Genomic DNA, 71476 nt, shown 5'->3' on the forward strand with positions numbered 1-71476 from the left:
GAGTGTGTTTACTGAAAGGCTCCTTCAGATAGATGTATCTTAATTTTTATCTTCACAAATATTTTAAAACAAAGACACCTCCATTATAATATCCTCAATATGTTAGGTGCTGGAAAAATAAGCCTTAGGCTCACTTTTTTAAAATGTTATTAGTACAGTAGTGCTTTGTCTTGGCACACAGTAACACAGTAATTGGATCTTTTTTTTTTTTATTATTGGATAAAGATGTTTCTTTAAACCTTTTAAATAGACAAATACTTTTTAAGGAAAACACCTATTGGGATAACATTAAGGACTGAAAACCTCATGTCTAAGATGTGCATAATTGTTATTCTATAAGTTTTTTTCCGTGAAAAATAGAAATGTTGTTGAAATGGCACTGTTGTTCCCTCCTAGGAGTTCAAACCTCCTAAAACATCAAGATCAACAGGCTTTCACAGTCAAATCTTTTGTCAGTTCTATACAAATATTCTCAGGATGCTTTCCGCTTTATTTTGACTGTGTCTACTATAATTGCCCAAAATGCTACCTGCAGTGTGTACCTTTGACCACTGAACAGATGACTGCTCTTGATGAAAAGCTGCACATAGCCAGACTGTCCTAACACGCGACACTGTTAAATAACTCAGCCTTTAGGCCCACCTTTGACCTGCCAAAGTCCAAGAGGAGAGATGGAGAGGAGGGAGGGGGCAGCTATAAGATGCGATAACAGCTAATCAGTGACAGGTGAGCTCCGCTTTAGAAGTGGACGGCGGGCAGAGACGAGCAGGTAAGCAAATGGGCAAATATTTTTTGCATGTCTTTCTTTAATCGTAAAAATAACAAAAAATGATATAAAATGTATGTAAGGACAATTTAGATTGACAAAAACATGTAAATGTTAAAATGCCAGTTAGATTTAAAAGCGTGCAAAGCAAAAATCTGTGATGATGTAAATGTAGAATGAACAATACAGCAAAAAGAAGAAGAAAAAATCCCACAACTGCTCGCTCCAAACTTACTGATTACAGAGACTAACATTTTTAATGAACAAGTGGATTATAAACCTCTTTAGGCCAATTAAAAAGAGAACAAATTTCCCACTTTCGGGTGACCACACCAAAACAGTTACTACAGGATGTTTCTGATGTTAGGTGTCACAACAATAAAAGTTAAACAGAGATTTATTTATCAACCATAGTGAATGCGTCTATCCATAGTGAAAGCGGAAGCAATGTTACATAACAATAATAACTGAGCTTTATTAATGTCACATTGGAGAAATTCAGCTCTGCATTTAACCCATCCCCTTGGGGAGCAGTGGGCTGCCATTGTGCGTCGCCCGGGGAGCAGTGTGGGGTTAAGGGTCTTGCTCAGGGACCAAGAGTGGCAGTGCGTGGGAGTGGGGCTTAAATTCAGAACCTTTGGATTCAAAGCACAATGTGCTAACCACTAGGCCACACTCCCCTAACCTTCAGAGAGTAGTTCAAATATATCCGCATCCCACCAGGATCCTCTAAATTCATTCTATATCTTTTATAAACCCAAAGTATCCAGTCAGGATGCAGGGAACGCCAAGCTAAAATTAAGCATTATAGCTTTGCTGACAAAGCTTTAAAAGTGTGAGATGTTGTTTTAATGATGATCATTCGCAATGTTTCGTGTTTTTTCTATAAAATCTGTGCGCTATGTCCAAAAGATGAGACATCAGTACACGTGTATATCTATTTTATGACCAAGTTTTAATAACATGCAAACAGACAAATTAAAAGGGACAGTCCTTATCGTGTACTCAAAATCTGCAATTTTCTTTATGGTCTAAAGTCAGCTGTGTGTTCCACTAATCATTACCAAGCTCTGCAGGATGATAATAGAAGATTAACTTCTCATTTGAAATCATCCGCACATCTGTGGCTTCTTTATGTGGATTACAGGGTTTATACATAACGTTTAACAGTAGTCACAAGAAGAACGAGGACAATAAAAATACCTTTTAAAGGTATTTATTTAACTCAGCATGTGCAGAAAGACTAATTTGATATAATGCTATTACAAACGTCTTGATTTTTGCTTTTCCCCCATATCTACAGTCCTAATCTTAATGTTGCTCCTATTTCATTTGGACAAACTATTACTTTTTCCAGACAATGTCATCATTTGCAATACTTTTCCATAGAACTAGGAAATTCTCTCTTTCTAGGAAACTAGGAAATTTCTCTTTTCTGGCAGAAAAAAACAAACACAAATATAAACCTAACATAAATCCCAGCATAGTTTGATAGATGCTTTTAACAAGCATAATAGATTTTTCCTGTAGTGACACAATTGATATAAATCTAAATATACGAAAAAAATATCCAAACTCATAATTCTGAATGTGCATTATACATCTGATTTTTCATTTTTATTTGTTTAAGTTTGAAAAACCAACTGAGAAAAACATTTCAGATTTTTGATATTCTTTAATTGCATGAGGTTCAGCAGTTTAGAGAAAGTTTCAAAGCAAAATAATGCATATGCACTAATGATTCTAACCTCTACTCTCCTCTTAATAAGTGCCTTAATGCTTAAACGTAGCATCTCAAGACCTCCTGCGTTACATTAACTCACTATATATAGTATATTGTATGTTTTATTTTGTATATAGCTATAGATTCTATATTCTGTATATATATCTGTCTGCACCAAGTCAAATTCCTTGTAAGTGCAAACCTACTTGCCAATAAACATGATTCTGGTTCTGAACAATGATTAGATAAACTATGTGATTCTTTTTCTCCACCCAAAGACATGTCCACCTTCAAGCCCAGGGTGATTTCTCTGGCCAAGAAACCAGGTCAAACATTCGGCTTCTTTCTGAGAGTGGAACAAAATGAGGAGGGTCACCTGATCCGCTGCCTGGAAATGGGAGGTCCAGCTGAATTGGCTGGCATGAGAGACGGAGACCGCATTCTCCGGGTCAATGGAACATTTGTTGATGGGCTGCCCCACTCAGAGGTGAGCAAGCCCTCAGAGACACTTCAGTACATAAATCTAATCGATAATGTCTTTTTAACTGATTTTTTTTTCTTCTGCATTTCTCTTGGACAGGTTGTGGAGCTGGTGAGGCGTGGCGGAACATCTGTCACATTTCACATCCTGGATGAGTCAGCTTACAAGCGCGCAAAATCTTTGGGGGTAAATCTTTCTGACCCCAAAGCGGCTGCAAATAGAGTAACCAAAGAGACTCCAAAACCCAAACTCTGCTACTTGGTCAAGTCTAGCTCAGGATATGGGTTTTCTCTTCGCTCAGTAAAAGGTAAGATGTGGAACCTCTTTACTGAGTGACAACTGAGGAAAAAGAGAAAATTTACAGTACCCTTAAGAGATGGCACTCTTGGCAATAATGTGTAAAAAGCCTGACAGTTTACCTGTTTCCTGTAGCTGTTTTGTTTCAGGGCAGGTTTAGAAAAAAAATCATTGATTTGGGGGACAGGTTTCCGGTTTAAAACATTTTTTTTTCACACAAAATCACCTATTTCACATACTTACACCCATAGCAATTCAAATAAGACAGATATCACACTTGCATGTTATTGTTTTGTTATCATTTTATTTTTTTTTTAAAGTATATCTGAGTTTCTGGGAACTTACCTTTCCTGGATTTTGTGTTACTCTGGGATATGAAAATAATGTGATAGATAATTTCAAAGGGGCACCGAGGCTGAAGGAGGGTTCAAGTTAATGTTGACACCCTGCTCTATGGATAGGGAGGCAAAATACTCTCCTATGTTTAAAAAGTAGAGAGCTGAAGCAAAGAAGGACATCTTTGGCTCACCAGGTTTCCACAAAAGGTCTTGAGAACATTAAAAGTATGCAAAGTATCATTCGTTCTCCAAAATGCCAACACTGTCAATAAAACTATATTCGCTTTCAATTTGTGTTTAATCTAAGGACATTTTCCCAAATCAAAGTTTTATTTTTAAAAATGTTACCAGGGATGCTAGTAACTATGGAAAAGCTGAAAAGTCTATCAAAAACCTGTGATTGGAACCAAATTCTGTTCTGTAATTATATCGACAAATTTTGTTTTTCATATTTTTTGTCTTTAATGTCAGAGAAACCAGATTAACTACAATGGGTAGAACTTGTCATCAGCTTTGTGAATAGAAAGCAAAGGTTCTGATTATGGTAGAATTGTGTAATTTCACCATCATTCGTAACAGAACTTTCCTTGCTATAGTATTCAGGGGTATCTAAAATTTTGCAGACTGACCACTGATCACAACATTTATGAAGACTGTGTGGTTACCTAGCAACAGAGCTGGAAGAACTCAGATAGGATCAGAACTACCTGACTCAAAAAAGCTGGAAATGCCTTTCAAATTTTCATGTGTTTTAAAATTATTTCTTTAAAAAATTATTAAATAATAATTTAACACATTTGTTGTTTAATATTAGGTTCATATAAAAAGATTCAATCTTGATTTATTCACCTTTGATAGTGTAGAGGACACAAGAAACTCAAGGCCCACACGGCAAATCTTATCATCAATCTTTTCTTTCAAGATGTATAAAGCTGCTAAAATTATTAATTTGAATAAAAATAAAAAATACCAGAGCAGTGGGGTTTTTTTACATAAAAAAATAAAAGTTTTAATAAACCTGCTGAAGGTAGCCTTTGTAGAGACTTAATGATTGAGGAGCATCAACATGACTTTGAATCCTATTGACCCTCATTAGGTCTTCATCAGGTCATTTTATTTACTGTATGAATATAAGTTAAAATTCATATGCTTTTAATTTATCTATATATTTGCATATTTTTAGCATTATTTATAAGTTTTGTATTATATACAGAATAAGTTGCTTAAACAAAAGCTAGATAATAAACTGAATGTGACTGAAGGCCTTTTAAATCCTCATGAATCTTTAGCTGTCTTTCTGTATTGAGAAAACATAAAAATTTTACTATTCACCTAAAACAGTCCATAGTGGAAACTCTGCAACCTTTCAAACAAATAATTTTTTCTGTGGATTTCATCTATGCATCATTTTTGCTTTGTTGAACCAGGTGAGGAGGGGCTGTTCTTGACTGAGGTGCTCGCAGGGGGAGTAGCGGAACACGCTGGAGTCAGAAACGAAGATCGTCTGCTGGAGGTCAACGGGGATAACATAGAAAACCTCACACACGACGAGGTGGTGGAAAAGATCAAACTGGGTGGGAAAAGCACAATGTTCCTGCTTGTTGACAAGGAAACAGAGAGGTTCTATCGCAACAAAAAAGCAAAGATAGCATCATGGTCAGCAACGGTTAAGTTTCTCCCCCATCAGCCACGATTCATTAATATGATCAAAGGATCGGACGGATATGGATTCCTACTCAGAGAGGAAGCTAAACAAGCAGGCAAGGCTAAAAAGAATCACCTTTACCTTTCACTAAAGTGATGAGGTTGTGGTTAAACATCATATGCTGTGATTGTTTGCAGGGCACTTCATAAGAGAAATAGACAAAGGAAGCCCAGCAGAAAAAGCTGGTTTGAAGGAAATGGACAAAGTTGTCGCTGTGAATGGAAAGGAGGTGGAAAATTACAGCCATGACCAGGTGGTGGCCCTTATTAAGAAAAGTGACAGGAAATGCTGCTTCCTTGTGGTGGACAAAGCCACGGACAAAATGTACAAGCAGGTGACCTGCACACTTACCCTTAACATGCTTGCTTATTCCTGAGGACCCCAGGAAGATTAGTGGCCATTTGTTTGGCAGCTAATGGGGATCCTAATAAAACTAAACTAAATTGTGTACGGTTTTGATAGCATAATAATATTATGTCCCATGCCAAACAGGGTAAAGTGTCTCCTATGCTTTTCTGGGAGGAGATGAAGGATTCCAATTCCCCACCAAGTTACAATGAAGCTTTAAACTTACCTGCACCTGTAAAATCATCAATGTCTATGAAGGACAGAGAGGAGGAGCTGAGACCAAAACTCTGCAGGATGAGGAAGACCCCTGCTGGCTATGGCTTTCACCTAAATGGCATCGACGGGATGCATGGCCAGTACATCACAGAGGTAAGACCAAAGAACAACCACTGGGGGGAAAAAGACTCCACATAAAACTGATAACGTCCACCTCGTTTCAGGTGGTGAGGGGTGGAGCAGCAGACAAGGCTGGTCTGGAGAATGAAGACATTGTGATAGAGGTGAATGGGAAGAATGTGGAGCAGAGCACTCATGCTGAGGTTGTGAAAATAATTCGCAGAAGTGGCAACTCTCTGGAGATGCTGGTAGCCAGCAGGAACGTCTACAAACAGCTTAAAGCCAGAGGTGTGACCATTACACCCCTTCTCCTCGGGGAAACATCCAATGCTCACACTGCAGAAACTCCAGAACCCAACAGGATGGAGACATGGGAGTTGAATGAAGAAGAAATCAGACCTGGAACTCCAATACAGAGGGTGAGTGGTGCTTTCTACCACCAACAGTAATGTCTAACCAGCAGGTTTTAAGAATGACACTTCTGGCCAATAAGTGAGTTAATGAGTGCAATGGAATATTCTGCTTTATTCTGTGCAAATCTAAAAGGTACCAAGCCAATGAGTTCTTAAACTTAATTAGAATAAAACCGATCTGGACTTGGAAAAACAGTCTTTTTTTAAAGGCTCTAAAGTGATGCCATGATAAACTTTTACTTTTACTATTAAGGTGGACCAGGATTCCAGGTTGTACCCTCAGTTATCCTTATTCATTGCATAGCTTTTTGTTGCCATGGAAAGATACCAACACACCTTAAAGTTTTTATATTGATATTTTACAGTCACATACTTCAGTGAACTCGATCATCAGGGTTTTATGCAGTACAAATTACTTTCAAATGGAATAAATATGGGCTGGATTTATTACTGGAGTTTGATTGTTAAATGAGAAGTCGGAAAACTTTTTGACCAGAATGTACCCAAGTAGCTCTGGCTGTATGTTTACAGACGTCCTTCTGCACAAACATGAACCTCCACCCAAAAAGTCGGTGGCCCAAATTTTTTGATGATTATTCTCTATTTGGCTCAATTAACCTTCTCACCAACTGACCAACTTCTGTCTTTGATAAATCAAATTATGATTCTGCCAGCAACATGTTTCCCTGTGGGCATGGTGAGGTAAGGTAGATTTGCAGGGATCGTTCCGTCACACATAGCATTTGCATGTAGATCTATTTCAGTCTTCCTCCTGTTGGTCTGTTCCTTACAAAAGCTTGACATAAACTGGACCCTTCAGACATTTTTATTAACAATGACGTTCTTGCCACTCCTCAATAAAGAGATTTGCGGAATGTTGAATGTTTGCACAGTGAAATGATAGTTTGACCTAAGCAGCAAATCTCTCTTGGCACGATGGTCCTCTTGCCTAAAAAAAGCTTCCTGTCCAATCTGTCAGTTCAGGTGGATGATAATATTTTGGAAAGTTTGCTTTTGAGCAATACTCTTTCATTTCTTGAATGACGGATTGAATAGACGTTTTTACGACCTTAGCCTGCATGAAACTTTTCCTGAACATTAAACATGACAATACAGCAAGGCAAAAATATTGTTTTTGTCAAAACACTTTCAAGCTTTGTTATATCGACGTAGAGATGGCATTCTTCCTCCCTCAGCTTAGTTATAACAAACTTTTCCTTCTTCCTTTTAGACCTCCTCTGTATCATCATCTTCATCTGAAGGCAGCCTTGATGACAGACTCTGAAAAATCCTGAATGTGGCCAACTGATATTTTTTCACCTTGTGTTCCATGACCCTCACATACTCAGGTGAAAAAAAAAGAAGAAACGGAAGAATAAAATGGCACAGCAAGGTTATTTGAAAACTAAAAAAAAAAAATGTAATCACAGTAGAGCAGTTGTTCCATGACTGAAAGAAAAAACATTTTGCACCTTTAGCAGCATATTCACTAGGACCTCTAACAATAGGTAATAAAAAGAAGGAATTAACCTTTTCTCAAGGTAGTACAATGTCAAAATGTAATTTTCATACATGCAAAGCTTCAGGCGGGTACTGTGGGGTTTCTTATAAAACCGCCAATCAAGCAAATAAAGCTGTAGCATATTTATAAAGCTTTCACTGTTTTAGAGGATCAGAAAGGAACTTAAAATAGGTAATCTATAACTTCCACTTTTAACTAAATAAAACAGTAAAGTGGTGAATAAACCTGTTGACATTTAGACGTTATTGTATATGGGAGGGTTGGAGAACACAAGATTTAACCAAAATCTATTTTATTTTTATTTATACAACATCGAATGGCTACAAGACAAAAGCTACTGCTTGAAGTCCATATTTTAACAAATCTGGAGCTGGGACGAAAAAGGGAAGGACAGGAAACGCCATCTTTCCACTATGCACAGTAAGATAGACCATGATGGAGGACACCTAATAGTAAAATATCCCCTTATTTCAAGGCTTTTTACAGATTCTTACCAAAGGTGCCATTAAATGTGGATGATTCTGTATTTTCTTTAGATCAAAGCATGTGTATTGATGAATTGCCTCTTTTACATACCTGAGATTGTCGATGTTCAAGCAATTTAAAAATCATCTATGTATGCAATAAATACAGTTGCCTTTCATGTTTTTTTCTTTTATTATTTCCTTCACGCATTTCTTTGCCTTTATTTAATGTTTTAAAAAAAAGTTCACATTTCTCACATAAAGTAAAAAACTCAAGCTGACACCTTCCCTCCGAGTTAAGGCTTACTTTATGAGTCTGTCTCTCTCCAAAACAAAATCATATATCAGAACATTCAAAAAAAAAGGAAGTCACAGTGGGAAAACCTTTCCCCCCTTTTTCACTCCACAGTTAAAGAAGAAATGTGTTTTGCTCAACCAGTGTGGGACGAAATAAAAATATTTAACCAATGAACCAAAAGAATACAAAACAAAGAGAATGTTTTGTATAATTTCAACAATTTTCTGTAAATACACTGTGCTACAGAGTCCAGTTGCAAAGCTTCTTCAGTTCTTGCTCCAACAGCCCTGGAACACTTTTTCTTCCTGGTTCAGGAGTAAATGCCTTTAAAACGATGGCTATACATCTTAGAACTGCAGAAAAAGCTCAGCCCATTAATCACCATGGGTGTTTAGAGGGCCATGTGTTTTTCTGGTGCCTGCTTGTGGGCAAGATAAAGGAAGAGGATGCTGGACAGCGCACTGACCAGGAAGATGACATCAAACCAGCGGTGGTAGAAGTTGAACTGGAGTTCTCCCAGAACCTCTGTTACAATAGAGCGATACTCCAGTGGCATACTCATCCGCATCAGCAGCACGGATGAAACAAAATACATCCCCTAGTAGATTGGGAGACAAAAAAACAACAAAAAATATCCTTATATCAAACTGAACTCTGCAGATGTCACCAAATTGAAAAAGAAACACGTACTCACCATGATCTGCGCAAGGACGAGTACTATGACATTGGAAGACTTGCTGCTCGATATTGCATAGAAGAACTAAATAAATGGAGGACAAAACATTCAAGTTGTGGAAAGAGAGAAAACAATTTTAGGAAGCAATTTGTGCAAATATGTCAACTAAAATAGCTTTTAGCAAGATGCAGTTAAGCTGGTCTAATTGCATAATTGGTGCTGCAACAAGATCAAACCTGGATGTGAAAACTAAACTGACTGTTGATTAATGGTGTTAATCAGAACTGCAGTATTTTACATTTGTTTTTCCACAGATGGTCAGATCTTACCTTTGTTAGTGTGATGAGCAAACCTCGTATGGAAGTGACAATTATTATTCCAACCAAGATGAAGGAAATATGCTGAGACCAGAATTTCACCTGGAAAAGAGAGAAAACACTGAGCAAAAGCCAAAACTTGAATAAAAAATTCAAAAGCATGAAACTAGAGATTTTAGATTACACCTCTCTAGTGTGAACCTTTAATGTCAGCACAATGAACTAAAGCAGGATGAGATCAACTGCAGAGAGAACAAGGAGAGGCGATAATGGGCAGTAAGTTATCTAAATAGGAGGTCACTCTGTGTCATCTTGGGTGGATACCTGTGGCTTTTTAGAGGCATAAAACAATTACCTGAGAGGTAAATCATTAATTTAATCTTTATATTTCATTTCAGGGTTGGCATTAAGATTGAAGGGGTGGTGGCTGCAGAGATTGTGAAGAAAGATTTATGTAATCATAAAAAAGTGAAAGAAAACCATTCATAAACATTTATTTGTAGATGTGATGAAGTTTCTTACGTCAAACTGGATCCCCAAGTAGTTTACTGTTATTTCGATACCCCTCGTCACTGGATCCGTCTTTCCAACTCGATCAAACACTATGTTTATCGTGGCCTATAGTTGACAGAAAAATAAAATCAACTGCATCACATCTTTAAGAGCAGAGACATAAGAAGTCTTGATTTAACCAACAGTTTAGTGGCTGTTTATGTGAGATAGAAAATATGAATGCAGTATTCTTACCATGAAGATTTTCCAAACACAATAGATGGAAAAGAAGTAACCGAGAAAGTTGAAGTATTTCCCCTGGAATGTCTTTGAGTACTCGATTCGTTCCTGAAGATCAAGAAGAATTGTATGGAAATAAAAAACATCAATTAACTTTCCACTTATCCACAAGGTAAATATACATGACTGCATTAATAAGCTGAGAGTGCTGTAGGTTAAATGTTTAGTCTAGGTGAGAAAATCTGCAGATTTGCATTGATATAAATATTTTGCTGTCATGTTCAAAAACCAATGTTTACCAACATTATATACTTATATAATATACAGTATACTCCCATTCAAAGGACAACACACAGAGAAATGCTTCTATCCTGTGCTGCTTAACTATTGTAGTCATATATTTTTTGCATGACAAACTTGAGCTGAGCACAGCTCTCTGTTGGTCATAAAGCTGTGTTAAATTCAGGGATGAAGGCCTTGTAAACTAAGATGCTTTGGAAAAACTTTAGGTTGTTTTTCTGCTTGAAGGTGAGAGCTTTATGGCTGCTCTATGCGTGTCTGTGTGTGTGTCTCTGTTTACAACCAAAGTTATGACTGTCCACATGTGTGAACAGAGAGTTTACGAAAAGTTTTTTAAATGGTCACAATTAGCCTCAATGTGAAAAGTTCTCATCAATAAAACCAACTCTTTGCCCTTTTGAGAAGAGAAGCAGCTTTAGGTGGAATTCAGCTAAACTGAAATTTCTTCTGTGTACAACTAAAGCCAATAATATTTATACCACAAGTAAATTAAGATTGTAATATAATTGAATTAATAACATCTTTCTTTGCAGCTTTAATAATGGATAATAATAGAATAGTTATTACTTAAAAATGTAAGAATGATAATAATAAAAAAGAAGAGTGGGTTAGCTTGAGACAACTTGTGTCTGTAGATGAAAGCTACAAGGATAAAAGGACCTGGCCAACTATCCAAAGAAACTTGGAGCTCATTTCAAAAATTTATTTCGGCTTCTCTGTCTGCGAGGTTTTTAGTAAATTAATCGATTTCATCTTTACATGTTTAATCTGAAATTAGAGCTAGATATCAAGGGTGGACATGCACCATACTGAATACCTTTATGTTATAAAGTCTTAATTTGGAAATGTATTCAAAGTGACTGATGAAGGAAACAGGTGAGTAACCAGTAATTATCTATAACCTGAGGCCTGCAAACCCAAACAAGGGAAAAGATGAACGGCACAGCAGGACAACAGAGATAACTTATGACGGATTATCTCCACGTTTAAGCGATCCCAGCCACACATATCAAGTTGACACTAATTCTTCACAAAATGTTTTCAACCTAAGGTTTGTTCTGTCATATTTGCTTCCACTGTCATGCAGGGATCACCCCTGTGTGCCGCAGACACACAGATCTGTTACCTTGGTAGCTTGCAGATCCACAGTCTCCAGGAAGAGTTGTCGACTCAGCTCCTCCAAAGCATCAACTTCCTGTTGAATCAAGGACAGATCTGTAGCGAGGAAGTCAGGGATCACACTGACTACTATCATTTTCTGGACCAGTTATTTAGCATCTAAAAAGTCGGAATCAGTCGGAAGCATCCAGACATGAAGGATACTTTCACTGCCTGTTTGTGTAGAGGTGACGCTCTTAATCATGCCCCAGAAACCAGTCTGTTTGTTTTGGTCCTCTCCTCGTTGATACATCTGCCTCCTTGTCATGGCGATTCTTCACAGACAAGACAAAAGCATTGTTTTACATTTTGCAGAAGAAAACGGTTTGAAGATTAAGAGGGAAAAAAAAAAGAAAACTTTGAAAAAGGTCAAATAAAATCATCCAACCTTTTCTTTTTGCTGACAATCATATCCATGGTTTGGAGCAGCCGCCTCTCCAGGGCAAGAATGTCACTATCTGTTACATTTCTGTGAAAACCACAGAAACTAGCTATGAAGACAAAGGCTACGTTCACACTGCAGGCCTTAATGCTCAATTCCAATTTTTTTGCGAAATCTGATTTTTCTGTGTTATCTTTCGCCATGGTTGTTAGTTTTTCCCGCCTCCGCTTAGTAGGACGCAGATTAGTAACGTTTAGTAACATTTGTCAAGTATCAATGACGTGTAGGTCGGATGAATGCGACCTGGCCGTACAGACACAGGTCGCATTTGAAAAGATCAGATACGTATCGGATTCAGGACCACATATCCAAGTGGCCTGGGTCGCATTTGAAAAAATCCGATCTGTGTCGTTCAGACTGTCATAAAAAGATCTGATACAGGTCACATATGGGCAAAAAAATTGGAATTGGGTCACTTCAGGCTGCAGTGTGAACGTAGCCAAAGTGCCACCTTCTGCACAAATAGTAAAGAAATATACCTGAGGGGGCTCACCTGAGAAAATAGGACATATATGTATATGGACAGTTGACAGCACCAAACCCTGAGAGCAAAGCCATTAGAGTGACTCCGATCACACCAACACGACTGATCAGCTGCTCAATGGACAAAATCCCTAAAAAAAAAAAAAAAAAAAAAAAAAAAGCATAGATGTAAGAATAGATGTATTTATACTGACAGAATTGAATTGTGTAAATTTTTTGTTCCCATCTTCCCCTTTCGAGAGCCAACAATTATTGTGGTGACTTCAAAGATAATCTTTTGAGATAATCCTGCTGTGTGCATTTTGGAAAGAGTGATCTTGTGAACTTGAAAAGATGTTGGTACCACGCTGATTTTCTTATTCTGATGTTTATTTCTCTGTTAAAATCAGACCACAAGGTATCTCCATTTCTTCTTCCTCGACAGCCATGTTCATTTACTCTTAACTCACATTTGATCTTCAGAGGTTCTCTGAGATTTCTCCTCTGACACCTGAATTTTCCCAATTGAAATGTTTGTGTGGTGTGCTTCCTGGTTACTGTACTTAATCTAGTCATAATACACAGAACAATAGTCAACAACAGATATTAGAACAACTGACCCATGTACTTTAGTCAATGGATTACATAAACATAAGTGGATGGAAGTCGGACGGAAGGCTAATATATTCCATTCTTTTTTTTGTCCTTTTACTGATATCATGCTAATTTGTAATATCAATATCAGATGGGGATATTCCTACAAAACAATGGTAAAAGCATTACACACTCACCGTGTTTTGGACTCAAGATAGGAAATGGGTCTCCCAACTTCCAGAAGAAATACATGAAGGTGAACCACACCATACAGGCAAAAAGAAGTCTTTGCCTGTGCACTGATTAGAGAAGAAATAAGACAGCAGCATCAGATCATCAACTTATCACTTACAAATATTTGGTGCAAAGATCTATTTTTTTCTATAATAATTTGAACTTACATAGTCTTATGTTGCTGACAACAAAGTAACCAATATAGAAAGGCACCACAAAGATTAGAACCAGCAGAATCACGTACAGATTCAGCTTCCAGTGAAAATATCTGGAGCTAGAACAAAATGGGATAGTTAACAACCTTTTTTCAACTTTCAAACAATAGAATAAGTTATCATCCTCAAAATAAAGACCACTTACGTGCTGCTTAAGGCCCCGAGAATCTCAAAAATGATGAGCTCAAACATTGTGCAAGAAAATGCGAAGGTCACGGAGAAAACCACCTGGACAACATACTGTCGCACCTGAAAAGGAAAAACAAAGACTGACAATAAAACCTTAACATGTTCTTTTAAATAATCCTGAGCAAACTGTGATCTTGCAAGAATCAAAAAACATGAATTGTCTTTAGGAAATATTGGAGGCACTTGTGCAACAACTTGACAACCTATAGCCTATAGCAATCTGCTTTGTTCACTCACTGACATAGACAAATAATATTGCAAGAAATATAGGCAATAAAGCCATACCTCATAATCTTTAAACAGCTGTCGCATGAAGAATAACCATCCAAACCCAAAAAACAGCACCTGGAGTGAAATATGAAGAAATTATTTAGTAGAAAAGCAATAACAAATTTAAATCCAGTGGTCTGTAACATACAAAAAAAGATGGAGTAAACTTTCTTAAACTGATTACCTGAGATGTGAACATGATGACTGAGTCCACTAGAAACGACATGACGAAGAAGTCTGTAAAATAACACAACAATACTTAAAATAAACACACTGCTGGTGTGCCACAGATTGCACGAAAGCTTTAGTTCATTTAGCCCAAAAACAAGATACAGCAGTTCTTATATGGAGTAAACTGCGTATTTTGTGTGAAACATTTTGGCAGCGCTCGCTTAGCTGTCAAGACACCACAGCAGACCGCCTCCAACACACTTCCGTCGCAGAAATATTACGTATGTTACACCGCAAAATAATAGGATAAAAAAAAAGATAAATGACAATAATGTAATGCCATTTTGGATAAAACTGAAAATTAAATGGAGGATAGTAACCATCTGTAATTTATTTGAAAATATAACATCACTTGAAAAAAATAAAAAAATAAATAGATGACGTATTAAAGACAGTGCGTCAATCTCGCCGCCATATTGTGAGTGATTTTGGCTTCGCTTATTTTCATTTATTCGGTTTTGTGATGCTGAAGAAAACTAAAATACATATACTGTACACATAGGGTTGATTTTACAACTGAGTAATTTAATAGAAAACACATTTATATCATCACTCTTATTTTCAATCTAAGAGTCATTTGTGTACACTGTGTTTCAAATAGTTTTCCTTTTTTTTTGCAGATATTTTTGCCTTCGATATCTATATATTCCTTAGCAAGACAAACTTTTTAAACATATCTATCAAAATCAGGTAACCCTAAATTCTATACGACTTTCATTTAAATATCCCGATTTAAAATCGTTGCATAGGTTTTCAGGTTGCCACTCATTATATGGTGGACCAGACGTCACAAGCAACTCGGTATTTATGGCACTATTATCTAAAATGAAGCAACAGTAACAACAACGTCATTTTAACTGGTTAATTCTTTACAGTTTTTTTCTCTCGAAAATGTCAAATACGTTATTAAATTAATTTACTCACTTAGTGCGTTTTTGTTGGTTCCTTAAGTTTAAAGGGCATTATTTTTGGACTATTTTGTGCATTCAGTATACAGTAATTTATATAAAATATTCACATTTTATACCAAAAAAAGAAAAAAAAAAAGCTTTATATTAATATTATTTTCTTCCGTCATTGTTTTCTAAGTGTTGACACTGACAGCAAAGTATCATGACCCTAGGGGGCGCCATGGAACAGAAAAATAAAGATTAGTTTCACAGACAGCGCTTCATTTGTGTTCTAACAGAAATGCAGTGTTTGACATCGGTTGGTTTTCAGTCTGAGGAGAGCGCGGAAGAAAAAAGCAACAGGTTAGAAGGAGCAGAAAGTTGCCTGTTGTATGTCGATACGCCCAAAAGACTGCTGGATTATAAGGATGCAGAAGATGTTGCAGAGGTAGACCATCGTTATTGCTTTACACTTAATTGGAGGCAGAAGGTGAGTTTCTCTGTAAGCAAATCTGATACAACTTTTACTTTAGAAAACTATTTATAGACTCTGATATTATCCCTTTGATGAACAAAACTGAGACTTCATACTTTGAAATGTTGCATTAGTCAATATATAACATGTTTGCAAATTTTCAAATATTTCAAAATTGGGTTACAATTTTATAGAGTTGGGAAAATGTGTTGAACTTAAACTGTATGTCTTTCTTCGATATTATATTTGCCAATAAACAATGGTGCAAATGATTTTAACCTATTTCCTCTACCATAAAAGGTAGATGCCTTTCTCTTGTACTTCTACTCAGTCCAAAAAAGTAAAAAAAAAAAGTTAAATAACAAACCACTGGATTTTGTTTTCCAAGTTTGAAGGCGTTTTGCTTCCCATCCATACTGAGAATCTTCACCAGCATACTTCTACATAGGTTTATAACACTCATTTAGGAGTAATTACTTGAACCCCACTTTTCCTGACCAAAGTGGTAGTATTTATTGAAATCAAACCTACATTGAGAAGTGCTTCATTATAGTGCAGTCGTGGGCATAATTTCCTTGCCTTGATTCTCTCCAGATACTCCAACGGTCCTAAATTAATCTGCCCCAGGTCCATTGATGGCTGTGTTTGTCCAGTTTAACACCAGCTGTACCTATAACACCTATATCTTTTTGCCTCTTTTCCACTAACTGCAATGTGAAGGCGTAGGCCACCCACAATCCAGACAAATCGATCAGACATGGAAAATAGATGACTGAAAGAATAGTAATGTCACATAACCAGTTTATAATCATAATCTAGGGTAGGGTTGAGTGTTTTCTATCACTGCTTTGTTGAAACTCCCAGTTGTATGTAATCTTCAATCACTTTTACTCAAAATGTAGCTGTCAAATGAAAGGTTAAATTGTTTAGGAAAGAGTTGCCTCAAGTTGAGTCTTCAGCGTTAAGCTCTTAAGCTTTTACATGCATCCTTTCCCTAACACTCTTAAATAATGCTTCTTCACCCAGGCTCTGCAGAGCTGAATGTCACACACAATTCATCTCACAATACAAACACTAAACAAAAACTCAAGCCCACCATGAATGAGAAATGAAGGGAGAATCATTAATGTCCATAGAACAGTACATCATTTATAATCATGTACTATAAGGAAGATAACCAAGGAAGAACTGCCGGCTTCAAAATAGAAACCCGGAGGCTTGATCTTTAACTATTTGCATCTAAAAGATAAACGTCGTCTGGAAGAAGAGTTTTAGTCAGATAAGACAAAGATAGAGATGTTTGGCCAATGTGAAAAGAAGGTGTTCTCTAATGCTAAGAATGAATGAATTAGAATTTAATTTTATTGTCATTACACAGTCACAAGAACAGAGCAACGAAATGAACTCTCTGCATTTAAGCCATCCCTTTGGGGAGCAGTGGGCTACCACTGTGCGGTGCCCAGGGAGCAGTGTGGGGTTAGGGGTCTTGCTTAGGGACTCAGAGTGACAGTCCATGGGAGTGTGTGGGACTTGAACTCAGAACCTCCGACACCCAAGAGCAATGCTCTACTATGCCATCACTCAAGGTTTTAAAAGTCTTGACTGTCAAACAAGGTGTTAGTAGTGACTTGTGGTGGACTGTATAGTTAACAGTATTTCTTGTGCATTGTATAAGTGGATGGAATATTAAATAATATCTACGTCCAAAATATTGAGCTTTACCTTAAATCAAATTCACAGCTAGATGAATTAAATCTGGACACATTGGGGCATTGTGGTACAACCCTGGTCCCTAAAAAACTCACAGAAATATGAGTCCAGGGTTTAATTACATTTCATCAACAGTATTTAGACAAAATTAAGACAAAATCTATTTAATCCATGAAGAGTATCTTATAAGTAATGATCACAACTGTGACAATGTTTATGAAATATAAGACTAACTTTTCTTTCTTTAACCCAGTGAAAGATGATGATCCCTGTCACATGTAGAACAGGTCTTCAGGTGTTTTTTCTCCTACTATTGGTGGGACAAACAAATGGTAAGAAGCAGCATACAAAACCGAAAAGAATATAAAAGAACTACATCAGCTCATTGTTTTGTGACAAAAATATTGGTTTAGGCAGAGTGACGGCACCAGCACGTTTAAAAGCACCATTGGACAAGCCTTTCACACTCACCTGCACTGTTTCGAAGGAACGCAGTGATTCCTTGAGGAAAGTCCTCTGGCTAGACACGCAGAACCAAACGCTGCTGACATACGAGCCAGGAGACAAAGAGAGTATATTGGCACAACAGCATGTGGAGCTCGCCTCCTCCTCATCAAAGGATACCTCATCTATCACCATTCGCAGAGTGGGTTTCCGCGATGAAGGCTGCTACACCTGCATCTTTGAGCTAAATCTTTCAGGCTCTAAGCAGGGGCAGACATGCCTCACTGTTGATGGTAAGTGAAATAGTCATAATTATTTTGATACTAACAAAGTTGCACTGTCCGAAAAGAAGAAAAGTATTCCTGCTGCTGCTTTCTTTATGCCATTGATGTACGACACATTATTATTTGTCTTCTGTGATTTAGTGGACAAAATATTCACAAAAGCAGAGTAGATCTTATAAATATATGTTTTTTTCGCAGGGTGGGGTGATTAGATGTACTCTATTTATGGATTATAGACCAATTGGAAGCAAGTAGAAATTAATCAGAAAAATCCAAGAATTGAACACTGTGGAACTCCATTATTAATTACGAAGTGAGTTACAGCTTGATGACATTAAGACACCTATGTGTTTTGTATTTTAGGTTATAAAATGTACCTCATTCAGAAAGAAGAGTCGTGATCTTTATTTTGTAAAGTTTTCATTTAAAGTAATAGGAAGAAACAGACCCTAGAGATAAGCTTATGAGCAACAAGTTATCCTCTGTTTGGCACAGACGAGTTCCACATCTGTTTTTAAGGTTTAAGGTGATAAATGGGTTAGGAAAGTTTTTCTAGAGGATAGTAGTCAATATAAATCAGGGATAACTTGGCCTAAACAAATATGTCACAAGGGTATCATAAATTATAGTGGCCTGTCCTCAATCTCGATTGTTGCAATTGACAGTGTTTCATGGTTGCTAGATAATTTCCCTTTCGCAGACAAGACTCCATACTGAAAATATGCATATATTTATGTTCATAACCACTGCTGACCTCTGACCAGAAACTGATGAGTGTGCTAAGACTCACCCAGTCACATTAATAAAAAGCTGTGCAGCAGTGCAAGAAGGGGGGCTTATGCTCCTAAGCAAAAACAGCTGGAGCAGATTCCATTGACTGGATTCTGTTTGGATACCTAATATTCTCAATATTAACTTTTCTTTTTCTTGTGTGTCACAGTGTTTATTATTTGTTACACTGAATTAACCTTTTCTTTTTATTCCCAGCTGAAGTTACATCTGATAAAAACACAACAGCAGTGAGCGGAAAGAAGGTTTCCCTGTCATGCGCCTTCGGGTTGCCTGAAAAGGTACAACAGATACTGTGGAAGCATACTTCTGCTCATGGCGAATCAAACGAGGTGGCCTCTTTTGCAAAGCAGAGCGATCCTATGATCGAGCCACGTTATCAGGGGAGGGCCTGGCTATCGGCCTCCCTCTCACACAGTGAGCTTACAATCCAGCCTGTTGCCATTAAGGATGAGGGTTGCTACACCTGCGTCTATGAGACACATTCTGATGGAATAAAGAGCTCTGTGATCTGCCTCTCCACCTATGGTAAATATCTTCTTTTAAGTTCATCTTTTTACATCTACATAATACTAGCAAAACTTTACCAATAAAAAATTAGGCGTTTCTTTATTTGATCCAAGATCATTTATTTTCTTCTCTTTATTCAAGTTGAGGTTTTAAAAAATATTTTTATTTTAAGTAAATGTTCTTCTTGCTGTAAATAAAAAAAAAGTATATATTTTTTTATGACCCTTTAAAATACATTTGTGAACAAAAGAAAAAAGAAAACTAAGTTCTGTGCAAAAATACCCAATTCCTTCATTGGTGAGCTGGTGATGTCTTCTCCTGAAAGTTTGTTGGTGCAGTGCAGTGTAGTTGTATCAGTTATGTTATTTCTTATTGTAGTTTTTAGCATTTTCTTTAAATTAAAAGGGTTTCTCCTTTTACATGAAGCACATGCACTTGAATTCCTAACCCTTTATTAAAGCTTTTTCGTCCTTCTATGTGTTTATAGTCTAGATGCGTTTCAGTCAGTCAACAGAAAGTTCCTTCATTGTAATGTTTGAAAAGGGATATATAGAGATTTAATACACAGATTATTTAAAAAAGTTTTCTAAACATATTCTTATGATCAGAGAAAAACAGAAATTAAGAGAGACTTTGATATCGTTAATGTTTACCTCCTTAATCAGAGGCAATGGCTGAACCTTTTACCTGAGCTGAGGTAAAACAGAGATTATATTTACTTGATTTGAAAAATCAGTATCTTTACCATGGAGACAATAGATCATTTCTAATTCTAAAATTATTTTAAGGACAATTGTGTTTTCATGAGTACCAGGACTAGGGATGGGACGGTTTATGAAAACCGTCCAAACCGTTCAGTTCGACTGTCTCGGTTCGATTCGCAAAATATTTTGTTTATGCTAACAGCAACATGACTAACATGTCATGCTAACCCCGAAATCCGCTCCGCTCCGCTGCGCTCCAGACCGCCTGCACAAAGCAAAGTATACAGCCTCTGCTGCGGCTCATGTCCGCTCCGCTCCGAGTTCCTTGTAGATCGTAGAGGGCATGCGCGAGATGATTAAATTCAAAGCATCAAAACATGCGGAAATGATCCAGGGTTTCCGCGGATCATTAAAAATAATTGCAATCCATTATTTTTTGGGGGGATTTTTTCATTAATTTCATAAATTTTTATGGGATCAACATATACCGAACCGAAACCGTGACCACGAAACCGTGAATCGAACCGAACCGTGGATTTTGTGAACCGTTCCACCCCTAACCAGGACATTATAATCTAAAATATCAGACACTTGAATGTCCCTCTATGTGTAATAAAGCTACAATTAAGACTTCTAAAGATCATAGCAGTAATCGCAGCATTAGGCTTGAAGTAATCTATCACTTTAACAATATGCCTTTTCTCTCACTTTAAGTTATTTTAACCCACAGTCCCAAATTTAATCTGATGGATAATCTTAGGAGGTAAATAAGGCTGATAATAAAAAGACCTATACTCAAAGCTCTACAATAAAGATATATTGTTAAAATACTTCCAGAAATATTTAACAATTACAGTCAGCAGATATTAAAAGAGTTTAACTGGGTGTAATTAGTTTTTAACAAATCTCTTTTTGTAAATGCAATTTTTCTTTATTTACATTGATATACTGCTATACTTTGAGGAATTCCCATTTCATGTCTCCTTAGGAGCAAACTTCTTTGTTCATTAAAAGAAAAACAATTCAAATCTGTTTTTTGATTTACAAATGTTTCTGTCAGAAAGAATGCAACTTTAATTCTAGTAGTTTTTTGATTAATTGCCTAATTACAGTTACATTTGAATTGACATGTCTAGTTTCTTAAAGTGTAGATCATAGTTCTAAAAATTCCTTTAAGGAGAAAACATTTCAAAACAATAGGAAAAGTGAGAAACAGTAAACTAGACTGTATGAAGTGTTACAGTTTCTAATAACAAAGCTTGCCTGTTGCGTTATAGAGTTAGTGGGAGCATCTTCAGTCTCAGTCATAATTACCTTTCACACAGAAACTGAAATGCTCATTTTAAGACTTTACAATCAGACCTTCCACTCAGATTTGCTCCAGAAGGGAAGTTCCCCATGACAGCACTTCATACCAATCTCACACACTTATGAAATTTTAGCTTTACTAAATATTAAATAGCACAAAGGTGGAAAAGCCTTTTCAAACTTTTTGCATTTAGACTTAAGAAAGCTGAGAGAAATGAGTCAAAGCACAATGTGTAACTCGACTTACTTTTACACTGAGATTTATATTTAGCCTTTTGTTTTTTTATAAGGTACTGCGTAGAGGAATTTTATTTAGGTTTAGGTAGCAATGTTTAAAATGATCTTTTAGGCCCCTGCAAGAAGTTCTGGTTTATAAATTTAGCCAGATTAAGTAACACGTAGGTAGGATTACTCATTTTATAGCTTGAGCTTAATCCACTCATTCCTTATTTGTTCACTTTATATTATTAATATTTAAATGAAAAATAACAAATTTTGAAGTTAAGAAGTTTGTAGTGAAACAGATCAGAGTAGAAAGATACTGTTGGGATTTGTACATGAATATTAATCTTTTTTTCCTCCTCAGTTCTGAATTATTTTATGATGCAGCAGCAGGGTCAGAGTTTGGCCAGCCCGCTTCCACACAAACACTAAACAATAATGCCCATGTGCAGAATGGAGCGTTTGAAAGAATGATGGAGGAAGGGAGTGACGTCCAGATGCATGACTGTGTCAGTGTTTGCAGCGCACAGAGATTTCTTCTGTGCTTTGTCTGCCCCTCCTTTGTTTTCATGTGCGTTTCAACTCGTTAGTTTTAGGGAACAGATGTACTTTTGTTTGAAATTAAACTATATTAAACTCCTGCTAAGGCATAAGGAACATTTTTAGCTTTTGGTTATTGCTGCATATTATTGTCTATATTCTGTTTGGATTCACTACACTTCAAAAAGTGAACTAGAAGTAGGTAAAATTTAGACATAATTTGCATTCAAATAAGTGTATTTTCACTTGATGTGAATAAGTAAGTAAATATATATGAGATATATTTTAGGTCAATGCAAAATGTACAGTGTACATCTTGGATTGCATAATGACCCCTGCTTTTTTCAGACTTTCAAACACTCTGAACAATAATGACAGATACAAGCACAAGTCCATTAATCATCCTTCAGTGACAGCAGGAAGCAGAGACCTAATCACTTTGAAATTACAACCAGACCCAGAAAAAACTATATGAACAGAGGGATTCATAATGGATTTTTGGACATACAGTGCAAATATGTTTATGATCTGCCTTTGAAAGAAAGTTCACAACTTTGAATTGTAATATTAGACAGTAGAGTCAGTAAAATATGTTGTTCTAAATCTGTCAATCAAAATATTCAATTGTGCATTAGCTTTCTTAACAATCCCCCAACACTTGTTTATCATCAGGTTTTTATTTTGTTTGTCTATCACATGTCAGTAAAACTTATCTTAGAAAAGAGCATTATTTTCACCTTCAGAACTGCTCTTTAAATGAATATATTTTTTGTTTTAACTTCATTCTGTTTTATGTTTGTTTTTTCATATAATTTAATATCTTAAGCTGTACAGATCCATCCTGGGTTTTATCTCCAGTTTAGGCTGGATGTGGAAGAAGAATATTATGTAACTTCCCAGTTTAACTCTGCTTAACCATGTGTAGTCCTTTATGTTTACCATATCTACTTTTAGAAGCATATCAGAAAGGTCAAACTGGTTTGTACATTATGATAATGACCCCAGTGTGCTGAAAATAATCTCCAATCCACCAGATTATTTTCAGTGTGAGGGAAAAGTAAAACTGCAATGTGGATTTGCAGACAATTCATTGCTATTATAAAATGCTACATTGCAAAAACGTTCTGAAAATGAGTAAAGATTTCTTAAAATAAGCGTATTTACCCTTAATTTGAGAAAATAAAATAATCTTCCAATGGAATTAACATTATTAGCAAAATCCATTTAGTCAACTTAGTTAGAACTATATGTTTTGCAGTGTATCATGCAGGTAAGCATGTAAAACCTTAAGGGAAGCTTTTAACACATTGCTGCATGTTTGCCACAAAGAGGTAATCTATTTTTTAGTCTTAAAATTGTGTGATCAACAAATTGTATCTATCTGGAAGAAAGGGAACGTTTTTGAGCTTAAAAAGTTTACTTTTTAAGTTAAGCTGTGCCAAATAATACAGCATTAAAAAAAAGTAATAATTCCTAAAACTTACCTCAAGTTTAGGATGTGGGAGCTATTTACCCTCCTTACTATACAGTAACACTTGTCCGTGCTTCTTAAAGATCTGTCATAAAGGTCGTCATTACAAACCAAAAAGACGGGAAAAAGTCACTGTCCCACCCTAAACCCTAAGTGTCTAAATACACTCACCGGCCACTTTATTAGGTACACCTGTCCAACTGCTCGTTAACACTTAATTTCTAAGCAGCCAATCACATGGCGGCAACTCAGTGCATTTAGGCATGTAGACATGGTCAAGACAATCTCCTGCAGTCCAAACCGAGCATCAGTATGGGGAAGAAAGGTGATTTGAGTGACTTTGAACGTGGCATGATTGTTGGTGCCAGAAGGGCTGGTCTGAGTATTTCAGAAACTGCTGATCTACTGGGATTTTCACGCACAACCATCTCTAGGGTTTACAGAGAATGCTCCAAAAAAGAAAAAACATCCAGTGAGCGGCAGTTCTGTGGGCGGTAATGCCTTGTTGATGCCAGAGGTCAGAGGAGAATGGCCAGACTGGTTCGAGCTGATAGAAGGGCAATAGTGACTCAAATAACCACCCGTTACAACCAAGGTGGGCAGAAGAGCATCTCTGAACGCACAGTACGTCGAACTTTGAGGCAGATGGGCTACAGCAGCAGAAGACCACACCGGGTGCCACTCCTTTCAGCTAAGAACAGGAAACTGAGGCTACAATTTGCACAAGCTCATTGAAATTGGACAATAATAGATTGGAAAAAAGTTGCCTGGTCTGATGAGTCTCGATTTCTGCTGCGACATTCGGATGGTAGGGTCAGAATTTGGCGTCTACAACATGAAAGCATGGATCCATCCTGCCTTGTATCAACGGTTCAGGCTGGTGGTGGTGGTGTCATGGTGTGGGGAATATTTTCTTGGCACTCTTTGGGCTCCTTGGTACCAATTGAGCATCGTTGCAACGCCACAGCCTACCAGAGTATTGTTGCTGACCATGTCCATCCCTTTATGACCACAATGTACCCAACTTCTGATGGCTACTTTCAGCAGGATAATGCGCCATGTCATAAAGCTGGAATCATCTCAGACTGGTTTCTTGAACATGACAATGAGTTCACTGTACTCAAATGGCCTCCACAGTCACCAGATCTCAATCCAATAGAGCATCTTTGGGATGTGGAGGAATGGGAGATTCGCATCATGGATGTGCAGCCGACAAATCTGCGGCAACTGTGTGATGCCATCATGTCAATATGGACCAAACTCCCTGAGGAATGCTTCCAGCACCTTGTTGAATCTATGCCACGAAGAATTGAGGCAGTTCTGAAGGCAAAAGGGGGTCCAAGCATGGGGTACCTAATAAAGTGGCCGGTGAGTGTATATTCCAAATATCACAGGTGGGCATGAGCCCCGGAAGCAAAGCCAGAAAGCCTGATCCACCTCCAATGCCCTGAATATGCCCACCCTGATTATTTTAAATCATTTTCGAAAGTAGTCTGATAGGAAATGGGATTTAAAGAGGGGGAAGTCGGGGTAAAAGTGATTCAGGTGAGACTCAAACCCACAACAGCTGAGGTGAAGAATAAGGCCTTTGAAATAAGTCTATTTGAAAATCTATTCAATTTCAACAGCCTACTGTAGCGCACTGTAGCGCACTCAGTAATCATGTGTTTTTGTCAAAATTTTCAATGAAAAAGCACTCTGAAATTTTAAACAAGACAAAAAGATAAGATGTTTAAATTGTCCTTTACAAATTATGTTCAGCTTAACTTTAGTTTCTTACAGATTTTCTGTTAACACACTGCTTCAGATCTATAAGCCTCCCCTACCAAGCTATGAGATGTTATTGTGGTTTGACTTATGATCTGAATTTTTGTTTTTGTTGAGCTCCAACCCACCCTGAAAATCTAAGTTGTCATCCAGCCCAAAGGTGGATGAAATTCTTCAGTCAGAACCCTGAAAAGAATCTAAAACCAGGAGAGCCAAATATCTGTGGCTTAATGTGTTCTTGCCAACAAAAATGCTCTCCATTTCAGTGCATCATGTTCCCCACCCATCCTTGGGATCAGGGAAGGGAAAACAGTCTGAGATTTACTTATGGATCTTATGAAAACAGGACCCTGCATGTCTCTATGGGACAAAGCTTTTTTGTCAGGTTTTCTCTCTACATTATACATGTCCACGAGAGTTTGAATTAGTTAATGTAATAACATCATTATTACAACCTGATTTAGACTTATTTGGGTTTAAGATATTATGATATTTCTTAAACCTGAGAACTGTCTGTCAGAGATGTAAAAAAGACAGTAAAACCTTATGTTCTCTGCTCACTTTGCTTCTTGTGTCTCTTTTAGTTCTACCAAAACCTCAAGTGAGCTACAAGACCACTTCTCCAGGGGTGATTGAAGCCAACTGCACTAGCGTCTCCCGCCCTGCTGCAGATATTGTGTGGAACGTGGAAACTAATAACCGCACCATGGGTCCCCCTGTTAACAGAAATTTTCAGCAGGATGATGGGACCACTCTTGTCATCAGCACGCTGACTGTCCAATCAGTGCTGCTTAAAGATGTGTCTGTGAAATGCTTGGTGCATCACAAAGGGCTTGAGTCACCCATCGCTGTATCCATGAACACTAAGAGTGAGTTAACAGCTAACGTCTACTGTTATTGATTATTGACAATCCTCCTCTGCAGGGCATATCTTGTCAAAAAAACATCTTATTGATTTGCATCACTACAGAAGATTTAAACGGGCTTACAACAATATAAAAATTAACTTGTTTCTCAAGCTGCAACTATAACTGCTTAGCTGCCTTTCTTAGGGCACAGAATTTGTCTGAATGTTTTTATTTTTTATTTAACCAGGTAAAAAAATCCCATTGAGATTAAAAAGCTCTTTTTTCAAGGTAGTCCTGGCCAACAGGCAGCAAAGTTACATAAGAAACATAGATACATTAAAATAAATGACATGTACATAAAAAAAAAACATATCAAGTAAAACAATTACAGATCATTGGGGTAGCTTTAAATTATTTCACTTTCATCTTAAAAGCATTTAAAGATAAAAACTCAGTCAACTTCCAGTTTCTTTTTAAAAAATTCCACCCACAAGTAGAAACAACACTTAATATCAACATTAACCTCTAGAACAGCTTAACAGGTTAGTTTATTAAACTTATGATAAGTAAAATGGGAGAACTAGAAGGCTGAGTTCACAAATTATTGTAGTAGTACATTTTAAATCAATTTTAAATATAAACACAGCATTTGCACAATTCTAGGGTTGCATGACGGGTTGTTTTATGTTAATAAAACAACCCGTCATGCAACCCTAGAATGTAGAATTGTTCTAATTGAAACATTTGAGATTTCGTCTACTTATAATGTGTATTAAAATATGGAAGATAAAGAATATGAGTATTTTTAAAAAAAAATATGAAACACATAAATGAGTAAGCAAAAAAACACAATGAGGACCTCATTCTTATATTGATAACTAGCCTATTGTGTAGAAAAACCTAAAAAACATTACCCAACATTGATATTGGTTCCGAATAACCACATGGGTTTAGGAAAAGGTTAATACACATGAGTTTCAGTTCAATTAGTAGCTTTGCTACAGTATGACATGTATTTTTTAAGTGATAAATTATGTTGTATATGCAGAATTCACTGTATCAGTTTTAGATATTCAAGCTAACCTATTACATGTTTTGAAAAGCTAAATTGTACCACTTGTTTAAAGTTTAAGGGTGAGTGCAATTTAAAGGAAGCCTAACCCATTCCTCCTAAAGAGAACAAATTCCTTTCCTCCAAACTGTTAACAGAGGAATCCAAGGTGGCTTTCAGATGTAGATTAAACCTCACTGTTGAGGCTTTAGTTTCTTGCCGGCCCTAAATTTACTACATTTATTTGGGTCAAGAGTGCAAAAGAAGAGAAATTAGACAGTAACACTGTAAATTAAACCTGTAATTAAATTATAGATGACCAGAAATAAGAGCGGCAGGGTTCCGATTAGTCCAGAACAGGCGACACACATACAGTATCATCACGGCAATTAGATTAAACAGTTATATGTTATACAGGTCATTGCAAGTAAGGAGTCTTCTGATAAGGTCTCATTTTTGTTCTTTTTTAGTTGGCACAGCTCTCACCATCCTGATTTCAGTGACCACAGTTGCAGCTTTGCTGGTGATGTCCTTGTGTTTCTGCCTTTGGAAGTGTTTTTTGCGTAAAGAAGGTGAGCACATGTTTAAACTGTGTTTATAATAGATGACGGTATCTGTTATCACACAGGTTGGTAATAAATATCTCTTGTTATATGCACTGTTTTGCTAGCCTTGATAACATTGTAGGTATTCTCAAATGTAATTGAAAAGCATTGTGAGGCAAACCAAAAAGATCAATATTTTAACAACTTTTAGAGAGTAAAATAAAGCAAATACATTTTCCCGGTGCTTTTAACTGGCTTATTCTGAAGAATAGGGTCATACTTTGAAATCAACAGAATTTAATATCCGGGATCACTTTCTCGTGCGTTTTCTGGCAAACTGTCCCAGAAATGATAAAAAACTTAGATCCCTGTTCGGATCCACCCTCACATGGATTCACTTTTTCTTTGAAGATCAATTCTTAGTTAATGTTAAATAAACAATATCTTTGTAGTTACTGGTGTTTTTAGGAGACATGTGAAAGCCGTTTGAAGTATAACTCAATGCAAAATCTATTTCTATGCTTTTAATCTTCCTGTTTTTTTGTTTTTTTGTCTGATTTCTTATTTTTCAAATATGTCTCAAAACCTGCAGCTATTAAATTTAAATTTTCCTATAGGCTTCAATGGTACATGCTAGTACATGGTTTCATTATCAACTCATTCAGAAACACTCAGTTTTGCATTTTAGTCGATTTGTCGTTGTGATTAGGGACTTTTCAGAGTCCTCAAGTGCCCTTATTTGAACACATCAATTTGCAAGTTCTCACACTTTTTAAGCATGGAGGGATCTAAAATTGTCATCCTAGGTGCATGTCCATTTTAAGAGACCTAATCTAAAACAAAAATTCAGAAATCACAATATATGGTTATGTTAACTATTGGTATTTATAATATTAATGTATATAATATTAATTGTATATACATATACATAATATTAATTTTATATTATATGTAACATGAAATTCATTTATGTACTTTAGACAAAGAGGAAGTATCGTTAAATATGTTTAAATGATTCACTATTTAATAGACTTGATTTGTTTTAAATATATTTAGAGTGTTTTTAATATCCTTCTTTAAGCTGACATTGAAATTTCTCTCCTGTAGTTTGTCTTAGAATATAACCAAATATGGAGATTGTGTGACAAATTGATCTAGATGTTTCTAATAACTTTTAGACCAACCAATTATGACTTTCCCAAACAAAGTGTTTAGGTACACTGGAAACGTCATCCTCTCCTCCACTACCTTTGCACTTTTCAGAGCCCTAAAGTGCTTTTTTTTTTTTTCGAAAAACAACTACCGACTAACGTGATAATTTTTTCCTCGTTTTGGTTGATTTGACATTTATATATATATATATATATATATATATATATATATATATATATATATATATATATATATATATATATATATATATATATATATATATATACATCGACACTTCATGCTTCAACAAGGCTAAGGGGCTTGTTTAAGACTCAAACAGTTGCACTTTTGTTTTTTGCTCGTTGCCAGTGCAGATGATGATAAGCGGTGGACATTAAAGTATATCCAAAAGATTAGTGGTTGCAAATTTTCCAGAGTTGTGTCTTGGTGGAGCTGTACATATGGAGGGATAAATGAGAAAGCAATTTCAGGGTTCTCAGGCAGGATTAGGGGTAATCCAAGAAGAAACAAGCTTGCTAAAGACAAAGTACAGAGTAAGTAGACTACAGTGACGTCCCTTAACAAGAATGCATAACTAAAAAAGGTTTCTAAGAGAGGCTAGATTTATTGCAATTATGGTGGACAACCAGATGAAGAGGGGAACTCGCCCTTATTACTCTGAAGCATATTGAGTTTCAGGACAGGCTGCCGCAAGAGAGTCCCCCCACTGATGAGTAAGGGGCTACACTCAAACACTTTATAAAGCCTTGGTTGAAGTTGATCTGAGTGCCTAGATAATTTAATTTGTATATTTTTAGCAATGGTTAATTTTCTGTTTCCTTATAGCATAAAGCATAAATGGCAAAACTTTATTTTAGTTTATCTTTCAAATGTGAAATCCTAATAAACATGATATTGAAGAATGACAGATGTGTGTTAGTATTAATAAGTCAGGTCAGTAAAGAACTGGATCAACAGCAACTGGACATCTTTTTTTTTGTTGTTGTAGATGATTAGGAACCTATGCCAGCAAGTCAGGTAATGCCTAAAATAAAAAATGTTACTTGCTTAATCTTTCATACATATCTATAGCCAATAGAAAGACATTTTAAAATGGTTCAAAGAAAGACTTGACCAGTACCCAAGACTATCTTGCTGCTATGCCAGGGAGGATCAGCCAAGATCTTATTCTTTCTGTTCCAACCCTGAAACAAAATGGGGGATGGAATGCTCGCCTCTGGCCAAAAGGGGATTGTAAAATATATCAACCCAGAGTGTGCACATATATGAGGAGCTTTTGTCTGGATTAGGTTTTTTAGAATACCTTTACATGGGTTTTACCCTGACTTGATAAAAGACCTCAAACCTTTGCATTGATTGTATTACATTTCAAAGTTTGATATTTTGTAAAAGCAAAGAAAAAATAAATACATATATTACATGTCTTACACAACACATCTCTACTGGGGAGACTGTAAAGGTAGATAGCGCTATAGCCTTTTTATCAGCTGTAACACTAATGTTTAATATTCAATAAAATACAATAAATATTACTGTTTGTCTTCAGATAAACCCCAAAAATGCTTCTTCTTTTTATTTTGATTTTTTTTTTTTCATGTCTAATTAATAACAATGAAACTGATTTATATTTTATTCTTAGTCAATTCCTGCAGTTCTCATGCTCTCTGGGATTCATTACAAAGCATTCCAGTGGTTTCTGTAATTCATTTTCAACTGTTCAGAATTTTGATGCAGAACTCCTCAGTCTAAACAACTTTAGATAATTCCTTCAGAAATTGGTATTTCATTCTTAGGTTTCTTACCTAATTCCTAATTGATTCATTGACATTTATATGTATTCTCAACATAATCAGGGATTCTATTTTTAACTCAGTCAAAGCAGTGCCTTCTCCCCTCATAAGGGATCCCTCCTCTGGAGGACTGGGCTAATCTTGCTCATCAAATATATGGGATGGAAACCTTTACAAATCTTCCCTTAGCTCCTGCATTACTCATTTATAGTGATCATATTTGAGCCTTCCAGCTGGTGTGAGCCTTAATTAAAGCCATCCGGAGGCGATTCTCTTTCTTTTAAAAACAGTTTGCTCGCTGTGTGAATAATCCAGTTTCAGAGTCAGTACAACAGCTGCTGTATGTAAACCATCCTTTCTGGAAGGCTAACAGAAGCACAAGCAGAGTTATCCTTTTTTTTTTTACATTTTGAATTAGAATACCAGTAACTGTCAGGAATATTAATCAATTCATTCATGACTGATGCAAGACTCATATTAATTCTCAACTGATTGCTATTGATTATGCTTAATTTAGATAGAAACTTGTAAATCCTTTCATTTTTTATCATATTTGTGTGAATCAGAGGAATACCACAGTTTATTGTTAATAAATATACTTGTGCTGTAATTGAACCCAACAGTCTCATATTGGACTAGGACTTCAGCAAAATCGCAAGAATCTTATATTTCAGTGATTCAGATTCAGATTATTTGTAAACTGTGTAGAACAGGGATTCCCAAAGTGTGGCGCGTGCTTCCCCAGGGGTCTGTGAGCTGCCACTAGGGGGTGCACAAAATAAATAGCGTAATGTCTGGAAATTTCTCAATTACATTGATCCCATATAAAGACATGTGAATACTGTACATTTATATAAATAAACAATTAATTCACAGGAGAATCTACTTGATTAGAAGAAGTCCCTTTATCTGCTTTATTTTTAGATGCATTATTGAAAAGTTTACCTTCTATGCATGTTATACTCAGCTAGTCTGTGGCCTCTACTTCAAACAAACAGCACCAAAAATGGAAGGTAGAAGTGATTGCTGGGCTATGCTAAAGCAGCACAAAGCTTTTATACTTTTCATTAGATAGTATGGTTCAGATAGATGCAGTTTTAGCCCATATTCAGGAAGGAACTGGGAAACTGGTGATGTTGGGGGGAAAAAAGGAGCTGAGGTATGTTGCCCTGACGATGTCTACCTACGGTATAACAATCAGGAAAATAATTTTTTTTAAGGCCGGCGCTTGATAAAAAAATTAAAAAAATGTTTTATTAAATCTCTTGAGTTTCTATTTTGCTACTTAAATTGTGAGTAAGATCTATATTGAGAAGCAGGTACATGAAATAAAGTGAAAACACACAGGTAGATTATCAGAGTTTAGTCTGTGAATTCACCTTTAGAGACATTTAAGCTTTCCTTGATTGATTGATTGATTGATTGATTGATTGATTGATTGATTGATTGACTTTATCGATCTCACACTGGAGAAATTTACACGTTACATCAGCTCAAAAAGCCAAAGAAAGGAATGTGCCAAAGGAAGAAAAAGGCACATGGGATATATACATATACAGTGCGTCCACATTGACAGCTTTTTTTATTTAATTTTTTCATAGTAGGATCATTATACAGGGTTATTGCAAATAGTGTTTACATGGGTATTTATATAGATGGATATTTATATTTACATACTGTATATAGTTGTTGCACTGGGTATCAACTATATAGAAACAAGTTACTGCACAGGCCATGAAAATAGTAATTGCACATTATACATTGCACAAGTTATTGCCGTTGTAGTGTTGCATTGTAGAGTCTGGTTGCAGCAGGCATGAAGGACCTGCGGTAGCGCTCCTTTTTACAAACAGGGTGTAAAAGTCTTAAATTAAAGGAGCTGCTCAGCTCCTCTACAGTCTGGTACAGGGGGTAAGAGGTGTTGTCTATGATGGATGCAAGGTTGGGCAGCACCCTCCTGTCAGCCACATCCTCCACTGAGTCCAGAGTCCAGCCTGGGACAAAAGCGGCCTTTCTCACCAGTTTGTTCAATCTCTTTCTGTCCCGCTCTGCGCTGCCGGGGGCCCAGCAGACAAAAGTGTAGAGGAGGGCTGATGTCACCACAGAGTCATAGAAGGTTTAAAGCAGGAGCCTGCTCACTCCAAAGGACCTCAGCCTCCTCAGGAGGTGGAGGGGGCTCTGGCCCTTCTTTACAGGACATCGCTGTTTAGAGGTATAACCAAGCACCCTGCGATAGACGGGCGATCTGACCAGGGTGTCCCGCCCATTGACAGCTTCAGATAGGCACCAGCACCCCTCGCAAGCCCAGCAGGGATAAACATGATGGATGGATGGATGGATGGATGGATGGATGGATGGATGGATGGATGGATGGATGGATGGATGGATGGATGGATGGATGGATGGATGGATGGATGGATGGATGGATGGATGGATGGATGGATGGATGGATGGATGGATGGATGGATGGATGGATTTGTTTAACCAAACCGAGTGTCTCTTTCTCTCGCTGCACCTGAAAATCCTCAGGATTTTGTTGCGGATTCTGGTTCTTGTTATTCAAGCATGATTAAACATGCCGCCTTCAATATGGCTGTAAAAAAAAAAAAAAAAGCTTTGTGTTGTTCAAATAGTATTTTGTTTTTTTAGAAGGGGTGGGAGTTGAGACAGATTTTTTCAAAATCATGTGTGCTGAACTTAAGTTCAGATTGAAAGTTGCAATTTTCCTTAAAAAAAGGAGATAAAAACATAAACTCTCTTTACACTCTTCTTTGCAGATGTTTAATTTTGCACACACGCACAGAGCTGAATGAAGAGGCCGTGCTTCGCAGGACCGTCCCAATGAGACCTTTTACCTGCCGTATCATCATCACCATCTTCATTAGTGCGTTGATGAAAACGGAAGACGGTGTCAAATTTCCTTGTGGGCTGTACAACACAATCCTATTTATCATTACCAACTGGGTGACATTCAGCTTCGTGATGACTCTTCCTTAGACTTCTTTTTCTATCATCTCAGCTCCATTCACTGATTAAGTGGATGTCAGCCTATTCAACAACAGCAGAGCCTTCCAGCAGCTGAGAGAAGTGGAGTCATTTTTGCAGAACCACATGTATTGAGAAAACTTTTGCTTCTGTTTTTTTCCATGAACCATAAATATGTTTTCTAATATTTGTTTTTCTTACTCACTAAAATGTATTAAAAACTTAGGAAAAACGCAGCAGAGAACCATATGAATATTTTTTGGAGAATATTTATGTAGTTTTAATAATACAAGAGAAAAGCAAGTCTTGTCTGTGAGTAAAGGTTATACAGTCTATTAGACAAGCTGTTCTCCCTCCTCTGATCTCCCAGGTGAAACAGATGCCTTTTTAGAACACCATCTGAACAAACAACTTAAATATAAAGTTGGGAAGTTGTTTTACATGCCAACACAACGTATTGCAAAGTGAAAGGGAAGTTGTAAACAGTTTTTAGCATCTTCACAAATAAAACCGAAGAAAGTGTGGACTTGCGCTTATATCTCACTCCCTTCACCCTTCAACCTTGAAATTAATCCCAGTGACACTACAGCCATAAGAAGTCATCTTAGTATTAGTCATGTCTACAGTATTTGGTATTTAATCTCAGTATACAGTAAAGCTGTGAACTCTTTAGAGGTTTATTTGTGAACAAAGAGCATAACGGTCAAGGAATCCAGCAGACAGATTAGTAATAGAGGTGGAGAATAATAAAGCAGCTATAGGTCATAAATCATACATCAGTATGCAATATTAAGGGGAAAGCACTACTCCATAGAGGTGGAAGAGCTGCAATGATCCACAGCTTAGGTAGGAGATTATGTCAGTATGACATGGCGGTTATACTCCATGGGTCTGACCATATTAGAAGAGTAACAATTAGAAATTATACTTAGAGAATATTTCTCTAAATCATCATAGTGATCATAAATATGGAGAAAGGGGCTTTGGTAGATGAGAAGAAATCAAGCACCAAGGGAGATAATAGAAAAACTGCACACTGATTTGGAAATCCATCCCCTCAATAAAACCTGGTGGCAGAGCTTCAGTTTGCTGTGATGAATTCCTTCAGCAGGGACAGGAATGCTGCTGATATTTCAACTGTACCAGGATTAAAAATCAAACTGAAAATCATTGGAAAGACATGCTCTCCACAGAATATTTTCAGTCTGACTGAGTTTCAGTCATTATTCTGTGGTTCTGCACTTTATTCCAAATATTTTGCATAACTCTTGCCTTTTTGCAACATGTTTTTTTTTTTTTTTTTTTTTGCTTGCGCATATGTTTTTGTTAAAGGTTAAATTCCTCGGTCAGATGGCTTGCATCAATTGAGCTGCCCCTGAAAGGAATGTTTTCTTGCTTCTAACTGTGCAGTCGAGTCCTTTGTGTCTCAAAGCCTTAAAAAAATACATCAGGATTGGAGGTTAAATATCTCAAAGGGCCACCCTGTTATTTAAAAATCAGACATAAACATTTATAATGAAGCTTCTAGTACATTTTTATTTTGTATTGCTTTCATATTATGGCTTTTAAACATCAAAGCCATGACTTGATACACTGCTTACTGAAGCGTCTGGTTTGCATTTAGTCTCACTTTCTTAACTTTCAATCACACAGAAGTACTATATTTCAGTTGTACTTCAGTAAAGACTCATTATGAAAACCAACACTTGTAAAGTAAATGTAATAGAATAATTAAAGGACTGAAAAAGTAACCTTGGTGTTTCTCTGTGATTCCGTTTTCAGCTCTTGCTGTATGTCTTAAATTGGATTCAGGGAAAAATCCAATTCGACCTTGTTATACCAAAGCTGCCTGCCAGATGCTCTATTTTGTTTTTTTGTTTTTTTTTGAGAATTTTCTCTCCTTTATGCAAGAGAAGTGGGAGTGGATCTTAGGAAATAATAAAACAAAACCTTAATGTATTCCAAAAATGTACTTTGTAGCATTTATAATGCTTGTTTTGCCTGCAGAAAATGTGTGACATATCTAACTCTGCGTTTCTCAAAACTGAGCAGTAGAAATGAAGGAAGTTCTTGATTACATTAGCCAGGAGGCCGGTTAGTTGAGTTAGGAATTTGTGTTACGCCACCATCTCTGAAACATTATTTCAACCATTTCGGGAATGATCTGTGTTGTTGAACTACTCAGAGGAATTCGCCTCACATCACACGTCTCAGAAATATAATGATTGTATGTATGTGCAAGAAGAATTTTTACATGGATGTGTATAAGTATATATATCATATTGTTTGAGGAGTGTATCTGCAATTTATACCCACCTTCTTTCCTCTCCAGGTGGTGTATAGGTAGTGTTGGTTTTGTGGCTGCGAAAAGCTAAAGGAACATCAAAAGCAACCTCTATGATCACACAAGTGATCCTGCTTTTAGTATGTGGCGGTGAGAACTTGGTCTACTGGTAACAAAAAATGCCAAAAGAAAAAAAAAATTATTCACAGAGGTTGTGTGTGTGTTGCAACTGGAGACACAGTTGCAGAAAGAATTAATTTCCCCACAGAGAGACAAAACTATTCCTCCCAAGGAGGGATTAATATGCTGTTCTGTTTCAGCTTTTCACCTTCAACTGTTTGGGAAGCATTCCACTGCGAATATAGAAAGATCATGGAAATCCTCAGCATATTTTTGTATTTTTATCCATCACTGCAAAAAATGTAAATCTAAATAAGTCATTTTTTCTTAAAATAAGTGCATTTTATCCTGAATTGAGGAGATAAATAAGACACTTTGCCAATGGAACAAGACAATTTACATTTAAAATAAGAAAAATCAATTGCATTGTCTTATTTCAAGTGCATGTTATCTAATTAACTTATTTTAAGTGTAAAAATACTAATTCCATTGGCAAACTATCTTATTTACCTGCTCAAATTAAGGGTAAATACACTTGATTTAAGAAATGTTTACTTAATTTCAGATTGTTTTTGCAGTGTACATTTTTAGAGCTTCTGTATTGTAAAGGGACATTATTATTGCTATGATAAAATGAAAATGATATTTCAGCAAGACAAGTAATGATTAGGGCTCTTAATGATGGAGGGCTATCATATGAGGAGCTAATTTTATTACATCTTGAGTAAAGTCATAACTTTACTTACAAAATCTATTTGTTTGCAGCAGATTATAATAAAAAAGGTAATGATTTAGGAAAAACTGATTCCATCCTGTTCAAAGAATTTCTCTGTCTTAAGAAATTCCTCCCTTCAGGATACATCACAGTAAACCATCTAAATTAATTTCTTATCTCTGTACATGTCTAAACCTTTTCATTGTTGTATCTGTAGCTTGGAATCTCTGGTATAGAGCTATCACTAAAATATGAACAGTTTCAGTCACTCTGGATAAGAGCTTCACAGCCCTACCTCTATTGTTTCTCCTTATCCATTAAAAGTCTCCATGCATTAAAGTCATAATGGCAGATATACCGATAGACTGCTGTTAAAAGGTTTATCCCTGCAGCTTTCCTGTAGTCATAACGTTTCTCCATCTTTGACTTGCCTGAAATATCTATTTCTTTTTCCACCCCTTAAACATTGCCACTTTTTCTGTCCCCATGTAATATCACTCATCCACCAGCTTTACTGCATACAGCTTTAGGGTTGCAGATTTTTGCTGTCATTCATATAAAGTATGTGTGAGAGCACAATATTTATTAGTAGTCACTGGAATCAAATCAAAGAAATTGCATTTTGGGTTACAAAAACAATCTAAACAACTTTAACTAGCCTAAATCAATATTAAATGACACTTTATTGCAATATTAAATGCAAAGTATTTACAGATTGCAGATAGTTGCATCTTTTTAACATCTATGCTATTTTCAGAGACCTAATCCAACTTTAGATCCCCCATCTGACTGGATTAATTATCCATAGCCACCATTTGTAATAAAAAGAAGGAAAACATATATAAAGATATATAGAGATATAGATACATATTAAAGAAACATTTCATTTTACTTTAACAATTTACTTTAATGTTGGAGAGCCCTCATCCCATCACTAGAGCTTTTAACTTCTACTTTTTTTTTTTTTTCTTTTAGATTTGAGTAATCATGATTTATGACTTAGTTCCTTCAAGAATTTTTATGTTACTTCCATTTAAAAGAAAAACTTGAACAAAATTTAAAAAAAATCCTGTGGGGGAAAAAATAAGATAATAATAAAAAGAAGTACCAGTAAGGAATTTATCCAAATGTTTTTGCAATAAAATGTGACTGGTCTTATTTCACAACACTGAAGATTAACCTTTTTTTTTATGTTTCAGTGCCATACCAATTGTTTTTGTTCTAACTGTCTTTATGTTTAGACTGAATAATGTTTCTCTCACCACACATAAAAACAAAAAACACAAAAGTCGTTTAACTTCCTGTAATTTTGAGCCAACGCGTTCAGCTGTGGTTTAGAAGTCAGGACAGTTCACCTGCAGCTACTCTGACAAACTCTGCATATGATGTACAGGAAATATCTGATTGAAAGGTATTTTGTGTTCTCTCTTGATGTCGGTTCTTGAACTTGCATAACATTTCCATTATTTATTGATCTCACGTAAAAGCGATGTGAAAAATAAACAGATTTAAGAACATAATGCTTTCAAAGTTTTAAATTACATAATGAAAATTCCAATAAAGCAGAATACCACTTTGAAGCTAAAAACCTTAAGACCACAGTCCTCTTTGTGCTGTGTCACTTAACTAAAACCTGTTCCATGATAACTTTCCACAAGTATGTTTCTTGTTTAACTCAACTATGTGAAAATTTCAGAACATTTAAGTCAATTTGTTAAAACTATAATTTTCTTTTTGATCCTGTTTAGTGGATTGGCTGGTGTCCAGTTTTGCTGTTGATGACAGCATACACGACACTGTTAGACAGTTGAAATTCAGCTACTGAGTTTTCTGTAGCCAGCTTGTTCCCGACATGAGTGAGAGAAGTCGATGTTGAAGTTGTTCTTTCTGCTTTGCTGTCGTTCAGGGCTGACATCTGAGGTCGCAGGATGGGAGAAAAACAGACCCCCGTCTTGAGAAGTTCCGGTATCTTATGTGTAGATATTTCCTGCTACAGCAATACACAATTTCAAGAAACTCTATATGAATGCAGTTATTTTAGCACATGAAACTCAATTAGTTAAGAGCCCATTTACACTAGACTAAGACTACCCTGTGATTTTTGGGGGTCTTTATTACTGTTCTATCTTTGCTGGGGTTGCGGACATTTTGGAGAACATTACTTCAGTGTGAAGAAAGTTATGACCTTTTTGCACTCTCACCACAAAAAGCTTTTTTGTCCGTGTTTTCCTGATCATCATATGACAAGGCTTTCACCAGAAACACTTCTCTTGCATTTGGATTTTTTTTACCTATGATTACAGACAATTATCTTTAGGTACAGGAAATTGCTTTGTCTGTACCATTAGTTGCAACTGTGATACAGAGAAGAAAATAATGTTATATAACTTTTTATGATTTTTATAATTATGATTTTAAATTAGCTGCAGCATGTAAAATGCTAATTATAGGCTTTGTTGCAGCATGTAGTTGAAAAAAGTGACACAAAAACTCAGACCTAACAGCACTGTTTAACCTCAGAGTCAAAAGCCTGAAGATTTTTTTTATGAATCATGCTGCATTTTGTAGCCTATTACTGTAGTAAAATTATCAGCTCAATCTTGAACTTTTTCCAACTTTATTCATCATCTCTATATATGATGTTGATGGTTTAGTTTAACAAAAACATTATGCATTTCAATAGCTGCATGAGAAATTCACCACTTACTTGGACTTAATTTCAGACAGGCCAAGTATATAATAATTTACATCAATAACATTTCAGCTGTCATTTCTAAGTTCTCTTTTTCAGTTGGTCTTAAATGTTGTGTTTTTGATGGTCTTAAAGCTAGTTAGTGTTTGGAGTGTTTACCTCATAAAATCATAGTAGTGATTAAAAAGGCTTAAAAACATCAGACTGTGGCTTTCATAGTGAACTCACCAACTGAAATAAATTAACCTTATTAAATATTGTAATTTACTGAATGACTCTGTTCAAATGGCCTGATCCTGGCACTACAGTACCTAAAGATTTTTTTAAATTTAGGTGGTCTGTCAGACCTTTATATTACAGAAAAGTCCCAGGACACATTGGATTAAGTCAAGTAGAGTCCCAATGAGGCTTTTGCATTGGTATTTCCTGCTTTAAATTCTCTTATGGCAAATCCACAGCAATGAATGTGGGGAAACTAGGAAGTCACAATAATGTAGCCAAGCAAGAGCACAGACTTGAATCTTATCGAAAAACTGAAGAGGCAGTAAAATATTGTCTGGATAACAAAAAGGCCTTTGAGCTCATCATCAAACTAAATTAAATTGAAGATACTAGGAGAAAAATGCAAAAAAAAAAACTTATAAGTGATTATATGATAGGTTTGACTATAAAAAATATATGGAAATCCTTTTTAAAGGAATCAAAACTTCTAAAATTTAAACTTCTTTTGGATAGCTTTGCCACCTTGTGAAGGATACATTCCTTATTTGCCACTACGAATAAAGGAACATAATTTAAACCAAACAGAATGATTAATATTTTTGACCTAAACCCATACTACAAGGTGTAGTGGAGGATTTTCGCAAATTTTTTAAAAGACCTGCCGTCTCCACTTTAACAAAAAAAAAGCACATGCACAACCCTGTATCCGCTCCCGAGAGGGAACGCCCATTAAACGCTTGCAAGAGCATGCATGAGCCCATTTCTCCTCCTGCATGCTCTGTTTAAAAGTTAATGTTTGCATACAAGGTTACTTTTCAAATGAGGATTAGCAATTTTCCACTATGTCACACTCAGCCAGCGGTAACTGAAAATGTTGACGAACACGTAGGAGGGCTTTATTTAAACATATCACCAGAATAATTGACAATTAAGAGGACCATTTATTTTGATGATCCACCCGGAAAAAGAACATCCTCCACTATACCTTTAAACATAATAAACCACAACCACCTTACACTGAAGGTTTTACATATACTCAGAGAAAGTTAGGGAACTCTCATTCTCCATCACATGTTATAGATGCACATAATTAAATCCCTCCAATAGTGTGAAAATACCATTAAACATCTGCTGAATTTAAAATCATAGAGAACCCTTAGTCTGTTGTAAAGGGGCTTTGAGACTACATCTTGTCTGATGCTATTCCAAAACAATAAGCTATGTGTAGATGGATTTTTTTTAACTATATTTTTCACATTGTTTTCAATTTTAAATTTCAAACGAAATTTCTTTTTGTTTGCACTCGTGTATACAAAATGACAAAATAAATCTGTTTAAGTCTTGTTCTAGAAATAGTCAGCATTCTTAAACAATATAACTAAAAAGCAATTTGAAATTTTGCTTAAGATTACCTCTCCCTTTTTGCTGTTGTAGATCCATGTTCCTGTAAAAATAAATGATAATGAAAATAAAGATATAACTAATTTATATGATAAAAGAACCAGTGTTTAACAAATATTCTTACCTCTCCAGCTATAACAGCACACAAGGGTTAACATTATTGCTGTGGTCACCAGAAGCACAATGCTAATGCAGATTATCAAGTAGGGCAGCCAGGGTCCATTGTCATCACGAGTCTTTGAAGTAACTGCACACACAAAAAAAACTTTTTTATAATATCTTCATGATGACTTGTGTGAAATGTAACTATTGAGGACTGTAAATCTTATTACCAAGACAATCTTCTGGGTCTTCTACTCCTTTGTTTCTGTCTTTAAAAATATAGAAGATAGCAGATATGGTTAAAACAGTAACATAATTACATGAATATTATGGGTAAATTGAGGTAGTACAGAAAATAACAAATACCTGAAACAGAAATGTTGATGGCATGGCTGACACTTTCATCTCTGTGTTCTAAAGCACATCGGTACAGGCCGTCATCAATAATGGAAACCTGGTTAAAACTCAAATAGGAGATAAGATCATCTTTGTGATATTCCTGTCTGATGGTTATATTCTCCGTGTTTGGAATGATCTTATAGCTGCTTGTATTAGAGAGTTTCCACCATGTGATATTTAGTACATTTCCACAGTGTTTGATGGGACAGCTGACTGTCAAACTTTGTCCAGGTATAGCACGGTTTGTCGTACCTCTTCGCACTGTGAATGTAACGTCACATGAAGAACCTGTCATTTTAAAAAATAAAACTGATTTTAGTCATTTAAGTATTGTCCAGTACAACATATGTTATCATGTTTATTTTTACCAAAAGTTGTTTATCGTTTTAAATTATATTATTGCCCAAACTTATTTAAAAAAACAAGGACCAAATATTTGTCTTTATCTTTTTCTTGGCTTCTTTTAAGTGACTTAGTCTTAACTGAATTTGTTCCTCCATCCATCCATCCATCCATCCATCCATCCATCCATCCATCCATCCATCCATCCATCCATCCATCCATCCATCCATCCATCCATCCATCCATCCATCCATCCATCCATCCATCCATCCATCCTCAACAATAAGTCTATTGTTGAGGATGTGATCTCTTCCTCCATCATCTACTGCGGTAACAGCATCAGAGCAAATGACTGCAAAAAACTCAACAAACTCATAAAGAAGGGCGCTCTGTCCTAGGAACTCCTCTGGATCCTCTGGAGACTATTTTATAAAGAATAATTCTTCATAAAGTGAAGAAGATCATGGACAGCAGTTAGCATCCACTTACGAAGATTTTTAAACAATAGATTGCCTTCAGTAAAAGGCTTTTCCAGATCGGGTACAGTATAAGACAGACCGCTACAGAAGATCCTTCCTTCCTACATCTGTCAACACCAGACCTTCAACAACTTAATGAAAAAGAAAACAAATCCCCTATGAGTTACTGCAACATTTTAATTCCTGTTGGGATTAACAAATTATTTTTTATTTGAATTGAAGATAAAAAGGCCATACATGGAATTAAGAACTCCTAAAGTCTTAATAGGACAGGTAATTAATTCACCTTTAATCATACAACATGTCATATTAGCCATTTAAAAAATTGTGTACCACTTGCTGTAGAACAAGAGTTCTAACAACCACCCCTTGTCAGTACCAAAGCACAAGCAATGCTGATATCTTTTTATCACCTACAAATCTAAAAAAAAAAAGTTGATTTTTAATAAAAATAAAAACAATAAAAAAGAAATAAACCATTGGTTCTGTTTGAATAGTTTCCCATCAAAGACACTGAAAGGAAGACATTATTTACGTACAAACGACGTTTACATTTTGTTGAACAGTGAAAGGGGAAAAGCCCTAATTTTCAAATCTTTGAAAAGATCATTGCAATGTTTTTTCAGTGTCTATTATTGGACTCAAGTGGGACAAAATCAGACCAACCAAACACAGCACAATTTTCATCAACTATTTCTGGTCTTAATCAAAACTATGATGGACTGACCAGATTTAGCTTCAAAACCAGCATCTAAATGATGTCTGGTGTTTGGGTTTTAATAACAGTGAGCCGCTGTTTCAAATATGAATTTATAAAAATAGATTTATTCTAATTTATGTAACTAGTATTTGTTTATCAAATTACAAAACAGACTATATTTTAAAACATGTACGGTAAATAGCTTTTGCATTTAAAGTTTTCTTTTTTTTGTCATTCCAAGTTAAAGGTAAGTTTCAACAACTGACTTTTACCTTTTTAATAAAACAAGAAAATTATAATTAAAATTTTTGTTTTTGTTCTAGTATTATAATGATTAACAAACCTTTTTCGAGCCCTACTGTTTAGCTGTTGTCTTTCAAATAAATTGTAATCATCATCAACAGCTTCAAAATCAGTCCCCTAGCTCTCTTGACAAACTTCTTTTTGGCAAATGAAACAAAACAATACCTTCATCTTCTCCATAGATGCAAATAAATACAGTCCACCAAATTATTAGCAGTTGCATTGCATCCATCATGCATCATATGCTCATCACTAAACTTTAAAGAAGCTACTGCAGCTTTATTTAAGCAGTGACAAGTTAAAACCACTTCCTGACCTACATGTTTTCTTGAACTATCCCACACATATATCTCAGGTGACCAAAATTCCCCACGTGCATGGATCGAAATAAATTTTTAATTCATGAAGATAATTCAGTGTTTTCACAGTCAGCAGAGATATACATCCATATTAATTACTTTCCATTAAAATAAACTTAAGAAGCATTTTTTTTAGTAACATAAAAAAAATCATTGCAACTTTCTTATGCATTTACTAGAAGACTATATATGTAAGCATCCAGGAAGTGCAAAACAAACAAACAAAAAAACTTTTTGTAAATAGTTTTAGCTGAACAGTGGTTAACACTCCTTCTTGATACAGTCATTCTCAGTTATTAAAATCTAACTCTTAGTTATTTTGAGATAAAAACAAGGATGAGCTTGACAAATTCAGTTTAGACAACTGGACATGAAGTTTTCTAGAAGACATTTCACCTCTCATCCAAGAGGCTTCTTCAGTTCTAACTAGTGTTGGGAAGCACTGAGATTAATATACTGTAGGTGTAACAAAGATTTAGGGGAAACAAAAGGTGGCTTAAATCTGTCCTACTAGATTGGCCAATGAGGTGACATGAGGGGTGTTAAAGGTCATCAGGGGGTTCTGATGGGTCATTAACTCCCTCGTCAGTGTGAATTCGGTCACTTGCCTCATTGAAGTTTGAGTTAGGTGACGGTGGGTGGGAGGTGAATCTTCTGGGTATTGTTCCAAGTGCTTTGAAGGTGGGTTAAAGGTAGTGTTGCGCGATGCCATTTTTTGGCCCCGATACCGATACCCGATACCTGGCTGTGCAGTATTGGCATATACCGATACCATAATAATGTAAAATAATTGCCATCATGGCTTTGTCGAGCTGCTGCCTACCTTTGTGAAGCAGGAAAAACTCTAATACAAAGTGAATCCAGTAGAACTTTTTATTGCCTACCAGGAGTGGGTGACAATAGTTGAATAAACATATGGCTGTCAAAATGTTATCGGTGCCCTATTTGTTGGTACTCGCCGATACCGATTCCACCATTTTAGGGCAGTATCGGGGCCCCGTCCAATACTGTTATCGGTATCGGTGCAACACTAGTTAAAGGTTGTGACTAAGACCATCTCCTCTGTGAGAGATGTTTTTTCCAGGTTAACAAAGATGGCTTCATTAACCCTTTCGCTCAAACCATCTTTCTTCTTTGGCCAGAATATGGACGTTGTTATCCTCAAACAAATGTCCTTTATCCTTCAGGCATAGGTGAACAGCTGAGTCCTGTCCTGAGGAGTTGGCCCTCCTGTATTAGGCTTCTACTCTTCTACTCGTTTGGCTTCTGGATAGACGAGTCAGAGCAGCTCCATCTCAAAGCGGAGCTCAGTCCGACGTTATTTTTAGTCGTACAGTGTGAGCAGGTAGATCGCATGAAAGCGTCGGGCCAAACATAAATCGTGAGCTGTGAGCTCACACTGTACAATTATCTTATCTTATCTTATATTATCTTATCTATCTTATCATTAATGGCTGCCATTACACCCAGTGCTGGAATTTTGAAATGATTTTTTTAAGCTGATGCTTCTATTTATTAAATCAATTCACAGCATATTTAAAAAGTCCTGCAAAAAAGACTCATCAGAGTGACACTTCTGTAATGACAGTATCCCATTGATTATTTATGCTGCTGTCAGTCAAAGCATGAACAGTATAACTATAATATAATGTATCTACTGTATAACCAACAAAGTGAACTATGTGGATCTTATCATCAGTATAAAAGCTAAACATGCTTACTTGTAGTTGTTAATAGTTCAGTATCAGAAATTAAATTTTGTATAGGATTCTAGACACCACAAGTAAAATCTTCTGTTCTGTAAAATCCTTTTATCCTCTGTTAGTTAAAACCTCCACTCCCTGAACATTATCTCTCAGCAATATACAAATTTTCAAAGATCTTTTGACCTTTTAAAAGCTAAGTCAGACAGACTGAGGCCATTTCTCAGTATGTGTACTTCTGCATTCTCATGTGCTGGTGTGCTCGAAAAACGTCTTTAGCCTCAGCCCTATTCAAATTCACAAGAACAAGAAGATAGAGAGCGCACAAATCCCCGGATGTTGTTCTCGCCCCTCCCTATTTACCAAGCATGCATCAGAGCAGACCTGTCATTTCTTAAAATTGACAGCTGTCCCAGAATGCACTGCGGAAGCAGCAGCTTTCAATGGAGCACTCCACTGAAAGTTAAAAGTTCTCTTTTCTGTTGTTTTAAGATAATTTTAAGATAATTTGAGGCGAGAATATATATGCTTTAAAGCGTCACTATATGGTCCATTTACCGATTTAATGCATAATAAATTTGGCAAAATGTTTATTTGATTTGTATTTCTCTGACTGTTTTAATTATTATTCCCCCACTAAATGAAAAAAGTAATAATTTATTATTATCTAGAGACTATCAATAACAGGGGGAGAAATGCAGCTCTAGACGAGATGGGCATGTGATGATGTCATGAGTACGCTTCTGTTCCAATTGACCCATATTTATGCTACATGCTCCCGTCTCCCCAAGTCCACACTTTCCTGTGTTCTTCACAAGAACATACTTAGTGAGAACACGAGTCCGTACTCACATTCTATTGAATTGAGAAACGGTCAAAGTCCCTGGATGTTGTTCTCGCCCCTCCCTCTTTATCGAGTATGCATGAGAGCAGACTTGTCAGTTTTTGAGATTGACAGCTGTCCCAGCATGCACTGCAGCAGCTTTCAATGGAGTGATCCACTGAAAGTAAAAAGTTCTCCTTCTGTTGCTGTTGTTCAATAAAAGTACTTTTTAAGATCATTTGAGACGAGAATATTATACTTTAAAGCATCACTATATGGTTCACTTAACAATTTAATGCATAATTTTTAAAAAAAATTCAGAAGTTGAGAGGACTGCGGCAACCAGTGGACCTCAGAGGGTAATGACAGCCAGGGCTAACCGCAGCCCGTCTGCAGCGGATCTCTCTCGGCATAGCCGTGTGTGAAGTACCGCTGGCTCTGATGGTGATTTTTTTTTTTTCTGGCAAATTTTTTATTTGATTTGTGTTCATCTGACTGTGTTCATTATTATTCCCCCACTAAATGAAAAAAGTAACAATTTATCATTATATAGAGGCTAATAATAACAGGAGGTGAAATACAGCTCTAAAAGAGCCTGGCATGTGGTGACGTTATGAGTACGCATCTGTTCCAAATGACCCATATTTATGCTGCATGCTCCCATTCTCCCCAAGTACTTTCCTGTGATCTTCGCAAGAACATACTTGGCAAAGACACAAGTCCGTACTCACGTTCTAGTGAATTGAGAAACGGCCATAGACTACACTCATGAGAATAGAGAGTGAAATAAATGTTACAACCATAGGGAGCATGAACAAATAAAAGCCAATGATATATAAAGAGTAGAAAGATATAAGTTAATCTCAACAATGTATGTATAAAAAACATATCTGCAAAATCTCTAATAATCAACAGCAAAAAATATTTAGTTTAGCAAATTGTGCAAAACCGCATTTAAAAATAAAAATCATATCTGTTCGGCTCTAAGTACCTTTTTCCTCTGTACGCAAAGCAGCCGGCTGGCTTGGATTCAGATTGAATCACGGGATATCCAAGGCTACGTAGGATACACCGGATCCGGCCTTCAAATTGGGCAAAAGGGAGGAAGTATTTGTTGGCTGCATAATGAGGAGTCTTGGAAACAGATTCGAACAGACCTCGGCGCCGTGCTATGATGTGATTGGCCTACAAATCTGGTCTTCGCAGCGCGCATCGTGTGAAATCGAATTTAGCCATGTGACTTCTGCATTCCATTTTTTCTATATAAATCTATGGGAGTTTCGGCACTCTATTTAGTTAAATAACTCCGGATTGATTAAGTATGTGGTGTAAATTGCAAAGATGGGATCCTAGTGCCAACCCTAGGGGTACTCCTTACAGAACAGATGTATGCCTTTTCTTTTTCATAACATTTCTTGAAAGAAATAAAAAATACAACCACCACAAAAAACAAGCTTTATAAAGCATCCACTAGTGTTTGTTGTTTGTTTTTGTTTTTTTGTTGTTGTTTTTTACCTCTAATGTCCTATACAAACAGTAAATCTTAAAGCTACAGTGTGTAATAATTACAGGCATATAAATTCAGAAATTTAATATATTATACATAACTATGTTATTTATCATCACCTATGAGCTCAGCCTTTTAACCATAACATTTGCGTTGCCTTAGAATTCGTTATTTATAATTACATAGGAGCGGGTCTCGCAGCCATGGAGGCTGACATCTTTGCGCTACGGCAGCGCAGAGGCAACAAACTAGCGATTGCGAGATCTCCCATTACGCTCGAAAATAACTACGGCAAGTTGAGAGAGATGAACTGAGACGGTACTGAACAGTAGATGGCAGTATTATGCCTGAGAAGCGTTTAGTCTGCCTGAAACCAAAGAAGAAGAAGAAGCAGGTATACTGCGCCTCGGTAACAAGAAAGGTAAACAAGGCGGCAGGCGTGAGTGACTTTGCAAACTGTTTGGCACTGTGTGGCCAAACATCAGACGAATGGAGGATCATGCCTACTCTGTATCACAACGAAAAGCGGCGGACACCGAACCCCCGTCATCTAAGAAGCGGAAACACGACGAGAATAAACGCAAGAGTGACAAGAAACGACAAAAAACACGGATCAACATTGGCACGGCATTTACACGATGGAAGTCACTGATGGAGGAAAAAGGTTTTCAAAGTGACGCTCAAGTTGCCAGTTTTCTCTTGGACAGGTAATTAATCCTACACACACAATTGTCTAATATCACTGCAGTTTTTGGAGTACAGGATGCTCAGACCTGTCTAAAACAATAACATGCTGCGTGATGATGCTGTTCCTCTCCAGTATACTTATTCAGCAACGTCCCTGACGTTTCACAGGTAATGATTCAGTAATTTTCTGTAAAATAATTTTCTGGATATATACCTCGGTTACTTCTCTCCGGCTCCTTTGGAGATCTTCAAGCCTTTCCTCCTCTGCTCTCACCCCGCTGGCTCCCCTCTCTCGCCTGGCCCCAGCTGCACGCTCACCCCGGCCTCTCTGCCCTCTTCCTTTCCCTCTTCCTTGCCTTGTAACCCCCGTGCCACAAACAAGACTTGGACTCTGTAAACGGGGAATATATATTCTTCCAGCGAACACAATCTCGCTGTTAAACTAATGACTACAATTACTTCGTCTGTTTATATCACCATGCAAAGCAGCTCACCAAAACGTCACAACGACGTAGAAAAAATAACGGGTATATTTATTATCTTAAGTCTACATGAAATCTATACCCTACACAGACTAATGAAATACTATCTGTAAAATTATCTATGTAAACAAACCTCATCACTTGAGAAGGTAGGTGATGCGGACGTCGTGGAAGACATTTTGTCCCGTAACGCTCGCCGTACTGTTGGGGGGGAGAAGCGGTGGGGGGGAGACGTTCATGTTGCTGCAGTCTGCAGTCTGACCGCTAGATGTCGCTGAAAATTACACACTGTAGCTTTAAAGGAATTTTTACTTTTGTGCCATATAAATCACGAAACACATGTTAAAATTGATTTTACCCTTTAAACCTTGACAAATTAGTCCTGGTACAGTACATCAGCCTGCATAAAAAAGCAGGACTTTTACTTCAACTGCCTTTTTTTCTGAGTGTTATACCAGAGGACAAGATATATATTCATACTAATGTGTGTGTAATAAATGTTTGACTAGTCTTAGATATATTTTGCTTTATTACCGTAGATGTTTTACCAACTTCTTTCTGAAATTTATTGTCTTAACCATCATCAGGTTAAGAATGAATGATTGAGCAGATCCTTTCCTCACCACATGTAAAGAAAAAAAGACTAGACCATCAATTTCCTGTAATCTTGAGCCAAAGCTCTCAACTGTGGTTTAAAAGTTAGGGCAAGCTGCAGCCATACTTACAAACTGCAAGTACGTACAGGAAATGTGTGATTAAATAAGCTCATTTGTTTTATCTTGATGTTTGGTTCTTGACATTATGTAACATGTCCAGTATTCAATAATATCAACTAAATGCAATCCCAAATTTATTTCAGTTCAAATGAAATAATGTCTTCAAGGTTTCAAATCACACAACTGTTAAAAATATAACAAAATGAATCAAAGAGGAAAAAACGGGTCAAACTAACTGCTGCCCCACCTGACTACTTCAGATGTAAAAGCATTACGACCACAACCTTCTTTCTGCCGTTTCATCTACCCAACATCTGTTCCATAACGCCTCTGCACAATTATAGAGGATTCTCAGGTCTTTTGACAAAGAAAAAAAATTTTGAACTTCAAGACACATTTATCACAGCATAATTCGATTTTTCCTCCTGTTTACATATGTACTTTCTGGTTGATATCCCAGGATGCTGGTGGTTGATTATAGCATACTCTTCACTGTTAGATGCTGGAATTTCTGCAGACCTGTTCTCTATGTGAACAGAAGCAGGTGACATTGAAGTTGTTATCTCTCTTTTACTGAAAGAGTGGATGTCATTCACAGCTGAGAATTGAGTTTGCAGGATGGGAGAAAACTGGTCGCTCGTCTTGGGAAGTTCTGGTATCATATGTGAAGATTTTTCCTGCAGAAAACAAAATATTAAAAGTACTTTATGTTACAAATATAATTATTTTAGTTCATGAAACAACTATCTACCTACAACATTTAAATACCGCCAGATGGACTTGAGTGTCTTCCCAATCGTACAAACTTTGCATGATTGTGACAAATTTGTAGAACTTCACTTCCTCTCTTACCAGTGATGCCACACCGGGACTCAGATGTTTGCCTACTGTATATTCTACAAAATATTAATTTATCTATGGAAGGCTGCTCCACCTCTACAATTTACTGCAGCATGCAGAGATGCTAGTAAATGTTTTATTTTTTTTGCAACAGCAACATGGAGTAGGAAAGAGTTAAAATCCAAAACCTGTGTGTCTTTAGTGGACTCCAATGCCTAAAGAATTTTGTTTTCATATGTCTTGCAACTGCTGCGATGGACTGGCGACCTGTCCAGGGTGTACCCTACCTCTCGCCCGCAGACAGCTTGAGATAGGCACCAGCACCCCTCGCGACCCCACTTGGGATTAAGCGTGTAAACATGGATGGATATCTTGGAACTGTTACAAAGTAATGATAAAAAACCCTGAGCTCATAGCATCCACTTGTTCTTACCCCATTTTTTTTTATTTCCAGATACAGTATGATACCAAGAAGTTCGGAGGTAGTCCAACAAACAATAATACAACATTAAGTATCAAGCCTTTTCTGTATTAAATTTGTTACTGGCCCAATATATTATTATCTTAAAAGTTGCATTTTTAGTTTTAAATAAATATTTGGAAGCATCACTATGTGATTTAAGTTACTAAAATAAATGTACTAATCTATGTTATTTAAATGTATTGAGTCTGTTTGTGCAAACTGGGACCGACACCATCAATATGCCTTTTAGATTCAGATGCTCTGTCAGATCATTTGGACTGCAGAGATCTGCTAGGATTCATTGGACATTACTGTCTTGATAAAAGGAGTGCTACAATCAAAGATTTGGAGCTGTGGAAGCCCAGTATAGCCGTGATGTTAATAGCTTGGCACTCCCTGCTTTAAATTATCTGAAGACAAATGGAAATATGTCACAGATAAACATCCATTGCATTAAACAAGTTCTTCCCTGCAACTTTCGGTACATAGACAGTTAATCCATTAATCGTTCATGACCCATGAAGTTAATTCATTATATCTATTCTGATTTCCCCACCCTTTCTCCCAAAAGAAGTTCATATTATTGTAGCATGGCAGAGCATTGCCTTGAATCTGATTTTAAAAAATGTGGAGTAGGCTAAAGATTTTCCGGCCGCCTTTCCACATCAACTTAAAGCTCATCACCTAAGTCACTACTAGTCACAAAACTAGCAGAAATATGGTAAAGGCTGGTAAGCAGTTTCTATTAAGGGTTTACTTGTATAATTACTAGATTTATTATTACCATAAATATAGAAAATGATGGAAACAATTTTCAACATATAATTTTTAAAACATTTTTAATGAGTTTTTTTCCAATGATTACTTAGACCCAGTTAAGATAGCCTTATTATATTTTGATAGATGCATTTCCTATTTGCTATTAGGAAAAAAAAACTTGCTGACTTTAATAGTCTATGAATAGTGTTTTGTTAAGGAGGTTTAAAACTGCATCCTATTTAATGTTATCCTAGAACTACATACTAGGGTTGTCAAATTTCCTGAGATTAATGATATTATCTTACAGTCTTATTGATCCAGGCAGGGTGAGTATTTTGCAAAACAATAGAACTTAAAGCTCTGCAGTAAACTGGTTAAACATTACCTCTTGCTTTTGTTGATTGCAGGTCCATGTTCCTGTTCCAAAAAAGAGATTTAGGATGGAAATATTTAAAAGAATATAGAATAGCTTATGCTAAATGAATACTCTCACGTTTCCAGCTATAACAGCACACATGGGTCAACACTATTGCTGTGGTCACCAGGAGCACAATGCTAATGCAGATCATGAAGTAGGGCAGCCAGGATCCATCATCACCACGAGTCTTTGAACCAACTGCACACAAAAAATTATATTGATCATATATGTATGATGACATGTGTGAAATGTTACTATTGAGAACTGTAAATCTTATTACCAACACCATCTTCTGGGTCTTCTACCCCTTTGTTTCGGTCTTTAAAAATATAAAAGATCGCAGATATGGTTAAAACAGTAACATAAATCCATGAATATTATGGGTAAATTGAGATAATACAGAAATTAAGAAATACCTGAAACAGAAATGTTGATGGCATGGCTGACACTTTCGTCTCTGTGTTCTAAAGCACATCGGTACAGGCCGTCATCAATAATGGTAACCTGGTTAAAACTCAAATAGGAGATAAGATCATCTTTGTGATATTCCTGTCTGATGGTTATATTCTCCGTGTTTGGAATGATCTTATAGCTGCTTGTATTAGAGAGTTTCCACCATGTGATATTTAGTACATTTCCACAGTGTTTGACGGGACAACTGACTGTCAAGCTTTGTCAAGGTATATCACGGTTTGTCGTACCTCTTCGCACTGTGAATGTAACGTCACATGAAGAACCTGTCATTTAAAAAAAAGAATCTGATTTTAGTTGTCAGAAAATTATACTAATTCTGAACTGTATTCAAATAAACAAGGAGAAGAAAAGATATTTATCCTTGTTTAATTATATAGCTAATTTTATGTGACAAAATTATTTTTTATGCGTTTTTATTATATATATATGTTTTGAGTTATTTTCATAAATTTTCAATGTAATACTTTCAGTACCATTTAATGACATCAACGTTTTCAAAGTCACTGAAAAGTCAGAAGTGGCACCAAGACATGGGACTAACAACAATTAATTAGGATTCCTGAAGTCTAATTTCATTAGTCACTAAACTTTAACTTCACAACAAGCCATAACAGCCAATATAAAGTGGTGAACCCATTACTTTAGGACAACAATAACAACAGCTACACCATTTTTCACAATCAATGCAAAAGTAATTCAGATATCATATCCACACCATAAATCATACACATTAAAAGCAACAAAATGAATGGTGTATAGAGATTGTTTTTAAATAACAGGAAAAGCCATTTTTCAGATTTACATTTTTGGCATTTTTTAATAGATTAAATAAGAAAAAACATTATTTATTTTATTTTGGAGCTTTTTATATGTGAAAATGTAAGTATTAAGGTCGTTCTCCTAAATGCTTTTCTCCTCTTAACTTATTTGTACCTCTTTAATTAACCAAATAAATGATAAATCAAATCAGTTTGTTTCCAGTTCAATTAAGCTATTGCTTGAGTAATCTTTGTCCTAAATCTTCCTTACTAGATTATCGTCACATACAAACTAAACCACCATTTTTAGCCTCAAAAAGCCTATTGTTTTCTTGACAAAGATCACTTTAGCAAAATAAAGCTAAAGAAATTAGGTTAAACAAAAAGTTTTACCTTCATCTTCTCCACTGACGCAAATAAATACAGCACACCAAATGATCAGTAGTTGCATTCCATCCATTATGCATCTTGGCTCATAACCATATTGTCGCATGAACTGCTGAAGGCTCCTTTAAGCAGTTATAACCACTTCCTGACCCAAAGGTTTTCTTAAGCTATCCTGCACGCGTATTTCGGTATATCATGTGGTGACAAAATTCCCCGTATGCATTGATAGAAAAAATACATATATTTTAAACACACGTAGAGGTTATGTCATCATTTCCACAATCAGCACAGAGACATACCAATGGTCACTGCATTATGTTATAATAAACTTAAGCAGAATTTCTTTTTGGTAACATGACCAAAGTCATAACTGAAACAGGCAACGTTCTCATTCATTTACCAGAAGTTCTTTTGTGCAAATGGGAGCACAGACACCTCAAGGCTCTAATGATCTTACAAAAAAAGAAAAAAAAAAGCTTGTGCTGTTTAGCTTCAGCTGATGGCAAATTAAACTTTACCACTGCAGCTATGTGTAGTTATCAAAACTTTGGTCAGTTTAAGAATAAAAACAAGGATGGTTCATTAAGAACCAATCAGCCTTAATAGAGGCTCTGATATATTTTTTTTCAAGCCCATTTTCTTTTAAAGGGGAAAGTTAAAGTGTTAATGGTCAGACAAGGAATAAAGCCTATATATTAAGGTGCAGACAAGGAAGCAAAGTCATAGTTTAACACTGCTCTACAGGTTCTCCACTGTTACCCACTCATTACTTCACCCAGACCACGACAGTAGTTTTGCGGACTCTTTTGGTTGAACAAGTGACTGTAGAGATGGTCATTATGCTCAAGTAACTGTAGCAAGAAAGGCCTAAATACAATCCTACACACACTTATAAAATACTATATATCTGGCTATTATGAAGACAATCAATTTCAAGCACTGGTTGTTGCTTTTTTTGTTTTCTTTTTCCATCTTTCTCCTGCCCTCAGTTCATGTTTGTCTTGTTCAGTGTATCCAAAACAGGTGACAATCACCTGGACAACAGAGGTAAGATGAGAGGACGTTCCTGAGTTCAGGTAGAAGGAGCAGGGAATCAGTGAGAGAATGCAGGATAAGTTTTCTTCTTCTTATGGTGTCCTCATTAACTCAGGATCTAGTGGAAAAAAACTCTGATCTCTCTGTTTCCTACTATCAGTGGTGTGAGACTTCCAGATCTCTCTCAACACTGCCATCTTGTGTAGAATATCACACAATACAAATTGTGAGTTGGAAAAAAAAGCTTTTTGTTAAACTAGGTAGAAAACAATATCAAAGCAACAATAGTAGTCCTCTCCACAGTAAGGAAGGCTGAAACTCTGACAGATTGATAATAGGGTCCTTTATAACCTTCTTAACACTAATCTCCTCCCTCTAAATTGGTCAAATTGTTGCTCATATCCCCCTAGCTCATAATATTTCACCTTTTGTGGAGTAAACAGTACGAACACTTACATGTGTAGGAAAGGAACTCCCGAACAATGTACTAAATCTAAACAGCATTTAGCCTTTTGGATGTTATTACACAACATCAACCCACACTACACATGCATTTTGAGGTTATTCTTCAAATAAAGATGAACTACAAAGGAATAAACGTTACATAAATATAGAGAATAGCTGAAGCTGTCATTTATAAAACCCAAAACATATGAAGGTGTGTTTATGACAATACAATGCAATGCACTAATAGGAAATGGAAACAGGAAACATCCTGCTTTGTTTTCCTACCTCCTTCTATACTACCTGCAGTATTTGGATACCTCTTATCCTTGCGACGGCTGAGGTGTTCTACTTTGGCTTAAGTTTCCTCACCAATTTACACAGTTTTGATGAACCCTTAGTCAGCCCAAGCCTTGACCCAACCAGGCTTTGTCCCCTAGCCCAGTTGCCATGGTAACCCAGCCAGACTCACAGTGAGCCAGGATTATGAAATCCAAAAGACAACAAATTAAGTCGGGCTTGGCAAACTAACCCTGGTTTATGGCATTTGTGTCTTCTCTGTCTCTGAGTTCTATTGTACCAACAGTTCCTGATTTTAAGCTTGGGGTTTGCACTCCAACATGCACTGACAGCAGTGGGACCTTATAGAGAAAGATGTTAACCTTTTCTAATTATGTCCAATGGACTGAATATAAAACAGTTGGACTCATCCCTATGAAGATAAGAAGAAAATGCATGCATTGCATAGCTGGCAAACTACTTTTGTATCTACTTTAACATTTAGAAAATTGTATTCCAGCCTTTGCAAAACACTAAGGTTTAGAAGTGAAAGATATTTTTAACAATGCACATGCAAAAAAAAAAAAAAACTACCTTAATTCCAAATGTAATTCTGTAAACAAAATACTGAATAAATTATCGCCTTTCAAAGGTGCAGATTTGCTAACCAGGTCACACTTTTAAACAAATAAACCACAATCTAAAACATTAACTTGTTTACCTACACCAGTTGCTGCAGGGGCTTTGCTTTATCACTCACCACTTCATTACCACATCCTGTCCTCCTACAACATCCCGTACAAGTGTGTTTCAATATATCAAAAGAAGCTGAATGTACTGAACATATCTGAAAAAATTCATTCAGCATGTAAAATATATATTTATGAGCTAGAATTTCACTTTGGCCCAAGTGGAAAGGTGTAAACCTTATTCAGTTTTTATGAGAAATCCAGAATTTTCATGTGAATGTTACATCTAATTATAAATAAATAGACAACATTTATATAAACTTATGTATTGAATAGTGAATAATGATCAAGACTATTTCAAAGTGTTAAACAGGTTGTTGGTTTCTAAATATGTCATGTTTTGCTTTAACACCTGTGTGAGTGACTTTTAGGAGAAAAGACTTTCCTTCCTTTCAGTTGAATGTAAAGATAGCTTATTGATCCTATAAGATCAGGGGCTTTCAACCCTGGGCCACATGAGCTCCTGTCCTCCATGTTTTTGATGTCTCTGCTTCAACTCGCCTATATTGAATACTTGCAATCCCTCCTCCACAGCTATGAAGAGGTTTAAAAAGGCCTTTTAATCATCATTTAATTAGGTGTGCTGTGTGGAGGCAGAGGAACACCTAAACATGCAGGACTGTGGGACTTAAGGATCAGGATGGGAGATGCCTCTTGCTGATGGTTCAAAAGGCCTCCTTCTGCAGGGGCAGGGTGCAACCATTTTTACATTACAAACCGGAAGGTGGGTAACTAAGACCACTTTTGAATTGTTTTATTTCAAAGCTTATGTCACTTTAAAGTGTTAATTTATAAAAATAAAAATTTAAAAGATCCCAACGTGCTGTTTGTCTAGATTGTTAAACACTATTTCCTTCCTATACACAATCAGCCATATTTTTGCTGATAAAGTTCTGTCAAATGCAAAGAAAAGCTGTTGGTTACTGTGGGAAGTTAGAGGGGTGCAAAGCAGACAGGTTGGCATGGGAGTTTGAGCAAATAGAAAAACCTTTCTTGGTGGATCCTGGAGACAGTTGTGACAGTCTGGGATGAAACTTGGATGTTTTGTTTTTAATCATACTGTATGGGAGTTCCTCAGGGTTCAACATTTGGAAAATTCATTTTCTCTCAAGATTTGATCAGCTTTACATTCAGCAAGTACTTCATTAAGTTTCTCTCCAGATTAGAATTACAGATTCCTTACATTATAATCTGAAATGTCACCATTTGCTTTTAAACCAATGTTTTGCAACTTTATTTTGTGTTTGGACACAGACATAGAAGGAGCCATAGCCAAAACAATGAGAATATCACTGTAAAGGCTGAAAATATCAGGGTTCCTATGTGTGTGTGTGTTAGTGCAAGTTGTGCATCTCTCCTGTAGAGGATCTTTGTGGAGAACTTGGGTAGCCTACACAGGTGAAAGTAATCTTGATAATCATAGTGCTGGGCTTAAAAGAGCACCAGAGCCTTCATTCAGTGCTGCTTTCTTGTGCGTTGAAGATGTTCGTTGCTTCCTACTCTCTTGCTTCCCTCGAGTATTTTTCCTGACGTTTTTTTGGTTTTGTTTGGTTTTCATCATTTTTGTATTTTGGATTTCTGTTTCCTTTGGACTTACATTAAACCATCCAAACTCATCCGTGCCTACTCCTCTCTGCATTTGGGTTGTCAAAACCTACACCCAACCTGACAGAAAAAGGGATGTTCCATACTTGTTAGATGAACAGTGCACATGAAAATAGTTCTGAGTTAAAGATGTATTAGTAAAAATGCATTTTCACTGGGTATAGAACAGACATAAAATCAATGGCACTTTAGAAACAGGTTTGAGAGTTAAATTTAGACGGACCATTATAGCTTTAAGACACAAAACCAGTAACTTTCTCTCATATCTGCATAATACATCACTTACTATAGATTAGTGTAACAAAAATTGTTTAAAGTTTGAATAAATCTGCTATATTTTTTGTATAAGTTTGTATAAGAAAACACACTTATTTTATAAGAAAATAATTTAATTTATCAAGTTACAATACCAAGTAGGTTGCAGAACTACATCTTAAAATTTAAAATAGAAGCTAAAATAAGAAGTACCCATGTCACAGTGATTGTAGGGTTTCCATTTGATCAATCAGCGAGTGTCATCTTTGACTACTTCCTTTGACATGAGAAGGACTTCCTTAACTCATCAGGCCTTCAAGTAGATTTAGTGAAACTCTCTATATAAGCGTACTTAGAAATGTGTGATAATGTTTTTGGTGTCTTTTTGGAATTGATGGAACATGTTTCTAATGAAACATTTGAGGTATTTTTAAAGTACGTAAAAATACATAGATAGGGTAGGGTTTTTGTCTTGGTATCTTCAGGACATGATTATGCAAACGTTCAAAGGTGCTCCAACTATAATGTTAACCTTATTACAACTTAGCTTTAACTTTTTAATAAACAGTTTCAGTTCACTTAAAAAACAAACAGTCTTAAAGTGAACTGAAATTCACTGTCTGTTTAAAATATACAGAGAGTTAGGTTTTGTCTAAGATGTTTCTAACATCATTAGTCACCGTCTATGTTCCCCAACACAAAACTACATAAACATTGTCCTTGTTAAAAATAATTTTCAACTAGTCCTCTTTGAATATATTTACTAGCCAGTACGTTTTCCCCTATGCTTCACATGGTAGAGATGTAGTAAGAATTGGTACAACCCTTGGTTTTTGAAAAATTTCAAATTTACCCAAAACATAAGCAAAATTGATTTCTGAACATATCTAGCAAGACAAATAAGGCTCCATGGCACATTTACATATATTTTTCTTAGATATAGTGATAGAGAGAAAAACATTTGATATCTGGAAACTTATCCTTGTCGTAATTGTTATGTCAGCATGAGGAGTTCTGTAATAAATGTAGCAGTGTTGCGAATTTAAGTACCTTTTCAAAAATGATCCTATTGGTCATAAAAGTCTGATTTTCCTTTGGACATAGATTTAGGATGAAATGTAAACTAGTCTTTCCATCGTGTGTGTAAAAAAAGGCCTTCACTTCCTCTTGTCCCTCATTTTCTTCAATTTGCACAATCATGCAAATTAGGTTATTTGGCTGCATACATAGTTTCCAAAATTGAGTCAGCTCAATGCACAAGCACTTTTTTTAAGCCATTTTATTATCTTGCTTCTCAGATATTTTCAGTTGTTATGTTACTACCCAATGAGAGAGGAGGGTTTAGACTAAGTTCTGTAGATTGAAAGACTTTGTTCAATTTTTTGGCTTTACATGGGTTTTGAACTGATATTAGCTCTAAAGGGAAGTAGACAAGGTTTGGGATACCGCTTTTGTCATTCTTTTGAGATAATTAATACTAAGTAATGTCAAATTATGTCTATGATGAGTGTATGAGAGATGTAAGAGTATGTGTGTGAGGTTCTTGAATATATTATTTCATATATAAAGGGTTTTATTTGCATTGCTATCTTTATCAGTGGATGCACTGGGTAGGTTTTTTTCCATACAATTTTAAAATGACAAAAAAGTGGCCACAAACAGATCTTTGTTTAGTCACCTGTCCCTCCCTCTCTGTCATCTCTAGTCTCTCTCTCTTTCTCTACGCTCCCCCTCACTGTTGTGGCCTGAGCGCTACAGCCACAGAAAGTGCAGTTATATCAGAGGTAACTGCAGCAACAGGTTGTTCTCCAACTGACAGATATTCTGAGGGATCATAATGGGAAACTGCACCTCAGGGTAGGTCCTCTCCTTCGTGTCATTTCATTATCTGAAAAGTAATAAGTCAATATTTGGCAAATGGGTATTGATACTTCTGTATTTCTATATGTACAGCTCTATATCCAGAAAAAGTATGTTAAAATAAGACTTATGTTGAATAATCCTTTTTATTTTAAACTGTTAAATGGTAATGTTAAAGGCTCCATTAACTCGCTATTTTTTATGAAATGTGTAGTTTCTGCTCTCAGCCGTTGTGCATTTGCTTTATCAAGGAAATAGCTGTTATGGTTAAAAATAGAACAGGTTTCAGTCGCTATCTTCTGAGAGAACCAAGTTGAACGTATTTGTATTTTTAGTTGCAGCACTATGAAGTGTTGTTCCCAAAATTCTTCCGAGTTAAAAATTTTAGTTTGCACTGTTGCCTGCATGGACAGTTGCTTTAAAACAGACTTGACAGATAGCCTGGTGTCTGTTGTTGAAAAAAAAAGGCTTCCTGTTGCAGTAGTCTCTCCGTTGAGCTGTCAAGGAAACTAGTGGTAAAAGTGGCCCCTCAAACTAATCCAACTAATGCTTACTCTATGGTAGTTCACAAAGGTAACAAGTTATGAGTTTTTGATTACTATAGAAGAAATGTATCTCTTGCAATTAAATTTCCTTGCCTTAGTGTGTAACCATTAGACCATGCCACTAGAACATATTAACCATGTGAGAGATTAATGTTGCAGATAATTCAACTTTTTAATGATCTACTATGGCCAGACCTGCAAAATCAGGAAATTGCTTATTATGGGCCTGTCTCTCAACCAGTGGCGGCCGGCCCATAGGGGGCGCTGGGGCACCGCCCTCCCTGATAAGAAGAGAGAAACGTAAAATATATTTTTAGAAATTAACTCATAAATGTCAGTTTTACTCTCTAGACTGTGTACCTATAAGCAAAACAAATTATATAAACTACATTTCCCTATCTACTGTCATTAATTTGTGGATTTCCACAGACAGACTCCTACCGTCTCTGTTCTGGAGGCGCTGATCAGACTGACCCACATTTGCAGAGAATCTGTCAATCATGTACTATTGCTAGGTGAATTTAATGGCCAATCAGCGTCTCGGAACTTTATGGTATTGGGGCGCTGAAAATACTGCGCTTTAACAGGCTTCTGAACCCAAGCGCAGGTGCAGACAGTTAGAGGGAAGATGGCGAATGTAACGACCGAGATGCAGCTTCCACCAAATTCGGTGAGATCCTTATTTATCTACCCGTTTGCCAGAAGAACATCCCTGTTGTAGGATATGAACATTTCATGTCATGGTTATTGTGACTGTGACGAATCCACCTCCTCGCTTAAAACAACCTCTCTAACTTTGCGCGCCACACACACATTCCTGTTATACTGTGTTTGTGAGGACCAATACACTCGCGCTGAGACCAGTAGCTCCATGAACTTAAAACACACAAGCTGTTCCTGGTTACCTGCTGGCATATTGAGGGTGCACACTTAATATTTCAGTGGGGTTAGCCACACACAACTAACTTAACTTAGCCGTGTGTGTGTGTGGGGGGGGTGTACGTGTTTATGCTACGGGGACTTGTCATCTTCAGTCTGGCTGCGTCTTTGCTGGGTTCAAACCCAGTTTGGTGTAATTGCATAAGTCAATGAATCTGTGTAAAAGAATTAAGTTGTAAAAATTATTTGTTTTTGTACATCAATTGTTTGTGGAGGTAATATATGGACAAAACTGATTAATGAGAAGAAATCAGAAATAAGAGAGCCTGATGTGAGGGGCTTAAACTATTTAATGAGGGCTGTGGGAAGAAAAGCGGCAATTTTTGTTTTCTGTTTCTTTGTTACATTGCTGGTAACTGGAGGGAGGCTGAGGCCCAGAGTATCTTGTACATGTTTAGTTTCTTTTGCACCCTGTTTTGAGTTTTTGAGCTCAATAAATCCCCAACACCGGTAATCCGACTGAGACTGGATTCTTGAAGGCCAAAGAACCCCGTCACAGTGACCCAAATCATCACTGTTACTGTTATTATATAGTAAATTAAATCATTACTGTTAAATTGTATGTATTGTCCAATTGTTTATTTGAATTCTTATTCCGCTGCTCTCAACATGACACCTCTAACATCTCAATAAGCAATACAGTAACGCTCTGCTCTAAAGGCATTCAGGAACCTAGAAGAAATAAGCTTACTGACATCTAACAGATTGGAAGGGCTTCAAAACTCCAGAAAACCACTATGAGCAAAATTAATTGCACATAGAGAAAACATTTCTGAACCCTTCCAGGCAATGTGAGTCTACTGAGTTCACAAAAAAAGCTCTGAACATCATCCAAAGCTCTGCGACCCTCTCTCCCCATTAAGGGATTTGTGTTAATAATTCAATAAATACTGGGGGGGGGGGGAATTCTGGGTTATCCCTGTAGTGTTGGGAGAATATTCTCTGTAATGAATTTTTGTGTAAAACCATCATTTCATCCTACCCACATACAAGCATGAGTTGTTACTGTAGGACCAGGAAATATGCCATAATTGATGAATGCATGAATTCCCTCTCCTGAATGAGAGTGTCCAGTCATTAGTCATTGACTTTAGGCTCAGGCACATTTCAGATCATGCAGCATGCTAAGGATTTTGCACATCAGGGAGTTCCTCTCTAAGCTTGAACAAGAGCAAAAGAAAAACAAGAACTATAACACCTGGTTGCAGTAATGACCACCAAAGATGGCAGAATCATTTAGGGGCCCATTGCTGTTTAACATAGAGGCAGTTTGGATTGGAGATACTCTGGAAACGTTATAAATTAGTGTATCGTTTAAAACAGTGCTTTTTACCTACTTATTAAGGTTATATTTGTCTAAAAATAAGACTTGTTTGATCATCTGAAATATTTAGGTAAAAAGTGAAAAAGCCAAATCTAGAATAAATCTATAGGATATTGTAATTTGCATTAACTGAAGTCTCATCGTGTCACTTTGCTTCTATTCCCAGGCTAAAGATTAAGAAAAAAGGTAAAAGTCTGGAAAACAATTACTTATTTGAACTTCAAAATATGCTATATTTAACTTACTGACATTTTCTCTTTCAGGACATGGTGCATCCACTGATGGAAGCAACGAGAACAAGGTAGACATCCTTACATATATTTTTGTTTAACATTTATATGCAAAACTTTCAGCTCTGCAGCAGTGTAGACATAAATGCCTCTGTACTTTTATGACAGTTAAGTCAATAGAACAGATTTGCATACTGTGTAAGCATAAGCGAGGCTTCTGTATATGCGCCATCACATTCAAAAAAAGAGCATGCACCATTCCACAAGGTAATTTTATTTTCCATCTCTGTGTACTGTTTCTTCTCAGCCCAGTGAGGATGTAACATATGCGTCCATCAACCACCCCACTGGCCACGGATCAAGACAGGAAAATGCTACCAATGTATACCAAGATGACAATGACTGTGACTATGCAACAGTTAAAATCCCAGAAGGAATTCCAGCAGATTCCCACTCAGAATCATCTAAAGATGAATGTGCAGACGATTATGTGCTCATGGGATGAAGGGCACTGAGGAAGATGAGCTCATTTGGACAAATACTTTTTCTCAGCGTGAAGGAGTTCCGCCGCTCATGAACTGTGAAAGCTTACAGACAAATCACGAATGTATCTAGATCATAAAAGATAAACTGTGGAAAAACTGAAAAGGCAACAGCCGGAACTTGTAGGGGTATTTAACTGCAAGATGGTAGTCTTCCTCTTTGAGGTTTTGCTGCTTCTAAAGGGATCAGGACTGCAAGAACATATCTGGAAGCAGTAATTTAAATAAGTTGGGACTTAGCTTTCGGGATTGGCTTTGACTCAAGTTGTCTACCAGCCACCCACAGTACTACCCATAGGCCAGTATATTTCTGCTGTGACAACCTTACTAAAAGTACTGGAGTTTCATACTATGTGACTGTTGACAAAAACAATGAAAAAAAAAAAAAGTTTTTGATGTGACCTAACTGTTTTCGTTAAACAGTTTGCCAGCCAGTTTGTAGCTCACCTATGGTAGTTGTGAAGGAGTGACATCCTATTCAGATTAAGAGAAGACAGGACTGCCTTCATTTCCTCTACTACCTTCTCCAGCCTCTTTTATTACAAGAACTTGCAAGAACAATATAATGGAAAATTTGAGCAGTAGCCTAGGATACTTTAATATTAAGTAAACAGCCTATGTCTATTTCACTCACCTTTATTTAGCCCCATCTGATACGGATTGATAATTTTTGAAAACTTTAACATAAGTCATGTTTTTGTGTTTAGTTTTTTTTTTTTTTCATGTGCTAAATTGAGCTGCACACTGCAATTAGTACGTCTTTAAGTGAAGCCAATGCAGGAAAAGCAGTCTGCAAGCGGAGTTAGTGAGAGTAATCTTTCTGAGACGCCTGAAGCCACTACAGGTAGAATTACATAAATTAAACATTGATAAATGTTACTCTACCTCTACTGCCAAAATTGCATCCTTGCATTTTACCTTTTATTACTTCAAAACAAATGTACAAAAAAACCCAAAAGATTTATAGATAGAAAGAATAACAACTGAGTTTTCTGTTTGTTTTTGTTTTATTTAAATTCTGCTGATGTGGGTGTTCCTCTGCTCTCAATCTATAAATATTCTGCAGCAGATGGAGGTTTGATCTTTATCTGTCTGTTACACTTAGTACTGTTGAAACAGAACACCCATGCTTTGCTCCACTTTTAACCAAAGTTACACCACTTCTGAAACCTCCCATCGAGCTGCACAATCAGCCTTCACTGATATTAATAGCATAGTCCGATTTCCTCTTGAATTCATTTTTCAATTTTTCAAATTTATCACAGAAGAGAATATAGACGTATCAGTATAGGAATAAAAGTACAAATAGCGTGTAAACTACACTCATATTTTTAGCCCCTGAAAAAATTCTACTCACTTCCTAAATATACTACTATGATTTAAATATTGTATGTACATGATGCAAGTTATTATGTGTATTGCATCTTGGAAGGGGAAATTATCATTATTTATTTTGGAGATGTTACCAAATAAATTAGTAAACTTTATTGTGGTATTTAATTTTTTTTTCTATAAATTAAAAAATTAAGCAGTAAAGGTTTTGAAATTTTGTTTTACTTCATCATTTAATTTAGGTTTATATTTAAACCAATTCACACCTAGAGTGATAATACGCTTGATCGCATATTAAAATTACTCAAGCCATTTTTCCTATCAAAAGGCAATTATCATTGGTTATTGTCTAAAAAAGCTGAGTAAAGAAAGTTAAATCAATAAGAAAGTTTTCTCTAAAATGACTATTATAAATTTAAGTGTTTGTTTTCTTAGTGTGGGGACACAAGTGGCCTAACTTGTAATTTCAATCATAAGAACAATGTAACACTGCGGGCCTGAATTTTCCCAAAACTTCTATAATAAAAAAAATTCTCATTACATTACTGTCATGATGGGTTCACTGGTGTGACCCAATTATGCAGAACACCACTGAGACGGAAACTGGAGTAAAAGGTTTAACAGAGTTTATTGACACAAGCACAGAGATTATGACTGGTTCTGGTTCAGGCCTGGGAAACTGGTTCACCGGAGTCTGCGTGAGAAACAGTTCAGTTAGCGTTGCGCATAGGAGTTTGATTCTTGACAGTTTCTGATTTGTACCTTGAGGGTTCTTGATTAAAGCCTTGAGAGGGAGGCTGTTGGATCTGGAGAGGATTTGATCAGCAGAGTCCGTAAGCTGCTTCAGCGTCTTACTTCTTAAGAATGAGTAGACCTTGGCTTTGAGTTTCCAGCTCTTGGTCCAGAACTGCATGGAAGTTCAGAGAGAGGCTTCAGGTTTGGCTCAGAGGGCAGGCTCGGCAGGTTAAGCTCTTCCAGAGCTTCACAGGAGAAAAACTGGTTTCCTGGAAGACAGAGACAAAGGTTAGAATCCAGTCTGGATTCAAAAGTCAACGAAGGTTCACAGAGATACTAGGCTTAGGTGCTAACCAACTGGATCAACACTGCGGCGTTGAGGCAAGGTCTGAAGACAGCTTAAGTACTGTGGATCCTCTGATGATGGAATGGGCTGCAGCTGTGCAGGAAGCTCAACTCAGGAGGATCCACGGCGGACTCTGCAGGAGAAAGGTGGTACTTCTCCAGCTCCCAACAGTACCCCCCCCTCAACGACCGCCCCATGGCGGTCCGGAAGACGTCGATGGACAGGAACGCTCATACTCCTCAATCAGGGATGGATCGAGGATGTAAGAACCGGGAACCCACTGGCGATCCTCCGGGCCATAGCCCTCCCAGTCGACGAGGTACTGCCAGCCGCGACCTCGCCGACGGGAGTCCACGATTCGACGGACGGTGAAGGCAGGATGACCATCGACTTCCAGGGCGGGTGGTGGGGAGTCGGATGGTGGGCACAGAGGACTTGAAATTACAGGTTTGACTTGGGAAACGTGGAAGGTAGGATGAATGCGGAGAGACTGAGGCAGTTGAAGACGTACGGCTGAAGGGTTGATGACCTGGGAAATCTTATACGGACCAATGAATTTGGGAGAGAGTTTACGAGACATTCCCTTGATGGGAATGTCTCGAGTGGATAGCCATACCTCTTGACCCACGGAGTACTCGGGGGCGGGGCGTCTCTTGGAGTCGGCAAAGCGCTTGGTAGTCTCAGAAGATCGATTGAGGGTCGTGATGGTTTCTCTCCATATCCGTTGGCAGCGTCTGATGTGCTGGTTGACTGACTGGACCGAAATCTCTCTCTCATCTGCGGGAAAAAGTGGAGGTTGGTAACCGAGACTGACCTGGAATGGTGATTGGCCGGTGGAAGCAGATTTGAGGGAATTATGAGCATATTCAATCCAAGTGAGATATTGGCTCCAGTCGGTGGGGTTGTTAGATGTCAGACAACGGAGGGTCGATTCCAGCTGTTGGTTCATCCTCTCTGTTTGGCCGTTGGACTGTGGGTGATAACCGGATGTTAGAGAGGACTTACAGTCGAGAGCAGAACAGAATGCCTTCCAAACTTGGGATATAAACTGGGGGCCACGGTCAGAGAGGATCTCCTGAGGGATGCCATGCAGACGGAAAACATGTTTCACTAGAAGCTGAGCGGTTTGGAAAGCCGTGGGAAGTTTCCTGAGAGGGATGAGATGCGGGGGTTTCGAGAATCGATCAACGATGGTGAGGATTGTTGACATACCTCGGGAGACAGGGAGACCAGTGACGAAGTCGATAGCTATATGGGACCATGGACGCGAGGGAACCGGAAGAGGCTGTAGCAGGCCTGAAGGAGGCTGATGTGAGGCTTTATTTCTTGCACAGGTGGGACAGGCCAACACATACTCCTTGACATCTCTGTGAAGAGTTGGCCACCAGAAGCGTCTCGAAATTAAGGCGACGGTCCTACTGACCCCCGGATGGGCGGAAAACTTGGCTGCATGCATCCATTGAATTAGACGAGACCTGACAGAAGATGGCAAATATGTTCGGTTAGCTAGACCATTACCTGGGTTGGGTTCTGTAGCCAGGGCGGCGTTAATTAGATCAGTGATCTCCCAGGTAACCACTCCAACTGTACAAGATGCGGGAAGGACAGGTTCAGGCGTCTCAGGTTGATCGACGGAGTATAGACGAGAGAGAGAATCGGGTTTGACATTCTTGGATCCGGGTCTGTAGGAGATAATGAGATTGAATCGTGAGAAGAAAATGGACCACCTGGATTGACGGGGATTGGCTTGTTTAGCTGACTGGATGTAAGCAAGGTTCTTGTGATCCGTCCAAACTAGAACCGGGTGCTCAGCTACCTCCAGCCAGTGTCTCCATTCCTCCAGCGCCAACTTGATGGCCAGTAGCTCACGGTCTCCAACATCGTAGTTTTGCTCTGCGGAAGAAAGTCTACGAGAGAAAAAGATACACGGATGGATCTTTTGATCGGAGTCGAGTCTCTGAGATAGGACAGCTCCTACACCTGAATCTGAAGTGTCCACTTCGAGGATGAATTGTTTGGATGGGTCAGGCTGAATTAACACGGGTGCTCTGGAAAACAATGATTTCAGTTTCTCAAATGCAGTTTGTGCCTCAGGGGTCCATTGAAAAGTTCGTTTGACTGAGGTTAGCGAGGTTAAGGGAAGAGCTGTCTGGCTATAGTTCCTGATGAAGCGGCGATAAAAATTGGCGAAACCCAGGAATCTCTGTAGCTGCTTGCGGTTTTCAGGAACTGGCCATTCCAAAACAGCCTTAATTTTGTCCTCAGAAGGCTTAACCTGCCCGCCCTCGAGCACAAACCCCAAAAAGGTGACTAAAGGCTGATGAAACTCACATTTTTCAGCTTTAACGAACTATTTGTTCTCCAGTAATCTTTGCAACACAAGGCGGACATGTTTCTTATGTTCAGAAAGGTTCTTTGAATAAATGAGTATGTCATCAATGTAGACGAACACGAACACATTTAAAAAGTCTCTGAGAACATCATTCACAAGGGCTTGAAAACAGGCAGGGGCATTTGTTAAACCAAAGGGCATGACCAAGTATTCGAACTGACCCAATGGGGTTTTGAAGGCTGTTTTCCACTCATCTCCATCACGGATTCTAAGAAGATGATAAGCATTCCTCAAATCTAGTTTGGTGAAAACAGTTGCCCCTTGTACAGGTTCAAAAGCTGTGGCGAGTAGAGGAAGAGGGTACTTGTTTTTAACTGTTATTTGGTTCAAGCCTCTGTAATCAATACATGGTCTTAAGGAACCATCCTTCTTGCCAACGAAAAAGAACCCAGCACCCAACGGAGAAGAAGATGGGCGAATTATCCCAGCAGCTAGAGACTCGTTAATGTACTTTTCCATGGTTTCTCGTTCTGGTTTGGAAATATTGTATAGTCTGCTGCTGGGTAGAGGTGCTCCAGGTAATAGCTCAATTGCACAGTCATATGGTCTGTGTGGTGGAAGGGACGTAGCACTGACCTTACTGAAGACAGGAGCCAAATCATGGTACTCAGAAGGGACAGAAGAAAGGTCAGGAGAGTCCATCTCCCCCCCACCTCTAGGAGGCCCCACCACGGGGGCAGCCGATTGGAGGCATGTTTCATGACATAACGTAGACCATGACTCCACATGACGATCAGTCCAGTTAATATGTGGATTATGTTTCTCCAACCATTCAAATCCAAGCACCAGGGGGAGCATGCGGAGGGAAAAACAAAAAATGTTATGGTTTCACGATGGTTACCTGAAAGTAGTAGCTCGAGAGGTTGAGTTTGATGGGTAACTTGATGGAGTCTTTTCCCATCAATGGCAGAGACACAAAGAGGTTGGGTCAGGGGAATAGTTTCAATCTGAAGTTGTTGAACGAGGTTAGAATCAATTAAGTTTCGTTCACAGCCTGAATCGATGAATGCAGAGAAAGAGAGGCTTTGATTAGCACAAAAGAAAGTGGCAGGAAGCATCAGTCGAGGAGATTTCTTAGAGTTAGTATGGCCCGCCAGACTCCTCAGAACCTCTGGCGGGCCAAGGCTTTTGATTTAGCCGGGCATGAAGCGATGAAGTGTCCACTCTCACCACAGTAGATGCATAGTTTACTCAAAAAACGTCTTTGTCTTTCCTCAGGAGTGAGCCTGGTATGTCCCACCTGCATGGGTTCGGCATCCATTTCCCCAGAATGAGAGGCCTGAACAGGCAGAGTGAGAGACTGGGCTTTAGACCTCGATTTGGGCAACTGTTCTGTGGGAGAAGAAAAAACAGTCACATTATTTGAGGTAGGGGCAGAGGAAAATGATCCCAGACTTTTTGACTTGGAACTGTTTCTAGCTCGGATTCTGTTGTCCAATTTTATCGTCAAACGGATTAATTCTTCGAGAGTGGCTGGTTCGTCGAGGGTTGCTAGTTCATCCTTAATGATTTCGTTTAAAGCCATAAAATAAGCCCCTTTCAGAGCGCTTTGGTTCCATCCGGAAGCTGCCGCTTTAACCCGGAAGTTGATGGAGAACTCCGCCACAGAGGAATTTCCCTGCTTAATGTTGAAAAGAGCATGAGAGTCAATGGTTTGATCTGTTTCTTGATTAAATACCTGAGAAAATTCAGAAATAAACTCAGAATACAGGCAATTGAGGCTTTTGTCGGAGGCAAACCTTGCCTGAGCCCACTCCAAGGCTCTTCCTGTTAACTGGGAAAGGATGAAAGTTATCTTCTTATAGTCCGTGGAAAAAGTACCAGGCGAGTTCTGAAAAATTAAACGGCACTGAAACAAAAATCCCTTACAGTCTTTCATATTACCAGAGAATCTTTCAGGCAGACTAGGGCGGTACTCGGATGACGTCACTGCCGGTGACCTCGGAGGGGGAACTGGACCCGGAAATGGTTGCGGTGCCGGAGTGGCATTAGCGCTGTTCATGTAGTTAGCATAGCCTTGGAGAACTTCATTTTGCATTTCAATGTGGGTATTTTACTCACGTAGAGCCAAAGCGTGTCCATGGAGTTGGGCCGCCTGTTCCTCCAATCGACGGGTGAGGTGATCTGCTGGGCCTTGTGTTTGGCCGCAGTGTTCTGTCATGATGGGTTCACTAGTGTGACCCAATTATGCAGAACACCACTGAGACGGAAACTGGAGTAAAAGGTTTAACAGAGTTTATTGACACAAGCACAGAGATTATGACTGGTTCTGGTTCAGGCCTGGGAAACTGGTTCACCGGAGTCTGCGTGAGAAACAGTTCAGTTAACGTTGCGGATAGGAGTTTGATTCTTGACAGTTTCTGATTTGTACCTTGAGGGTTCTTGATTAAAGCCTTGAGAGGGAGGCTGTTGGATCTGGAGAGGATTTGATCAGCAGAGTCCGTAAGCTGCTTCAGCGTCTTACTTCTTAAGAATGAGTAGACTTTGGCTTTGAGTTTCTGCCATCAAAAATGGAATTTATTTCAATTACTCAGCTGAGAAACAAAAATTCACGCATAATTAAAAATCTTATATTTGCTGTCTCTCATGAGAGATCAAATGATACACCATAACAGGGTAGCTGAAAGTAATTTTGAACCGAGGGTACTGTGAAAATTTTTGTGGTTTTGTTCGGACAAAAGACCTATGAGCCTATAGGCCTTTTTAAATATA

The 71476-nt window shown here is 37.2% G+C and overlaps 5 protein-coding genes across 5 annotated transcripts; 3 read left to right on the top strand and 2 right to left on the bottom strand.

The window, feature by feature from the left end:
- The first annotated feature begins 647 nt into the window (after positions 1-647).
- Positions 648-8572, top strand: pdzk1 (PDZ domain containing 1). The gene is made up of 8 exons (XM_038308019.1): positions 648-769; positions 2768-2976; positions 3070-3277; positions 5033-5365; positions 5448-5644; positions 5803-6027; positions 6099-6413; positions 7639-8572. The coding sequence occupies exons 2-8, from the start codon at positions 2770-2772 to the stop codon at positions 7690-7692; spliced, it is 1539 nt and encodes a 512-aa protein (XP_038163947.1). The 5' UTR covers positions 648-769; positions 2768-2769; the 3' UTR covers positions 7693-8572.
- si:ch73-390b10.2 (Golgi pH regulator) lies at positions 8568-14709 on the bottom strand. The gene is made up of 14 exons (XM_038308020.1): positions 14465-14709; positions 14296-14355; positions 13967-14070; positions 13774-13880; positions 13570-13671; positions 12810-12930; positions 12263-12343; positions 12040-12149; positions 11843-11931; positions 10432-10524; positions 10207-10302; positions 9697-9786; positions 9386-9451; positions 8568-9289 (listed from the first exon to the last, which is right to left on the bottom strand). Exons 1-14 carry the CDS (start codon positions 14504-14506, stop codon positions 9083-9085), a joined length of 1368 nt encoding a protein of 455 aa, XP_038163948.1. The 5' UTR covers positions 14507-14709; the 3' UTR covers positions 8568-9082.
- Positions 14710-15692: 983 nt separating this feature from the next.
- On the top strand, positions 15693-35768 carry zgc:113337 (uncharacterized protein LOC503741 homolog). The gene is made up of 7 exons (XM_038308027.1): positions 15693-15891; positions 17840-17918; positions 18000-18323; positions 19302-19631; positions 26210-26494; positions 27995-28096; positions 33810-35768. Exons 2-7 carry the CDS (start codon positions 17846-17848, stop codon positions 33815-33817), a joined length of 1122 nt encoding a protein of 373 aa, XP_038163955.1. The 5' UTR covers positions 15693-15891; positions 17840-17845; the 3' UTR covers positions 33818-35768.
- A 3112-nt stretch (positions 35769-38880) lies between these two features.
- Positions 38881-54318, bottom strand: si:ch211-214p13.8 (B- and T-lymphocyte attenuator). Its single transcript, XM_038308018.1, has 6 exons — positions 54159-54318; positions 41920-42240; positions 41784-41822; positions 41576-41698; positions 41463-41494; positions 38881-39126 (listed from the first exon to the last, which is right to left on the bottom strand). Exons 1-6 carry the CDS (start codon positions 54256-54258, stop codon positions 38881-38883), a joined length of 861 nt encoding a protein of 286 aa, XP_038163946.1. The 5' UTR covers positions 54259-54318.
- A 5916-nt stretch (positions 54319-60234) lies between these two features.
- si:ch211-214p13.7 lies at positions 60235-64347 on the top strand. The gene is made up of 4 exons (XM_038308015.1): positions 60235-60376; positions 63354-63373; positions 63451-63488; positions 63725-64347. The coding sequence occupies exons 1-4, from the start codon at positions 60357-60359 to the stop codon at positions 63920-63922; spliced, it is 276 nt and encodes a 91-aa protein (XP_038163943.1). The 5' UTR covers positions 60235-60356; the 3' UTR covers positions 63923-64347.
- Positions 64348-71476: the final 7129 nt, after the last annotated feature.

The sequence above is a fragment of the Cyprinodon tularosa genome, unplaced genomic scaffold, assembly GCF_016077235.1.
Source record: "Cyprinodon tularosa strain WSP-4 unplaced genomic scaffold, ASM1607723v1 ctg629, whole genome shotgun sequence".
NCBI classification, from domain to species: Eukaryota; Metazoa; Chordata; class Actinopteri; order Cyprinodontiformes; family Cyprinodontidae; genus Cyprinodon; species Cyprinodon tularosa.

Excerpts from the sequence above, each read along its gene's own strand:
- pdzk1 (XM_038308019.1), top strand. The coding sequence starts at position 2,770 with ATGTCCACCTTCAAGCCCAGGGTGATTTCTCTGGCCAAGAAACCAGGT. Across the intron at positions 2,977-3,069 it reads ATGGGCTGCCCCACTCAGAG|GTTGTGGAGCTGGTGAGGCG; the intron begins GTGAGCAAGCCC and ends TCTCTTGGACAG. Across the intron at positions 3,278-5,032 it reads TTCTCTTCGCTCAGTAAAAG|GTGAGGAGGGGCTGTTCTTG; the intron begins GTAAGATGTGGA and ends TTGTTGAACCAG.
- si:ch73-390b10.2 (XM_038308020.1), bottom strand. The coding sequence starts at position 14,506 with ATGTCGTTTCTAGTGGACTCAGTCATCATGTTCACATCTCAG. Across the intron at positions 13,672-13,773 it reads TGTCAGCAACATAAGACTAT|TGCACAGGCAAAGACTTCTT; the intron begins GTAAGTTCAAAT and ends TTCTCTAATCAG. Across the intron at positions 12,931-13,569 it reads TATCTTGAGTCCAAAACACG|GGATTTTGTCCATTGAGCAG; the intron begins GTGAGTGTGTAA and ends TTTTTTTTTTAG.
- zgc:113337 (XM_038308027.1), top strand. The coding sequence starts at position 17,846 with ATGATGATCCCTGTCACATGTAGAACAGGTCTTCAGGTGTTTTTTCTC. Across the intron at positions 17,919-17,999 it reads ATTGGTGGGACAAACAAATG|GCAGAGTGACGGCACCAGCA; the intron begins GTAAGAAGCAGC and ends ATATTGGTTTAG. Across the intron at positions 26,495-27,994 it reads TGTATCCATGAACACTAAGA|TTGGCACAGCTCTCACCATC; the intron begins GTGAGTTAACAG and ends GTTCTTTTTTAG.
- si:ch211-214p13.8 (XM_038308018.1), bottom strand. The coding sequence starts at position 54,258 with ATGCGACAATATGGTTATGAGCCAAGATGCATAATGGATGGAATGCAA. Across the intron at positions 42,241-54,158 it reads CGTCAGTGGAGAAGATGAAG|GTTCTTCATGTGACGTTACA; the intron begins GTAAAACTTTTT and ends TTAAAATGACAG. Across the intron at positions 41,495-41,575 it reads GTGCTGTTATAGCTGGAGAG|GAACATGGATCTACAACAGC; the intron begins GTAAGAATATTT and ends TTATTTTTACAG.
- si:ch211-214p13.7 (XM_038308015.1), top strand. The coding sequence starts at position 60,357 with ATGGGAAACTGCACCTCAGG. Across the intron at positions 60,377-63,353 it reads ATGGGAAACTGCACCTCAGG|GCTAAAGATTAAGAAAAAAG; the intron begins GTAGGTCCTCTC and ends TTCTATTCCCAG. Across the intron at positions 63,374-63,450 it reads GCTAAAGATTAAGAAAAAAG|GACATGGTGCATCCACTGAT; the intron begins GTAAAAGTCTGG and ends TTTCTCTTTCAG.